This window comes from Platalea leucorodia, assembly GCF_965183815.1.
Source record: "Platalea leucorodia genome assembly, chromosome: 7".
Classification (NCBI taxonomy): Eukaryota; Metazoa; Chordata; class Aves; order Pelecaniformes; family Threskiornithidae; genus Platalea; species Platalea leucorodia.
Genome location: NC_138829.1, coordinates 4,858,087 through 4,919,034, shown reverse-complemented (window position 1 = coordinate 4,919,034; position 60,948 = coordinate 4,858,087). Strand labels below are relative to the sequence as shown.

Here is a 60,948-nt window from a genome sequence, read left to right as displayed (position 1 = left end):
GCATTTAGTGATAATATAAGAAAGATTTTGCACATTGTTTAGCTTACATGGCCATCTGGCACTTTTGCATTTCTGTAGCCTTGAACATTAAAAAAAACATAGATAAAGAAAACCTGTCCTATCTTATCAGAGACCTGGAGAAGTTTAACTCTGTCAGAGTACATAGGATTAACCAAGTCATTATAGCTCTTTTATTGTTTCCATCTTAATTAACGGTCATATTCCTCAAAGCCTTGCGCTGTTGTACTCTCTAAACCAGGCTGTTCCTTATCGCCTTTCTATTTGTTTTAGCCGTGAAACACTTAACTCCAGCAGTCACATCCAGCTTCCATACAAGATGTTCTCCTTCTGGGCAATAGAGACACAAGGGAGATGCATGCTGAGAAAAAATACATAAAGGTTTTAAGCCAAAATAATAAAATACTAGAAGTCTTGTCTAAGCTAGGGAAAAGGATGCTCGTTTCAAATGAATACGCAATGGTCCTGGCCTAACTCAATTAGAAAGCTACTTAATGCTGCTGAAACATCATCTAATACCACTGCACTAAGTGGTTTCTTCATCTGCTTTTGCTAAGGGGGATAAAAATACAATTCACCCAAGGTAACCCACTCCAAAGGCCCTGGAAACAACAAAAAGTTTGGTCTCAACTCAGCAGTGGCTTATGGTTGAATCCAGCATTTGTTCGTGGGTTAATTCCCGCTCCCCTCTTTCCCGTGGAAGAAAACCAACAAGGTTTTCTGGGAACAAATGTGGGAACAAATCTGGGAACAAATGTGATTTCCTTAAGAATGTGGCTTTGGGCCTTGGAGGACGAAACCAGCTGCAGGATGCTTTCACCTGTAGTGCTAGAGCAAGTTTGTGACTGAAATCTGTAACAGCAGGGAACATTCGGTGTCAATAACAGAGGATGTAAAGATATGCTGAGATAAAAACTACTCAGGCTTTTGTTTCCAACTGTACTTTGCATTATAAGATTGCTAGTTTGCATTTTAGACTAGCTCCAGTGAAAGCTGGGAGCTTATAAATGTGCTACAACATCTAGCTATTAGGTATCAGGCTGCCAGAGTGCAATGTAATAGCCAGAGTCAGGTACCTCGTCTTTCTATTTATAGCCCGGAGAGCGTTAGCCACCTCCCAAGGGCGAGTGGAACCTCCTGCCTACCCAGCAGAGACCTGGTTGCAGGAAACATCAAACGAGATGTATGAGACTTGTTTTGCATAGCCAGCGTGTAGGTGTTTCCGGCAGCGCGGAGTCCCGGGCCCACACATCTGAGGGGCAGGAGCCTGTAAGTGCACTTGGAAGGGACAGAGCGAGGTTACCAATTCCTTTTTAGCACCGCGGGCTGCATTTGATGTCGTTTGTTGTACGTGCTAATCTAGGTGTTAGAGCAAATACCCAGGAAAGGGAAGAGGCTCTCCAAACTCCTCCTGGTGAAAGTCCAAATGTGTATCTCTCCTCCCTGCTCGGACCATACCCGCCTCATTACGGTTTGGCGGGTGGCTGTCTCACACTCCTGTTAAAAACATGCTGCTGTGCAAAACGAAACCCAAAGAACAGAGCAAGAAAATGCAGCAGAAGGCTTAACTGTGTTTCCTAGTTGTTGTAAGACAGGAATTTAGCTTCTGTTTTCTGCTCCTAGAATTTCTTCTGTTTTTTTAAAAGAGCGACCACTTCGGATGAAAAGCATAAGCAGAAGTGGGAACAACAGCCAATGCGCCGTAATGGTTTTGCTGCACAAGACTTGATCAAGAGGCTATCAATTAAATTTGGCAGGAGGACAACTCTGTGCCCTCTGCAGCATCGTGCTGGGCTCCACATACAGTAGTTTGCCTACAGAGGCTTTTTTTTGACTCTGTGCAAGTGGCAAGTAAGTGGCGCTGCGGGCTACAGCTTTATAACTCCATTTGCCTGAACTTTCACCAAAAATATATTCAGAAATTGTAATTATTTCAAGGCTAAACTTGGAGACAGGTTTCCCTACGTGCTCCATATTGCTCTTCAGTAAGGTGCATTTATGCAACAAAGGAAGAGTAGAAAGAGCAAGTTAGCAGATTTCCACATAATGATCTCCTCGGTACAAAATGTGTCCGATAATGACAGCTGTATTGTCAAGAAATAGATAAATACAAATTGGTTCTCAAAGCTTCAGTGGCTAAAATGTAGGCATATTATCATAAAATCATCAGGACTGTATGAGAATGACACGGTTAATCTTTCAGGTATGTGTAATATCTGTACAGGATAATGAGTTTATATAGTCATATTGCTTGTTTACCTCTATTAAATGGTATTATGTTTATTCCTCTTAACAATAACATCAGCAGCCATCAGGAATTTGGCTGAAAAAAATTATTACTGTTTTATCTTAAAGTGACACTGCAATACTTTAAAATCATGGCGTTATTCGAATACATCAAGACCCTTGCAGTGACCTAGATACTGTCAGTGGAAGGTGTCACTGCGGCGTGTTAAGGAAACCCATTCCGGCGTTAACCCAGCGAGCTCAGGTAACCGCCAGCGAAGGTGCACGGCAGGGCCTGAGCCTGCCAAGGACCCGGGTGAGGTACTCGGGTTACCAGTCTGCCTTGAAGCGCGTACTGCCGCCTTATCGCCGATGATGTTAGTTGAGCTAGTGAGATTAAAGCCCCGGCTGTAGCGCAGCCACGCTTCCTAAATTCACTATCAACATCCACCAGTGGGAATTAGCAACTGCGCCAGTCTAGGTGCTCCGAGGAGCAAACAAGTATTGTTTCAGTATGAAGGAATCCTTCAGATGCAGGTGTACTGTAAGAAAGGATTGGGTTTTGGTTGGAAGGAAGACACTCCTAAATTCATCTTTTCCCTAAAACTTGTGGTTCAGCATGGCTCACATCATTGGCTATATCCTGGTATCGTAAGGTGGAACTGCTGAATGCCCTCAAATTCCACCGATTTGGGAGAAAAAAGGGGAGTACCAAAAAGCAGTAAACACTGAGGACTGCACTGGACTGGGCTCTGTGGGCAGAGTCTACAAATACGAACTCCCGTAGCTTTGTTGTTTAACTGGATCTTATTCATACCATTGGGGAACCTGGCAGCAGTCAATAGCCTCCCTACTCATCTTGTATCATCCTACAGTAAATCAACGACTGGAGGATTAGTCCAGATGGTCAATGTTTGTGAGTTTTTGCTGTAACCCCTGGCAGCCTACACAGGGAACCGGGGGGATGACACTTTTCCTACTGCTACAATCCGTGACGCGCAGAGCCGCTCTCTAACGATGCGAGAGGGATTGCTCCTGCGGGGAACAGCTCTGCGCTCTGACCGAATGGCCTTTCATCCACTCACTGCCGTCTTCATCCACTGTAATCGCGTTTATATACAAATTTACTGACATTTCACTGTAATGCCGCACGGAGGTCCTGCATGTTTAGGTCGTTGGAAAGGCACGGTTGTCCCCCGCCGTTTACCATCACGCCTGCTGCTCAGCATTTTCCTGTTTGGCAACACTTCTGAATCTGAATCTGAATTCTCTCAGTGCCAGGAGGCACACAAGGCGCGAACATCGTTCTTCCACTTCGATCGGTCTGCGGCTGCGTGCTCTGGAGTCCCAAGGGCCACAGCGCAGTCTTCCGTTGGTTTTTTCCTCAAGACACGACCGATCCAGTTCCATCTCCTCCTCCTCACTTCATTACTGATTTTCTCCATCTCCGAGTTGATGCTCGTCGTTTCTGCAACTTTTTTTTTTTCCGGGAGGAGGTAGTTGGCCTCCTGCCCAACCCCCATGACTTGGAGGGCCAGTGGTTTTTCTGTCAGGGTGGCCTTCCCTTAGGCTGCGTTGGTTCGCGGCACCTTCTTCAATTTTATCCGGCGCACCCTCCAGAGAGGGATCCCCTATCCACCACCCAGGGGACGCGCCTTCCAGCCGTGCAGCCCCAGCCGAAGGCTGGCAACACTTTCCCCCCCCTCACCCCCAAATGCCGTCTACATTTTTGCAGTGCCACCAAGCGGCTGGTTTCTTCATTAGCATTTTTGCATTTTAATTTTGCAGCTTGCAATTTATAAACGAACGCCGAACAAACTTGTCGTGCCGATGAAAATCGCATTAAACACAAGCCACCCCAGCAAACCGCAGGGCCGGTACGAAGCAAATACGGAATATAGGGGCCGCAAAGCCCGGCACAACCCCAGGGCCTTTAAAGCCTGCGTAAACCCGGCTTCGGTTCCTCGGGTGGCGGCACAGCGCGGTCACTGAAGCACGGACACAGACCTGCCTGGGCGCCGGGAGAGCGGTGGGAGGCCTGCGGGCCCCCCTCGCCCTGCCCCCGAGGGGCGTGAGGGCACCGGACCCCGGGCCGCGGCCTGAGCGGCTCCCCCGCGGCCGGGGAACCCCCGCCGCCATCTTAGAGCGGCGCCCCCCGCGGCGGGCGGGACGCCAGGGGAAGGCCTCACCCCCCACACGCGGCCTCGCCTCCCGCACTGTGCCAGCCAATGAGCGGCAAGCGCGGGGGGGGGAATGCTCAACGTAGCCAATGGGTATCAAGCGTGGCGATGACGAGTGACCAATAAACAGCCCCCTCTGCGATTTCGGTACCGCCCATCAACGGTCAGCCGTCAGCGGACCAATGAGAGCCTGCGGGCGGGCCGGGACTGGCCAATGAGCGTTGCGAGGTGAGATTTGAAAGTGAGCCGAGGCGGGCGGCGTTGCCGTTGCTGAGGAGGCCGGGGCTCGGCACAGGTACGGCGGGGCTGGGAGCGGGTCCCGGGGCGGGGGGGTTTCGTCCTCGGGGCCTGGCGGCGGTGCCTCCTCTCTCAGCGGGCCTGGAAACACGGGGAGGCGGTGACGGAGTAGGGGCTGAGGCGCCAAAGCAGTGGGGAGCCGGGGAAGCCGCGGCTGGAAGGCGGTGATCGGCTCGTCGTCATCCCCGGGGCCCCGGCTCGAAGCCAGTGGGTCCAGACCTTATTCAGCCCCGAAACCTGCCGGGTTCTTGCTTTAAAAATAGCGATGTTTGCCGTTCCTGCTCTACTTTGTCGCTATTCGGGCAAAAAATGCTAATGGTGCACCTTAATCTTTTTCACGCCCGTATTACTCCTTTGGTTCTTGTGGCGTTGCTGGTCAAAAGTAGTTCTTTTCCCCCCTTTTTTTTTTAATAAAAAACAATCCTATACATTTTTAACTTTAATTTTGGTAGCATATGCCAGCCAGGCCCAAGTCTTTCTTTTCTTTTAAGTCCTTTGTCCCTTTCCTGCTACTAGTCTTTACGTGAATTTACGCCAATTTAAATTCTAATTAATCTTCTAAACTTCTGTTTGGGCAAGGTACTACTCAGAAACCATAACCTGGAAAGAAAAGGCGACAGGTATTTTTTTGTCCTGAAGAGATGTTGAGGACATTGAGCATTCCATACATTTTTAATGAGCCCAAAGAGATCATGGGTGATCTCTTGCATTGCTTTTGCTGACCTGGGATATGAGTTAATAAGACCTTTTTGAGAAGCTCTCTTTGTGTCTCTGTTTATGTTGTATTTGCCTTCTTCAAGTTTCAGATGATTTCAGCTGCAGGATACTTATTGAAAGGTAGATCGCTTGCTCTTGAGGCTTATTCATGGGAGAAGGCCTTAAGTGGACTTATACTACAATAACTAGGAAAATATTGTTCAAAGTAGAAGGTGGAGCATAAAAATCCTTTAAATGTATTGAATATTTATCAGTGTTTAAGGCAAATGCAGCTTTCTGTAAGCTTGCCTGATAACAATGTATATCCTGTGGATAGAGAGTATGTTACCTTCCATTAAGGCATTGAATTAAAAATTGTGCGTGCACTCTGAAAGCACTGTGGCTGTACTTAAAGAGCATGTTTAAGGAGTCCCAGACACAGGGAATTTGTCCTGTGAGTCCACAGAGGATGAGAGTAGGGACCTGATGCTAGCTGCTGCTTTTAAGAATTATTTTCCTCCCCTGGGCTCAAAAAGCCTGCTTCTTCTAGGAGGTAGATAGTAGGGGTATATTACCACTAACTGTTTTCTTCATGGCTTTCCGTGGGAGTTACTAACGAGATCAGTCCAAAGATGATTACTGGAGATGCTCACAAACTAACCTTCCTTAATCACTTGCACGTAAAGCAAGGGAAATGCGACCGATGAACTACAGCAGAGTTAGTCTGATCATTTGCAATTGTTGTTAATTAACTGGCATCTTTTAATCAATTTCTGAAAGCTGGAATGTAAGATGCAGGATGAAATGTAAGTTAGTCACAAATCGGGTGGCACTGACATGCACCAGCTCTTCCAGGGTTATGTGGAAAAGATCCAGTCTCGGATTTGAGTGCTTTAAGCTGAGTTTAGCTTTTTATTCCCATTTGCTCATTTACACTTCCAGTGATCATTTTGCTCTCCTGCAGCACTGAATGTATTGGAAAAAAAGAAACAAAATATACCCATTTAGATTTCTGACTCATACGTTACCTCCAGTATCTATTCCAAGCACTTCCAGATGGTTGTGCAGGTGCTGCTGGTGCTGTGCAAGTTACTCCGTACACGAATACTGCCATGAAGTGGGGCACAAGGAGCTGCCGCTGCCGGCAGTGATGGCATCTGAACAAACTTTTTTTGTATTCCTTTTTACAATAGCTCAGATTCTCTCCTTGCTCGCTTGTTCTGTAAGTATATACAGTTTAAGAGTACATTCGTATTTATTTCTGTACTCTTTCTGTTTATTTTGGTACTCTTTTTCTTCTGACATTTGGGTTTTTCAGTTAGGCTGCTGGTGTTGTTTTTGGCTTTTGGTAGCAAATGGAGGGGGAGGGGATTGACTTTAAGAAATCCTGTACACCCACAGGCAAGGCTGATCTCTTCAGTCCAGTTCACTGATGATTCCTTTAGCTTGATCAAAACTTGCTGTCTTGAAATGAAGAACCTCAGTAAATGACTAATTTACTGGTTAATGAGTAGTTGTTGGCTATTTAGTTTAGCTCTGTCACCCTCCTTACTGTAAAGCTGTTTTCTGTGAGTAATGGAAGATGAGGTTTCTCAAAGAGCCTGGTTGAGGTGGCAGAGAGAGCGAGGCCAATTGCAAGAACTGATCCTGACCTCTCTCCAGGAAGAAAGCATGAAAATCCTCAACAAGACAGGGTTCAGCGGGATGCAGGGGATGGAGCTTTTTACATTGCTGTTAGCACAACACAGACAGACCAACTGACGCTTGCATCCAGTCTTCCTTAGGTTAAAAAAGTAGGGAGAAATCCTGCTTGAAATAAATGCTATTGTATTGCAGTTGCATCCTGGAAACTCAGTTGGGAAATGGTGCCAAGTACTCTGATGCATGACAAAAATGCCTTGCCATCAGATAGGGTATAATCTAAATGCTCAGTGGCAATGTTGCTTCCAAGTATTGTCCCACAACCTTGTCGCTTACTTGCTTGTCTCCTTAACGTGAAAAACATCTGTGTTGAAAACACACCAGCAGGACAATCCCTGGCAGTGACACAGCGTCCCCTACTAATTCTGTGTCAGACTTGCTGACCACTTAACAAACAAACTAGCCCCTTGAATGCATAAAATAAAGAGAAATAATGAAGACTCATTACTGAAATTGTCATTTGCATTTTCTCTGCTACTCATACAGAAACGAAGAACCTGGGGCTTTCTTTGTTTGTAACATGTAAACTCTAATCAACACGGCAAAACAAAACATGACAGCTTTTTTCCTAATCATGATGATTTTTGCCTAGGGTCATCAAGATGGCTGCTACCTCCCAGTTTGCCAGTCGATACAAAAAGGATTTGAGTACAGAAAGCCTCAGAACAAAAGTTGCTCGCCGAAAATCAATGCTTCAAAAGGAGAACAGACACAAGTTGTTTGAAAAGGGCAGACAGTTTGGATTGGCAGATGTCAATGTTCAGCTCTCGAAAGACAGGGGAATTTCTCAACTGAATGAGACAAGTGAAATGTGCTCCCAAGAGAACAGCAGTGTAAAACAGAGTAAGTAAAGACTTGTTATAAAGCTTTGTTTAAATTGTTAAAAATGTCTTTAAGTAGATTTAGTAACATTATCCCAGGAACCTAATTGTGGTCAAGGTTTTAATTTGAAGAAAAGGTTTAAAGATTTAAAAAAACATGACTACTACCAGTTCTTCTGTTAAGAAAATCAGGAAAATGAAGTCTTAATACAGCTTTATCCTCCTCACTGCTCCGGTGGTATGAATGAGGCTTTGCTCTGATTTGTCTGCAGCAGCTAAAGGAAGAATGCATTTTGCTATTAATATTCAACGGGAAGCCTCTTAATGATTGCTTTGTCGTTCAAGAAGTGAAAAACCCTGATCTAAAAATCTCATCTGACATATAACTGGTGTCTGTCATGTGCTTAAAGTATGCTTAGGAATGGGTAATTGTATATTATAATTGGGTATATATAATTGTAAATGGATAAATGCATGGTATAATTTTATTTTAAAAATCGCTAGTTCTTGACGACTTATCATTCCTCCCAGAACATGGGGCCTGCATATATACTGAATTCTGCCTCCCTGGCTCTCCTGGATTCTTATGGCCTAGGGAATTAAGCTAATGTTTAAAAATGTTAATAGATTTCTTTAGGAATATTTTCACCTTCACTATTTTGATAGCAGAAGGTTATTGGAGGAAGGAGTGCAATCCCTATGTAATCATGTCAAATATGAAATTTAATCAAGATATACATTTCTTCAATAAATTTTAACTTTAGCTCGATACTACTTTTTCTGATAGACATGTGATTCAAGTTTGGTATCATCTTAAGGTTTCATTCTTTTATATAACTTCTGCCTCATTTATTCTCAGCTTGAGGCAGACTTTGGTATCTAAAGCTGACCTAACCTTCAGCTTTCAATGACGTTACCAGTTTGAATAGAGAAACTGATACAAATAAACTAAATAAGTAGTTAATGTGTTAACTTCAATATTAGTAACCTTGCAGGAACAGCCTGTACACTGCAAAAGGGATATGAATTTACAGTATCCCTCAGGCGCAGATTTGGGGAGGTGTATTTGCAAGTTGAAATGTACCATTGAATACTCTTTTGGTAGGAAGGGTTAAAACAATTAAGAGAATTTAAGCTTTTAGCAAGCTAATTTGCACTGTAAGACTTTAATTGAAACTTGCAAGCACAGATTCCAGACAGTCTTCTGCTCTTTGACTTAATATCTTCCTCTTCTATCTTGGGAAAGTTTTTTGACGTTTTCTGAGTTTCTTATTGTTGGCTGAAAAATATCTTCAAGATTTTCTAACACGTCTGTCTTCCATCTTTGCTTCAGAACAATCTACAGATGCAGCCACCAGGAGGATTAATGAACGCAAGGAAATGCTCCAGCGCTATAAAGAAGAAAAGGAACTTCGAAAACTGAGAGAGCAGAGAGAGAAAGCAAAAAAGGGTGTGTTTAAAGTTGGGTTATATAGACCAACTGCGCCTGGATTTCTTTCACTTGTACCTGAAGATCCAGTGATAGTGAAGCCAAGAGAGAAGGTAATAAGAGTAATATTAAATATCTAAATGAGGTGTATGTAGTATATTATATTAAAATTTCTGCTTGTATACAAAATTATGGGTATGTTATGCAAAATAACCAGTTTATTTTGTAAATACTTTATACATATTTTTTTTATAATAAGGAACAATCAGGGAGTATTTTGGCTCAGTTTTTTAAAACAAAGCAGAAGCAAATGATATGTTGATTTTTGTAGTTATAACTGTTTTCAGTTCAAAATCTGGAATGGTTCATCCACAAATGAAACAGCTGAGTTATTTTCGAACTGATAATTGTTCCTGTTTAGTCCACCTGACTTTGAAAGTTTTTCAAATGACACGCTTGACCCATCTTGACTCTTGAGTGCACGGGCATGTTGCTTTTCACACTTAGGCTTCGCTTCTTGCCCGCTCTAGCCGCGATGGGGGGAAAAGGAGTATGTTAACTTTTGTTTCCTTGGGGATGTTTCCAGGCAGCTCCTGCTTTCTCCGGGAGGATTACTCGATCAAAGGCCAAGAACCAAGAAGAAAAAACTGTGGTACCAACTGCATCCAAGCACTCTATGGTTTGTTTTTTATATAAACTTCAGCAAATAAATTTAGAGAAAAGGATGCGATTATCCTTCAGACCATAATACAGAGTTGTATGCTTACATGTTGAGTGCTGTCTCTAAGGAGGTTTTCCTGGTGAGAAAGACAAATCGGGTCAGAAAAGCTTTCAGCAAGCTGATAGACCGCATTGTGATGAACTGAACTACAGAGTTTGATTAGATCAGTACAAACACAGAAAATTGCACTGGTCTTCCAGATCCCTTTTTCCATACGAAATCTTGTAGTCAGCAAGGACTGCAAGTACGAGCAGAGGCAGTAGTGAGACTGAATTTATATACTTTGGTTTTGGCTTGGAGAACCAGGGGATCTCTCCTGAATGCTGAAAGCCTGTCATGAATGAAGATTATAAAAAGTCAGTTTATTCTTCTCCTAGATCACATTCTAGCATCAAAAAGTTCCAGGCAACCCAGCAAATTGTCTGCATTCTTAAAAACTTGTTACAGTAGGAAAGAACACTTGGTTTTAAAGTTGAACTTAAAAATATTCTTGCATATTAATTTGCATGCCACCTTATGTATCTACCAGTTTAAAGATGAGGGACTGAGTTAGCCCAGCTGTGATATTAGTTTGACTTTTTGGAGTCTATACAGTGACAGATCTGGTGGACATAACTGTTGAAATAATATTTATTTTGCTACTTTAGCATTTTAATTTCATAAAGTTGAAATGACATTTAAGCTTTAAAAATTGTAAAATGTTTCATCTCCCATTAACGTATGCAAGACCACCATTGCTAAATTTACTTTTTTCAACATGCCAGACATGGAGCTGTCTGTTTTATTTTGTTGAGGAATTTTATCAGCCAGAGGTTTTTTGCCTTGCGTTTTCCATGCTGCACTCAGTATTATAAATGGGTAAAACCAGTGGCTAAAAGTCAAAGCTGGTATATAGCATTTGTGCAAATTTCTGTGTAATTTTTCCTCAAAGCCTTATAAATGGAAATGTATTTTGTTGAGATGCAATTACTGTAGGTATCGCCCATGATTAATCTTTACTGCTCAGAACAACATTCAAAGTCAAAATCACTTCAATGTTGGCATATTTTTACTGTGAATCTTGGAAGTCCCTTCTGCTATTACTTGTATAAAAAAGTAGGGTTTTTTGAGGAATTTCACCAGCATAATCCATAAAAGGAGCTATATTTTGAATCTAGCAATCTTGCCTTACGAAACTTGAATGCATTTGAAGAATTTCCAGTCATAACTTTACAAAGGGACAACTGAGTTAATACTGATTTTTTTTTTTTTCTGAAAACTGATTTTTAAAACATATAATGTGTATTAAGATGTGGCAGTAATTGGCACCTGGTTTCATAATAAACTGAAACTGTTTCCTAAATATTTTTCTTCATTCTTTTTCTGACAAATTCTTAATTAGTTGGATAATGCATGTTAACACATGTCTAAAATGAGCTATTTTAGTCAGCCTCAATTCCTCTTCATATTTTAAAGCTCTTTGTGCCAAATTATTTGACCATTTGTTTTACTGGAGCCTAGGATAGAAAGATGAGGAAAAAAATAGGCTGCTTCATTTCTGGAAATCTGACACTTCACAAAAAGTCGTCTTCTCTTGTAGGTCTGTGCCAACGGGCATAGTGTGCGCCCTACACAAGCAGGACGTAAACAGATGAGTACAGACAAAGCGGCTGAAAAAGGGAAAGGTATGAAAGTAGTACGATCCCTATATCTGAATCTGGGGTTTTTTGGTTTTTCCTGAGTCAGTAGTTGTGTCATTATGGGAGGGAGGCAAAGAAGGTCTTTGGGAGAGATCCACGGTACATTTCTGGGTGTAGGAAACAAGGAGGAGTTCTTAGGACTGCCATTCCTACCAGCTATGAGAAAGGCAGCAGCTGGCAGATTATCAAGCGTGTGGCTCTAGGTATCGCGTGTACTTGTTGCCTCTATAGGCTGGGGGAAATGGAATGCAGGATACTTCATGCCGTCCTGGTTACTGATTATTCACCCTAGGAGAGGGAAAAGAAAAAGGTCAGTAGGCAGAATCGCGTGACTGCTAGCTGCCTTAGCATCTGGAGCTGTGCAGAGCTTTCTGTTTGTCTCTACGAAGAATATCACCTGTAGTAGCTGCTGCTATTACAGAAGAGCAAGTGACTTCACCTAGGAAGATGAAGAATAGCTGACATAAGTAAAATATGAATTTTCCTTGGTATTGTGGGTATCCTGAAAAAAAGCTGACTGTATGAGCTGTAAATATTTTCAGTGAAGTCCTCCTTCTGTCTGTACAGCAGATATGCTGTTGTCTGTGGTCTCTAAATTAAACTGCTTGTGTAAATCAGCGTTGAAAAAGGTTTGGAAAAGGATAGCCTACCGGGAAAGCACATTAGCATATAACGTTGGAGCCAGGAGCCCAAACTTCCGATGCACGGTAGTACAACTGAAGACGACAATCACACGTTTACTCAATAAATGACAAGTACAATCTTACGTTTTCATATTTTGCAACAGCCCCTTCTCTATCTGTCACTTTGTGACAATTACATACATTTCTTAAGAAAACAACAACAGTAAAAAAAACCCAACCTATGCCACCTTTAAGGGAGTAGAATACTTTTGATTAGAAATTCTTCCTGATAGCACAGTGATGTCCATGCCTTAAGTAGATAAGGCTAAGTCGTGGAATATTGACGTTAACGCAAGATATTCAGTAATTCAGACTTTCACATCGCTAATTTAATTAAATCAGCAAGCACCAGACCTGTATATAGATAAATTTTGGTAGTGCCTTCAGTGAATACTGAAAAGATCTATTATCAGTGTTTGATATAACAATTAAAACATTTAATTTTTGAAAAATTGTCATCCGCTAGACTTGATTATTCCTTTTTTGCTGAATCAAGAGTATGCATTATATGTATTTAAACACTAGTATAAAAATATTAGGGAAGTGAATGTTTGGATAAATTAGATGTTATAGTTATTTATCTAGCAATTTTTTTCCCAACTTGTCATTCTCGCTTCCACAGAATTGCAGCTTGACATGAAAAATACGAATAGCATTAACAGTAACCAAGGGGGGCTGCTAGATTTCAGGCAGATGTAGAAAGGGAAGGTATGAAATAAAGAACTCCTGTTAAATTTTTCTGTACAGGAGAATGCTATAATTTCTGAAGGATATTAGAATCAGTGCTAAAATACAAAGATGAAAATTATTAAGATGGGTAATACAGTGCATGAACTTGTCATATTTTATAAGATATTTCAGGGGCAATTCGTCTTGAGAATACTTTGTTAGATTACATTAAATTCAGACCTTGGAATAATTTCTTATAATGACCAGGGCATCACTTTGTTACACAGATGCTTTGCTTAAAGCTTCCAGCTGTGCAAATAAGCATGGCAAGTTATTGCTCTAGAAAGCTTCATCTGTGAAATGGGGGTGATGTTGACTCTGATTGCAGGGAACATTGAGAAGGGTTCCTTAAGCTTTGTACATGGCATCTGGCATGCTGGTACCTTGCTGGTCCTGCAGGTACTCCTGTACAACAAAACCATCTTCAGCCAAGATCCTTTAGAGCATTGCCTCGATGCCAAGGCTGAGCTGTGCTGTCCGTGTTCAGCACTGCTTGCACTGAACTAACAAAAAAAACCCTGTTGATTCTGGCAAACTAATGCAACTAATAATTGCTAGTGCACTTTTCTGATTCCTACAAAACGTAAACTTCCAATTATATTACTTGATTCCAGCTTCTAATTAAGCTTTGAATCTCTGGAATTAATATTTCTTACAGTGTTGCAGACTGCAGTCCAGACAACCTCAAACGTACGAATCACCAGAGCAGCTGCCTCTGCAGCTAGGCAGACGCTGAAAACAACAGCTACTGCTGCTACTACTGGTAAGTGAGGCAGTGAATATAATCCTGCCTGTGTAGCTCAAGGCCGATATGTAAGCATTTGGAATAGTGTGCTGTAAAGAGATACCATCTAGTACTGGATAAGCGAGCACTGGAAACAACACATGTACATTTATATGCTGCTGTTAGACTCATTGTCAAATGATATACTAAGACAGCTCTGTTGTCTTTAGGATCTTGCTCATATCTCAGGCACTCTGTTGTGCAGTAGAGATACACATCAGCTTGTTCTGTGTCTTAGCACACTGCATTCTGCTGTGTAACTATCTCCTTTGAATAGATAGACTGTATGTAAATCATGCCAAATTGTCATGTAAGTAAAGGACTAAATACTATATCACTTAGACTCTCATCTGGAACTCTATTGCAATATTTAAATCAAGATGTTGAAATCAACATTTGACAGTTTCCCATAAAAACCACCAGTGTGGAAGAACAAAACCAGAACGGGTAAAGATTTGCCGGTGTAGTGTATTGCTGTTTAAGGACATATGCTTATTAAGTCTGTGATCAGGCACAGATTCCTCGGGAAGAGATGAGAGCCTATGTTCTTCAGGTTAGGAATTTCTCTTCATTCATGTTTGCCTGTTTACTAGAATAGGGGAACATGATGGTTACCGAAGGGGAAATTTTTAGTATCTATTCTTGTTCTCAGGATAGTCTCTAGAATGTTTTTCAGTGTCCCTTGTATTATATATGACAGAACTTAACCCCTAGGCTGAAAGCACAGCTGTGTTTGTTAGTATTGGTTTCAACTCACCCATAGAAATCCTATGCCCTATAGAAATTAAAAATCTGAACTCACATTGGCTTGACATTATCTTTTCAGCCTTTAAGGAAATAAGGTGACTTTTATTTTTAGTATATGACAACATCTAAAGACTAATGACTTAATGAATCTGTTTTCCTTTCTCGGAGATACATCTCTCAATAGGCTGTTAAATCCTAGGCCAGGTTTTCTTTTGAATGAACTTTTGCAATTAGGTGTCTGCCCTCTAGCCACCTCCCACTCAAGAACCAAAAGTCTCTCCCTGTCTCTAACCACTGGACTTTTATGGCAATCTTTTGGTGAAAGATTGTCTTAATCAGATGCCTTTCTGACCTTTGGGAGTTTCTCTCATTCTAGGTAACCAGTCACAGAGAAAGGCAGCAAATGTAGGAAAGCAGAAGAAAGCAGTCAAACCTGACCTGAAGGAGGTAGGTCATTTAATATTTGAAGTGGAAAAGCAGTAAAACTGATTTAAGAGCCAATAACAGTGTAATTGTAGCTTAAATATGCTTGTGTTCAAGCATAGAAGCAATAAGTTCACTAATAAGCTAGATTTTTGGGAAGAAGCTGTATGTATTTATATTGCTATATTTTAAAAATTAAGATCCAATGTAGTTTGCTTCGATGGATGATGACTACTAATCAAGATCTGGACAATGATTTAATTTAGACAGTAAGTTCTTACATGACATATCTCATGTCTGATGTTTTAACTAGTAAAAAAAAAAAAAGGCCTGCTTTGCTGGTTTTATGTAGCATTTGTAAATTTTATGCAGTTCATTCCTTTTTGAAACATATTCTGAATGTATCCATTTCATACTAAGGTAATGATACGAGACTCTAGAGGCCAAGAAATGACAAGGTGACCCATTTAGTGGATGAGGGAAAGGCTGTGGATGGTGTCTACCTGGACTTGAGTAAAACCTCTGATATGGTTTCCCACAGCATTCTCCTGGAGAAACTGGCTGCTCAGGGCTTGGACGGGCGTACTCTTTGCTGGGTAAAAAACTGGCTGGGTGGCCGGGCCCCAACAGTTGTGGTGAATGGAGTTAAACCCAGCTGGCGGCCGGTCACAAGTGGTGTTCCCCAGGGCTCAGTGTTGGGGCCGGTTCTGTTTAATATCTTTATCAATGATCTAGATGAGGGGATCGAGTGCACCCTCAGTCAGTTTGCAGGTGACACCAAGTTGGGTGGGAGTGTCGATCTGCTGGAGGGTAGGAAGGCTCTGCAGAGGGACCTGGACAGGCTGGATCGATGGGCCCAGGCCAACTGTGTGAGGTTCAACCAGGCTCAGTGCTGGGTCCTGCACTTGGGGCACAACAACCCCATGCAGTGCTACAGGCTGGGGGAGGAGCGGCTGGGAGCTGCCCAGAGGGAAAGGACCTGGGGGTGTTGGTTGACAGCCGCCTGAACATGAGCCAGCAGTGTGCCCAGGTGGCCAAGAAGGCCAAGAGCATCCTGGCTTGTATCAGGAACAGCGTGGCCAGCAGGAGCAGGGAGGTGATGGTGCCCCTGTGCTGGGCACTGGTGAGGCCGCCCCTCGAATGCTGTGCTCAGCGCTGGGCCCCGCACCCCAAGGCGGCCATGGAGGGGCTGGAGCGTGGCCAGAGCAGGGCAGCGAGGCTGGGGCAGGGGCTGGAGCACAAGGCTGGGGAGGGGCGGCTGGGGGAGCTGGGGGGGCTCAGCCTGGAGAAGAGGAGGCTGAGGGGAGCCCTCATCGCTCTCTGCAACGGCCTGAAAGGGGGCTGGCGCCGGGGGGGTCGGTCTCTGCTCCCCAGGAACAAGCGATGGGACGAGAGGGAACGGCCTCAAGCTGCGCCAGGGCAGGTTTGGGTTGGGTATTGGGAAAAACTCCTTCACGGAGAGAGGGGTCAGGGCCTGGCCCAGGCTGCCCAGGGAAGTGGTTGAGTCCCCATCCCTGGGGGGATTTAAAAGCCGGGGAGACGTGGTGCTGAGGGCCATGGTTTAGTGGTGGGCTTGGCAGTGCTGGGTTAACGGTTGGCCTCGATGATCTTAAGGGTCTTTTCCAACCTAAACGATTATGAAATAAATGTGATTATACGTTTTGACCCACAAAAAAATAAAGCAGAAATGTTATTCTCTGCAAGGTAGAGATCTCATAATTAAAGTCAGTCATTGTGTCTCTCAGTGTCAAGGCCATAACAAAACTTTTCTGCCTCTACTTAGAGACAGCAGTAAGTGAATTCATCATAGCCCTCCAACCCAGGTTCCCAAACAATTTGTGTATGCATTCATGCGCTTACAGTCCTGTGTGAGAGCCATCAATTATTTTTCTCCTTCTTTGCACTCTGCCATTCTCTCTCACCTTGTGTCTCCTTCACACCTCCCATCTTCACTCCTGTTTCCATAACTGCAGCTGTGCTCTAGTGGCATCTTGAAATCGGTGCAACCACGCACAAACACTGACAGGAGGTAAGAGGCACTTATATCTTTGCCAAGGTAAGTACCTCTTCACAGGCAGGAGTTGCTTTGTGCTGCACGTTGGTAAACTCTTGCTGTAAGCTCAGTCATCTCATTAAAAGAAGTGTGTTAAAAGTTGAATTCAAGGCTTACATTCCAAGCAGGGGTATCTAAAGTATAACAGGACTTGCAGTGGCTTGAAGATGCATATTTTCTTGAGAAACAATCTAACTCTTTGAGCTAACAGTATTTCAATATAGGTATCTCAGAAATGCATTCTGTATGACTATCTGGTCACTCATCTCATAGGAATGTGGATTCAACTTATTAACTTTTTCTGCTCTTTTAATTACATTCTGTGGTCCTAACTGCACTTGACTTGGGCTGCATTCCTCAGCTATCAGCTTATTTTAGCTTGTTCTTCAGTCTTTGGATTAGAGTATGTGTATAAACTGTGATTATTCAACAGGCCTAGTTGGATTTGGAGCCAGTAATTCTGCTCTTGAGGAGCTTATCACCTTAAAGCTTTTTTTTTTTTTCTCTAGCAGTGGGAGCAAGTGTTGGCTAATTTTAATTACTGTTTTGGTAGGCGAGGTGTTCTACTTTAGGCCCTTCAGCGGATCGCTGCGTTCCTCATAGTGAAGTGCTGTCCCTGTTGCTAGAATGATTCGCAGGTGTCAAAACCAGTTGGGTTTATTGGTAAATCATGACTTCTGTACGTATATGCTATTGTAGAAGCGACTTACCTGCAACTGTTCCTTTCCTGATGGCTTTCAGACAGTCATGTTCTAATTCAGCCCATGCCTATAGTAAACACTTTATTGATTTGATAATGTAGTGTTCGCTTTGTCTGTTTGTGCTGTTATAGGTAATTCCTTCTAAAGATGAAGTGGATAAAAATGCTCAACTGGATCCACTGATGAAAGATTCTGCAGCTGATTCTAAACATTCAGCGTCAGTAGAAATTCAACAGGAACAGACCTCAGTGGAAAACAAAACCAATTCTGCTCCAGGGAGACCCAGAACACGCTCTTTTGCACCTCAGAACTTTGTGTTTCAGCCATTAAATGGATTAGCGACCTACAAAGTTACACCCATGTCTCCTTCTAGGGCAAATGCATTTTTGACACCTGGTGTCTTCTGGGATTTTTCAAAATCTCCAGTGTAAGATTCTTTCTTCTAATGGCCTAAGATGCAAGTGAACCTCTCTGTGATGCCACAGAAAACATCAGCTTTCTGTAGAGAGATTCCCTGCGTAACAAACGGTTGAAACATCTGATCATCATGATTGCTATTGTTCCTTAATCAAATGTGGACTTAATACAACAGCAAAGCAAGCTGTATCATCTATAATCCTGGCTATGTTTTAAAGTAAAGCAGGTCCATATAGCAGGGACTTGTGCCATATATATCTATACCGAGATTTATTAATTTTAGTAGGAATTGCTTGTGTTCTCTAGTGTTGAATGTAAGATAGCCTACCAGATGGGGCATTTTTGTGTATGTGGCCATATTTGATGTCAGTTTCTCAATGTGTCTTAACCCTAAATGTACTTTGTTGTTGTTTCCAGTAATATAGTTGAAAAATCCAGTGAAATTAAGGCACAAGAGCCTAATTTAAAAGGTCAAATTTCACCTGCTGGCAAAGGCATTCAAGAAGAGCAAATCACTACAAGTTTGAAAGGAGAAAAAGGTATGTAGTTCACGTTCAGTTTATTGTTCTGATGTTCTTATTTTTCACCAGATTCTGAACAAATGCCTTTCATATTTTTCAGCAAGTGAATCAGATGAGAAAACTTCCATTCAGAGATCAAATGAAGCAGTTCCTGTCTCTACAGATATAACAGCGCTTGAAATGAAGTCAGATGATATAAGACAGCAAGAGCATGACGTGCCCTATTTCAGGTTTGTGTTCAGTTGTTTCACTTCCCTGTTGTCCGTTCTGAGGTCCTTAACGTGAGTAACAAGACGTCTTGTAAAGATTAGCTTATGGTGGTTGGTGTCCGTCAGAAACCTGAGTAGGCACGCATTCCTGTCTCCCTTTTTGTATTGCTAATGCAAGTAAAGAATGGAAAAATTCTGGAGACTAACACCTTGTCCTAAGGAACACAAGCTTGAAAGCAGTAGAAGAGAAATTGCATCTCAGCCAGTCAGCAAACTGAAACAGTCTAATGGCTTCTGCTCAAAGACAGCGTAGCTTCTCTGAAAGCAAAAGGATAGTAACCATGAACAGTCGCAAGTAGTGACAGCAGTTAGAAAATTCTCCAAAACCTGATATTTTCAATATCCCTTTATTTTTAGAAACATTCTTCGGTCTGAGACAGAGAGGCTGATGTCTCAGTGCCTCCAGTGGGATGGAAAATTTGAGCTGGACATTCCAGAGGATGGTAAGACTAAACTGTAATAGGTATTAGAAGGGGTGTTTTGGTAGTTGAAGGGGACAGAGGGAAGCATGTGTATCTGAATATATTTGCAAAATAGCACTGTCTACAGCACTTTAGTAAAAGTTGTATTAGATAAAATTTAGAGTTGTATCTGCCGCAACATGAAAAGGCATGCTTTATCTCCTAATACTAAAACTTATGTGAAGTACTTGATATGATAGTGGTTGACACTAAAGCGAACAAAGTGCATATTGAAATAGTTTTTCTGTTGTCAGTTTTAAGTATATTTAAATCTATGAACTTTAACCAAGCTGATTTTTTAAAATAAAATTAGGTCTTAACATAGAATAAGTGTCCTCATCTGGGAAAATGAAGATGACTTGTCAATGCTTATCTTAAAGTCTTAGGGAGATGGTAACATTTTTTTTGAAAGAAGCAAGTTTAGAACAGTTCAATGGATAGGTATGCCCCATCTGAATTGTATTGCAGGCCTGCCATAGGTGAAGTTAGCTCAAACAAGAAATGAATTCCAGATTCTTCAAATACTTATTTAAATCAATTGTGAAATGATGGATAATTCTAAGATGTACTTTCTGTATTGTTTTCTTGTTGCTATCAGCTAAAGATCTTATTCGCACCACAATTTGTCAGACAAGACTGCTCATAGCAGAAAGGTTTAAACAGTTTGAAGGACTGGTGGATAACTGTGAGTTTAAACGGGGTGAAAAAGAAACAACATGTACAGACTTAGATGGATTTTGGGACATGGTTAATTTTCAGGTATGTACTTGCCTGTCAACCTACTAGAATAAAGTTGATGGGGTTGTATGTTTATAATTCATGGACCTGTTCACCTGTTGTGTCTTCTTGTGGCCTATCTTGTTTTTCTCTGGAATGAAGGCGTGTAGCCAAGTCTTATTCTGGTTTGGAGTGAAGATACAGTCACAATGTCTCCCTGGACCAGAAGCTAGGAGCTGGAACTCACCTGAAAAGTAGGGGTTTCATGCATCAGTCTGAGAATAATGCAGAAACCACAATAACCTTATTTAGGGGTGAGCTTACGTGGTAGAAGACCTTCATCTCTGTTTCTCTTCTGATGCTTCTATTGGTTTCAGAATGAAATACAATATTCTAAAATATCAGAATAGCTCTCGACAGTATTTGTAAATCAGCATTCCACAAAGGAACTTGTAACTAGTTAAATCCAATGCAAAGATGGATTTATTGTTAAGATCGTAGTTGTTCTTTAATTCCCTCCAGAAAGTGTAAGGGTTTGAGCTGCTTATACATCAGAGATACTTGAGGAGAACTTTGCTAGAAGCTGTAACTTGAATAACAGGGAGCTTACTGCGTATCTGGGAGCAGCTCGAGTTTCTCCTGAGCATCCCCACCCTTAGATAAATTTGGAGTAGTGGAATTGCTAACTGTCCCTTCTTGCATTTGTTTTTCGTTTGTGTCCTCTGAGTTTTCAGGGAGGATGGAAAGGACTTGTCACTGCAGTGACCGGTCTGCTGTACGTAAGCCTTGTATGGCCTTACTAGCAAATGAGGCAAGTGTCTCCATTACAAAGCCTAAGGAGAACAAGGCTGTTGCGTTATCAGTCAGGGAGGAGGTAAAGCTGCAGAACTAGTTCGTCTCTAGTCACAGGATGTCACGAACAAGCACAGACTGCATCAGGAAGCTGTTCAGGCCAGCAGTTTAAAAGAGCAGACAAGCTTGCACGAGGGTTTCCTACATAATGGAAAACGCGTGCTTGTTTGGTGTACAAACGATTATATGTGTGTTCTTTTGCATTCCTTAAACGTGACCATTGTCAAAGTGCTCAAGTTCAGCCTAAGAACAGGGTGTAAACCAGCTCCTTCATTTAAGATGTTAGATCTTACCGAACGATTCTATACTTCCCCTACTAACCTTTAAACTACAGAAATTATACCAGTCTTGTCATCTAATCTGAAGTTTGTGTATGTTAGCGTAACCTTCATGTCAACGCTATGAGAACATTTAATATTTAATATTGGTTGGTGGTTTAATTTGCTACTGTATTTAAAGCAAAAGTACTTCAATGCATAACTACGCTTAAATTTGTTACCTGGTTTTACGAAACACTGTCCTGTTGTGAATCTGAGAAGTCTTGCAAATTAAACCTGGACTTTTCTGGGATTTCCAATAGATAGAAGATGTGAATAAAAAATTTGATAATCTGAAGAAGCTTCAAGACAATGAGTGGCAACCACTTGATGTCCCAAGCAAAGCGATTGTCAAGGTATGAGTAGCCCCTAAAGCGTGTCTCCTAAGGCATCAAGATGCAAGTGTGGTGAGATATCTAAAATAACTAGTGAGCTGCTATTGCAGTAATAAGTACTCTTCTTAAATGGAAGTTCCTTCTAAAGCCCTACTCATCTGCGTCCTTTAGATGTTAATGTTTAAAAATTCAGTGAAATTCCTCTCCAGGTGCACCCTTCTCCCTTGCATCTCCCAAGTGCGCTTGTATTAGTTGGTGTTTGTAATGCTGGTTGCCTCGTTTGGCTAGGAAGATTAGAACTAAGAATTAACAATGATTCATTGGACTCTTTGCTAGTAAGGCAAGTCTGTTTAAATTTACAATAGAAATTTACCCTTCAGATGTAGAACACTTTCTCTGGGCCACTGGTGCTGGCACCGCCTTACCTGAAAAGGAAACCACACGGGAATTTGGCAGTGACTGCCAGTTTTGAGCTGCGAGTGCTAACTTATAATGGTGTCCCGTTAATACAGTACCATGGGTAGCGTTATACTGCTAATTCTCTAAGCACAAATGGTTCTGACACTATCCAAAATAAGTTATTGCTTATTGCAAAATAAGCTTGAATGTAAGTTAGTTTTTCTATGCTATTGTTTGGAATATATAATTGCTTCTAATGACTGAATATCAAGTCATATTCACATTGCCTAAACTCCATCCAGTTCCTTGAGACACCTCAACTAATCATAAAAACGATATGAAGGTCAATAAATTCCAGGCACAGGAAACTGGAAGGAAAGTAGTCTGTGCGAGCTGCCCATAAATGTCAGAACCCTACAGACGGTACAAGACACAAAACTTCCTTTGAAAAATCGAATGCCGGGAGAGACTTCACTGGCTGACTGGTGTCTGTCCTGCAGTGACTTTATCTCCCTGCCACTAGGAGTCCCTGTATCCCACAGGTTTTAAAAAAAAATGTTAACTGATGTTGTTAGGAAAAAAAAAAAAAAATTGTACTGAGTATTTCTGAACTGCAGGCTTAATATGACAAATCCTTAATATTGTCATCACAGACTAACCTCAATAGCCGAATGGCAGTCCACAGCATTCTGGAGATGAACGGAGACCTCGTCTCCAGCATGCCTGTTGCTGTCTCGGTGTGTGGCCAGCAGCTGCGTTAGATGTTCATGTGCAATTGCTTCTATCTGAAGCTTCCAGGTATGACCTAGACTTTCTCACAATTTCAGAAAAAGACTATTCCAAATGGAGTGTCTAAACCAAAGCTGGGAGCGGCTGGAAGAACTGCTGCCCGAAACCGGCTTGCTGCTATAAAAGCAGCTATGAGGGATAAAATGAAGCATGACGGAGCTGCTGATTGTACACAGCAGCAGAAGCTACCAGAAGTAGAAAAAGTGGTTTTTGAAGCGGGATTTTTCAGAATTGAAAGCCCTGTGAAAACCTTTCCAGGTGGGTGAAGCTTAATCATGATTTCTGTGACCTGAAAGTACTGAAGAGAATTTAACCAATCTCACTGGGGAGAGGAATTACACTGTTTATACTGGATACAGCTCCAGTACTGGACACAATTAATATTTCAACTAGTGGTTAATTATGTCAGGGATCCAAAGGAAACTGTTCTACATGAATGTAATGATTTGAGCGATTATGGCAACACGAAATCTCTGCTTAGACAGAGAGGTAAAAGCGACTGGTTCGTGTTTTTTCAGCGTGTGTTTAACAATCAAGGTTTAACCTGCAGGTTCCCAGACTTAGATGACGAAAATGTTCATCAAAGTTAATGCAGGCTAATGTCCTCTATTTGTAAGACAGGAATTGGGATTTTTTTGAATTAAATCTCTTGCAGTGCTGTCTTCAAAGCTGCAAATAAAGTGTGCCTGTAATCTGTATTCATGTTGAACAAGATTGTAACAAAATTCCAGTCTGCTATAAAAGCTGTTTAATAGGGTTTTTTTAAGCAGGTGCTCAAAATATAACTTTATTTTCAGTATCTATCTTATTGCAATCTATGGGAAGCCAGTATTTTCAGTAATCCTTGACTCTTTGGGACCCATTCTGCTTCTCTCCCATTTCTAGTTCATAAGTTGACTTTGAATTTCACAGTTTATTTTTGTGTAGATCTCTTTCCTCACCACAAGACTAGCAATTTTTTCGTATGCGTCTTGTTAGTAGAGGCGACCTTCTGAAAAGCTTTGAGCAACACTGGGTTTAAGCAAGCTCTAGCAGAGATTCTGTTATAAGAATCAGTTTTGAATCTGTGTCTGTTTAATTCTATTAAAATTATCTAATGTAAAAGATGGAAATTAATGACAGCTTTCGCCAGATGGGCTTTTTAATAAGAAGAGCAAGTCTCATTATTTCAGGTTCTTTGTGAAGGGATAGTCATTACTAAATTGCTTAGCTGGAGTTAAGGTAGTTTTGTAACTTATAGACCTGCTCTTGTCACTTTTTTTCAGTTTCTCCTTGCACTGTATATAAGATTTCAATGTAATATTTGTATAAGACAATTCAGCAAGCAGAAAACAATAGCATTCCTAGCTAGAATCCAAACAAAGTTAATTTCATCTTCTGGAAACTGCTGTAGTAATGAAACATTAAACGCGCTTTTTCAGGCTTGCTTTCAAAGACACCTAGCAGATCTTCCCAGCGGACTTCTGAAAAACTGGCAACTCCGAGATCATCCAGTAGAGCTTTGCTTCAGAGCATTCCTTCTGTTCTTCGTAACCCTGAGGATACAACTGCAAAGCAAACACCACCGGTGCTCAAAGACTTCCACCCAGCACAAAATTTGAAAATGCACCCATTTCCCACTGGACAAACTCCCCCACTGGAAAAACTCACTGGTGGTTTTCTTGAACAAAGGTAGACATGTTAAGGCAGCTTTTAATTAACTTTGTACAAATAACTTTATAGTTTTAACTGAAAGAATTAATATTAATACCCATTAAATGTTACCTTCCAATTTGGCAGTGATAAAGTTTGAAAAGTCCTTGTGTCTTTTCCTTCCCTCATCAAATATTAAGAGCTTTGCCCAAATGTAATTTTGCTGCTGGGGTAGAAGTTTATTTTTTTGCCCAGAAAATTTGCTATAGCTGAGCAGTGCCAAACAAGCAAGCGTAACTGCAGAACAAATTGTAAGATCAGTTGGGCAAGTCAAAAGATGATTGAAGGTGATTGAAGGCGATTGAGAAGAATGAAAACATTTTGGTTTCTCTTTCAGCATTTCCATAGTTGCAGAAGAACACAGTCCTGTTGCTGGCACAGCAGAGGGAACTAAGGTAAGTCGTGTGTGGTTCATTAATGTGCTTTAAATATTTTATTATTATTAGCCAAAATAAAAGTTCTTTTTATTAGCCCCAGACACTTGGATTTCTGATCAAATCCTCATTTAGATATCTTCTGTATTCCTCAGGCTGGTGCTTTTTCCTTCTCAGTATGGACATAGATAGGGACCGCTGCACTTTGGGGACCTTGTCTAGCTCTTTGGGAGCTATCTTTTGTTGGCTGCTGTACGATGACACTTGTTGCTTGGGCAAGCAAAGTTCCTTTGAAGTCCACTACCTGTTTTCTGGTGGGAATTTTTTTAAAATGCTTTTGCATTTGGGGACCATGACTGAAGGCAAGAGAAGTATTTAGCTCTCTGGGTCCTCATGCTGCTATAGCAGAGCATTGGGCTGTTACGCTGTTTAAAGCTATAGCAAGAGCAGTGTTACTAATACAAGTACTGGAGTTCAGAAATCCGTGCCCTGAAACATCTGAGGACGTGGTGACATGCCTACGTTTGAGTAGCCTTAAAAAATCAGGAATGCGGCCTCCGTAGTTTAGATGAGCCTGTGCTACTTAGGGAAAGCCAGTGCTTTGCAGTTCATCATCCTTTAGTACCTTTCATTGGAAATGGAGTATCTTAATTTTATTTATTACTGCTTGGATCTGTGCATGACTCCAGCAGTTGTTTCCTCCCCCCACCTCCCCATATATACAATATATATTAAAAAATAATAGTAATCTTGGTTACTAATTTGTTCTTATGCCTTTTGCTTCATCCTTTCCCTGTCAAATGAGAAATTGCTTGTTGATGTTGCTCTCTGGGAAAAATTGTGGTAATCTTTAATTTTCAGTATTGCTGATAGGTTTTTCTTGAGGTAAAGTCTCATTCGAGAACATCCTCAGAACGTTTTTGGCACTTTAAGTTCAAAATCATCTTTCATGTGGAAGAACTTCGTTTATCCTCTCTAAGAGATTATCAAGCTTAGAAGGGTGTTTGTGAAATACTTAATATGCAGTGAGTCACAGGGTTAAGCTGCGAGCCTCGTCCCGCCTGTCCTTTGTACAGTGTCTGGAGTTAAACCCCGGTCTCTCCTGAATTGTCTATAAAAACTGCAGATGAGATGTATGGGCTCGGTTTGACGTAACAGGGACGTGCTGGTTTCTGTAAACTCCCATCCGTTGAATGTCCTGGCTGCCTTTTCACCTTTGTGCTTTCTGCATCAAAAGCCGAAAAACTTCCTTTTCTTGCAGACAAAACGGAAAATAAGAAAGCTTCCTAGTGTCACAGGTGCTGCCTCATGTCCGTCTGATTTCACTGATGCTTTCCTTTTGGCTCTCTGGGAAGCGAATATAGCTACTGCAGACATCTTAGCTTCTCAGAGGGCAAGGAACAGTTAAAATTCCTCTTTTTCAGGTGCTGGAAAATGCTAGCAGTGATTTAAAAGTAATGGATGGCATGGAAGAGATGGAACTATCTGCTGCAGAACAACAAGGACAAGATATCGTCATGTGCAGTCCAGAGAAGGAGACCTGCAGAGAGACTAACTTTGCTCAGTCTGGAGAACCAAAAATACATCAAACCGGTGCATATCTTAAAGCTGCTTAGTCTGGTTTGTGTGTGGTACTGCTGGGGCCTTACGATTATTCTAAAGTTTTAGGATAGTCGAAATATTACTCTTTGAAATCACTGTCACTGTAGCTTGGTTAATCAGTGTACGCTGTTAGCAAAACCTCCTTTAGCTAGTGTGACTTACACGTGCGTTGCACGTGAGCAAACAGTGCCCCTCAGATTTATAGTTTCCATGGGATATGTGAAGGTGAAAGCTAATATAAAAGGCTTGAAGTAGAAGTAAATACAGACAGTTTAGGGTTTGTTGGGTTTTTTTTTTCCCAGTAAATGCAGAAAACAGTATTGTTTTTTCAGCTTTGGCAGCATCAGACTAACTTTTTTAAAAAAATGAAATATTCTTATTTTTCAGATGTTTCATGTAATGATTTGACCATTGGCAGAAATCCTTCTGATATGGTAAGCTGACCTTCAGGTTTATTTGACTGGGACAACCTGCATGTTACCGTGCTGTTAACCTTTCCTACAGAATCAGTTACTGCACGAAGTAAATTAAACTCCGGAAGATGTTATCAAGCCAATTCATATAACTTACTCGTAATGCAAGCCGTGATCGCTGTGTCCCTGCTGGGGCTCACGCTGTTATTCCTTATCGCACCCGATGAGCGTAGGATGAATCAAGACATTTGTAACAGAAGAATGTCTGATTCTTACCAGATTGATCCTTTAGTAAATATTTACAAGGAAACCCACAAGAAATATAATTTAATGTAATGAATGGCCTGGCCTTTTCCTTCCACTTACTTCTTGGAGTTTTCCAGGTCTGTCCCCTTCCCTTTTTTCTTATAGCTTTATCTTTTAGAGCTGGAAGTAAGATTCAACAGGGAAAAGCAGGTGTGCAAATACCTTCAAATTGTTAAAAGAATTTGGGTGTACGGTTTCCTTGCTCTCATGTGAAAAGCCCTCTTTAAAATATGGATTACTGCCTGAAATGGACGACATATTCACTTCATATTTTATGTCTGGAAATAAGCTTGCAAAATTTCTCTTGGGGAAAGTCATGGTACTGACAGCGCTACGTGATTTTGAACCGTGGCTGTTGCTTTGAAAACTGTATCATATATAAGCAAGTATATTTTAGTATACTTAGTACCTGTACCGGATTGCTGCAGGTTTCAGATCTGCCTGACGGATCCGTGCTTTGCTTACTCTAAAGCTGCGCTGTGTCCGCAGTACTGAGAGACAAGAGAACTGCACGCTTCTCCTGGGCCCTTGTCAAAAGCCTTTTCTGCTGGTGGTTGTCCCATGGTGTTTGTGGCCTCTCGAGTAGGCAGGCACCTAAGGTACATAAGCAGTTGCCTGACAGTAATTACGGTTGGTCTGGTGTTTGTGTAGATGGCATTAGAGAAAAGGGAATTTGCTGGTAGCTTATTTCGTGTGTCGTTGCAGTGGTGTTTTGCAGAGCAGGTAATTCCTCGGACACTTACTTGGCGCTCTGATTTCTCCCACAGCCAATGCTGGATGCTGAGCTTCCCTTCACCCCGGTCAAGAGCAAAGCCCAGCAGTTCGCAGCAGCTGAAGCGTTCGCTGACCTTATTGTATTTTCTCCCCTTTCTCCCTCTGGGGAAAAATGAAGAGTGGCTTGAAATTCAAAATGTGTACATTATATTAACCAAAAAACCACAGAGGATATCTGGAATACAGTCTGCTACCCTTGAACTGTGTTCTGAGTGAATGAATACCTGTAGTATTTTGTAGCAGGACTTATTAAAATATTTTGTAACGTTTTATGGTGCGGTCATTAAGCACTGTGAGTACCGCCGTGTATTAGTCACGGGGTGCTTGCTGGTTATACCTGCTGTATCCAACCAGGGCATATTCTGACTACAACCCGAAATATTTTTACTTGTGTGTAATTGTATTTCCTGTCTACTTCAAGTTGTAAATCTATCCATCTTTAAGCTTTTCTGTCCTGACCTCACCTCATGGATTATTACTCTAAGATGCCTATCAGACCAGCTGTACCTGTGCCCCGTTTCTGACGCGAGGGCACTTTCGGGGGGGAAAGGCCCAGCCTCTCGCCTCCCCGAAGCGCAGTTTCCTACTCGGTCGCTGTTGCGAGGGTGCTGCTGCACCCTGCGGCTCCAGCCTTCCGCGCCTTAACAGATGCGGCAGCGCTTGGTGCCCGTAGTTCTTTCCCGTGGGACTCTTCCTGCTGTTTAACGACCACCTGCTTTGGAATAGTAGAAACTATTTCAGAACAAGGATTTCAAAGTCAGATAATACACTGCCAGGAAAAGACATTCAAATAGGCAGTGATTATTATTTCCTTTAAGGACACAGTTAGTTATTGAGTATCTTAAGTACCTTCAAGCCAAACCCTATTCTCTCTTTGCTTTTTCGTGTGGAAAATCTCCTAACCTCTTTCTCTGAACACTTGACATGTTAACCTCAGCCTCTTCTCGCACCGTGTTCCTTATGCATTCTCTTATCTGGACTGTAATATATTTATGCGTAAGGAGCATGCCAGTTATAGACACTCTATATTTGAGCAGTAGTATGAGAGTACCTCCGGTTGTTATATTTTTAACAAATACCTGACTGGGCTTCTTCTTGTAATGGTGACCTTAGTGTAATACGTTCTTCCACTAGCCTTTATTTTAAACCAAGCAAAGGTAATTCCAGTCCCTCAGCAGAAAGCATTGCCACTACAGCTGGGGGAGCTCGTCCACCTTAAAATTTAACCTGGAAGCTGTGTACTGATTACACTGAAATAAATAGAGGAAGCTAACGTGAGTTGGTGTTACTGTGTTGGAATCGACTTTCTTCATTACTAAACTCCAGTTATACGGATAGTTTCAAACAGCTAGCTCTTAATGACTCGCCTGCTCTGTTCAGTCATCAACCCTGGGCAATGAGTAGTGGTAACGAGGGATTTCTGACGGCTGCCGTATACGCCGAAGCCGATGTTAGCAGCGGGCTGGGCTACTGCATCTGCTGGAAATTTCAACACTGCGCTCGTTGTAACTTGGCGTATCAATGAAGTGACTGTTATAAAAGAGTAGGAGACATGTCCAAGAGATCCTTGGAAACTTCAGTACCGGCTATTGCGCAGTTCTTGTTTTGCAGACAAGACCGGGGGAATGACTCACTCTCTTTATTTTTTCTTTTTTTTTACCAGCCTGACTCATGCAGTGAACTTGCCAATAAGCCTCCCCACCCTTGAAACCAGTCTTGACTCACACAGATGTGACGAGGGGAGAGGAGCACCAGGCTCGTGACCTGTTCCGTGGCGTACGTAACGCTTGTACAAACGGCATCTCCCTTGGGAGGGAAGCGCGTTCAGGACGGGCTGATTTGGGCCACCGAATGGGCAGAATGGGCCTTTGGAATGAAGGGGAGGGGTAACTTTTTTAGCCACAGCCTAGGAGAGAGGTTTTACTTCCTCCAGCTCTGAACCCCTGCTTGAAATACCTCGTTCTGGTCAGGCTCGGGGGCTCTCGAGTATTCCCTGCTTCCCAGTGTTTCCTAGCGGACAACTTCAGGGAGGCGATGCTTCTGTGCGGTACGCACAACCCCTTCACAGCCCGATCAGGCGACTCCTCCTCCCCGGCGGGGGGAACTGAAATCCTTTGCTGCGCTATTTTGATTCCTTTAGTGAAAAAGGAATAACCGCTCTACCTAGCAGAGCAACTGAGGCTAAAAACACCAAGTTACTGACTGCTGCCGGGTACTCGGAGAAGCTGGGGTTGAAGATTGCTGCCCTAGGCCGCAGGAGCAGCGGTGGGACGCCACAGGAGCAGCGGCGGGATGCCACAGGCTGCTTTCCCAAGTCCTCCTCTCCATACAAATCAAACGGCTCGGAGTCGTCATCCTTTGGCAAAGAGCTGCTCTGTCTCCACAGCAAGAATTCAGACGCTTCCACCTTTGAGCTTGGCTTGCTGGAGGATGTTGTGTCTTTTGAGATCTTACTGAACACAAATTTAACTTGTCAAAGTAAGCTTTATTACCTCAAAATATTCAGGTAAGAAGGCACTTCTGTTACAGCCGTGTTAAAAGCGCTAAGTTTGCATTAAAATTACAGCACTGTAAGTTATATCATGGTCGGCATGACGCTGGTGAGGGTGATGTCCCCAGCAATGCAGAGTCTGGTGATCTCGTTCAGCCTCTTCTCGCGGAAGTTGTACTGCAGCAAGTGAGCATCGTCGACCGCTACCTTGAAGTGATCCACCTCGCAAAGGACCTGGAGCTGAAACAAAAACCCCAAAAAGAGATTTTAAGCCACGGATTCGAGCAGGCTGGCACCGGCTCCAGGCTGCTACCAGCTGAGTCCAGACCCGGTGGTATGCGGGCGAGCTGGTGCAGCAACTCTCGGCTGCAAAAACACCGGTGACCTTCGCCTTCTGCAAAGCCCTGCTGTACCCCTCCTCCTTCGTGTTTTAGCCCACAGTTTCTGCCTCCTCGTGACTACGGTAGTATTTTCAAGCAGCAGCACTGTACGGTTCACACAGCCGGAGCTGAGTCCTCACCAAGTGGGAACCTATTTTGCAGGAGAAAAAGCTCGTGAAGAGAGCTTGGCTGCTAACGGGGGAAATGCTTTAGAGAAACCTGCCCAACAACGGCAGAACGACAGTATAAATAAGGCAGATTTAATAATAAATGGGAATAACAGAATTTAGACACCGGGCACCTGGACCTGCAAGGGTAAGAAGTGCAGGGAAGGCGCCGTGGATCTGCTGTGCTGGGTGACTGCCCCAAAAGCGCCTCTGGGAGCCGATTCCTGTGCAAAAGCACCAAGGTCCAAGCGAGTCTTGTTACACAGCCCTGACCAAACCCTCCCGGCGCGCCCTGCGTGCGCCGTTGGCACATTAAGACTGACTTGGAGTGGGTTTTTTTGTACCTTGAAGGGTTTTCCAGCTTCAAAGGGAAACCTAGGAGCTGTCCTCTCCTCCTTTCCCCAGTTATTCTGGAACATCGAATTACAGACGATGACTTTCCTGTTGTCTTCCTTAAAGCGGGGGTTGAAGTGGAAGGCAATGTCGTTCCCTTTCTTGAAATCCAGTGAAAACCTGCAAAGACAATAATGGATCCGCTGCTTTTTCAGCAAAAGCCCTGGACTCTGTTACAGGGCTTGCCAAAAGTAGCAGCAACCTGGCAGAAAAAAACCCCCACAGACCCCATTTTTTGCATTTGCACATTTATTTCGTGTCATATTTGATTTTACCCCAGACAGGTGTTTTTCAGGAACGGAAAGCAAGAGCCCCACGGAAACCCCCCGCCCTGGGTGCCGGACCCCCGGTACCTGTTTGGGTTGGGGTTGACGGTCCCCGTGATGGTGATCAGCAGCCGAGGGACGAGTCCTGCCTGCAGCGGCAGCTCGAAGGGGACTTTCTAGAAGAAAACAGGGGTTTGGTGTTAGCAGAAAACCATGTCCAAAGCCAAATGCTCGGGCACGGGCTGGCTCTCAGTGTGACAACACACCGGGGCAGCCCTGTGACGCAGTGACAACCCATGTCACCCCCCTGGGGACAGCCAGCCCCAGGTCCCTCCCCTGGCCAAGCAAAATCAGGCAGTGAAGACACAGAAACCCGCATAATATGATGGAGCCGTTACCATCGGAGGGGCTGGTCCCCCCTGCGGAGGAGGGGGCCCAAATCCAGGGCCGCTGGGCGGTTGTCCCGGGGCAGGATACGGCCCTGCTCCTGCTGGTGCTCCAGGGAATGCTCCCGGTGCTCCCGGGTACGGTCCTCCAGGATACAGTCCTGCTGCTCCAGGATAGGTCCCCGGTGGTGCTGGTGAGCCAGGATAGGTCCCCGGAGGGCCGGGGTATGCCGGGAACCCCCCGGGTGCCGGCGGCTGGTTCCCCCAGGCGGGCCAGCCTTGGGGTGGGGGGGCCGAGGGGTTGGGGTCATTGCTGGTGGGCAAGGCGTCGGATAACTGGGGAGAGAGGGGAGAGGAGGAGGGTTGGGTGGGTGACACTAATCCCGGTTGTGTCCTCCAACCCCCAGCTTTTGTAGCCTACAGCGCACGCCGAGGGCAAGCGCTCGGCTGCTCCCAAGCAGTGGCGGGGGGGCTGAGTACCTCTGGGCTGAGGTTTCCAGAAAACCAGTAAATGCCGATGTAACTGGAGCGGATTTGGGGCGTTACACGGGTTAGCGAAGCCGTGCTCCCACCCCTGCCCAAGGCTCCCGCTTCAAGGCAATTAAACAATCACTGCCCCGGCTTTTTTTTTTTTAGAGAAAGCCATACTTACAGTGAATGCGTCCGACATTTTTCCTAAAAACAAAAAGACAAAGGATGCTTAGGTCATTTTTAACATACGCCATCCGAAAAATGGAGGTTTTTGAGAAGAGTTACAGTTTACAGCGGCAACGGGCTGGGAATGGGTAAGTCCCCGTCGCACACCCACCAGGCAGAGCCGGCAGCTCCGGTACCGCAGGACAAACCCTCGGCTGGTGCCGGCAGGAGAAATCGAGGGTCACCACCGTGAGCAGCCTGCGCGGCCCCGGGGGTGAATCCAGCCCAAACACCCTCCGGATGAAATCGGCCACGGCGGGGGTTGATGTTCGTGCAACGCCGTCGTTGGCCTTACAACGCGGCTGGTGTCAAGCAGAGAGGGGACCCCGGACCGCGGGGACCTGGTGCTGCTCTGTCCCGAGAGCTCTCGGCTCCCTCCGGCCTCCTGGCGGGTCTTCACCGGGTTTTTGCTCTTTGCTCGCAGGGAAGCATCGCAGACCACACGAGCACCCTCCTCCTCCAAGAACCACGGGTCAACATGGACCTCTGCATTTGATCTCCCCAACAAAATGCCCGTGCCAGGTCTGCTGTGCTCAGGAAGATTTATTCCAGCCTCAAAACATGTTTTATAAAGGAAAGAAACCCAAAAGGACAGCGCCGTGAGCTGTTCTTTCTGCCTTCAGCAAACCCACTCTGCAGCCAGCCCTCCGCCGTCACCCCGGCTAGTTCACGGGGGGGGACGGCCACCTCCCTGCCCCGGCTGGGGGTGCCGGCTGCCTGTGCAGGACCCCGGGTGCCACCCACACCCACGCGGGCTCTGCGCAAGGGGAAGGGGCCCGGCGACAACGCTCTGCCCCTGCAAAGGCGTGTGAAGGAGCGGAGCTGCTCGGTGGGATGAGCAACGCGGCATCTGCGTCACGGGAGCAGTTTTGTCCCGCACGCCAGCCGCAGCCAGCATTACTCGCTTCCCCATCCCCAAGGCATCATCCCAGAAAAGATTTAATATAAAAAAAATCCCCAGGGAGGCCGCAGCAGCAAACACGAGCTGCACGGGGGGGCTACAAAACCAGCACAGCACGTCGGGGGACAGGCAGCCACCCCACGAGACGCGGGACGGACGCTCGCGGCAAGCCTGGAGAGGCGAGGGGAGGATGGCACCCACAGGTGGAGGTCCCCTGTCTTCCCCCGTGCAAACCACGGAGGGCACGGCAGGAGGGACACACGTGCCACTGGCCACTCCGGGCCAGCAGATAAAAGCCACTTCACAAGTTTTACGAGCCCACGCTGAGCCGCTCTGCCGCAGCAGGGCCAAATGCGTACCTGCCTGCGTGCAGGAATAGCCGCGGCCCTGAGCTGGATTCCTCCCGTCAAAGGGAGCATTCATAAAAGAAGAGAGGGAAAAAAAAAAAAGGGGGGGGGGGGGGGGGGAGAGGCAGAAATGGGGAAAGACAAGGAAAATTCCAAATTGAAAACAGAAGGAAAATACTCTTTGAAAGAAACATTTGCATGCACAAAGGTCACAGCAAATCTGGCCGCCCTGCCTCAGGAATAACAAAACCCCCAAGTTTTTACAGCCGACAAATAACCCCTTTCCCTGCAAAACATTCATACCCCTGAGCCCACAGGATTTTTAAGCCAGTCTTTCAACCAGCATTCAGAAGCGCAGGCTGTTTGAACAGCCCGTATCTCACAAAGCTTTTATTTGCCTTCTGGAGGGGTTTTAAGCCCTTGAGTTTGCCGTTGGTTTGCAGAGCGAGGCCGAGGGTGCGCACACAGCTCCCGCAGGCTCCCCGGGGTCGGATCCAGCCGGGCCGGGTTTGGTCGAGCCACAGGTACGCGGCTGCCGATGGTTTGTGCGAGGGGTCCCGCCTGCTCCCCCCCTTCTCCCCACAAAACCTCGGGGAGAAGCAATTTTCCTCCCTTGCGTGGATTTCTTATCGCTTCGGCCCCGGTGGGACGGCATGGCAGGAGTCTCGTGTCTCTCTGCCAGGCCTGGGACGGCCGATTTGATATTTGTAACCAAAGCCTTGAAAACCCACCGTTCCTCTGCCACCAAATGGTGCCGCCGAGCTTGGAGCCCGGCGGCCACCCCGTCCTCCCTCTGCCACCGCAGGGGTGCAGCTCTCGGACGCGTCTCCCTCTGGAAACGCTCTAGGGAGTTATTTGGGATCGGCCCGGCTGTCACGGGCGTGGGAAGGGGATTTCTCCCACCCGCAGCCCTCAGAGGTGCCTTTCCAACACCATCTGGGCTGCCGAACCCTTGCTCTCTCCCCGGCAGCTCTCTGAGCTCCCACCGACCCGACGGGCGGCCGGCTGCGGGGCAGACCTCCATAAACCCCCAAGTTTTTCCTATATTCATGTAAAGTGGAAAAACTTCGATTTGGGGAAGAAATAGAAGTTTTTTCTTCCCCTCCGCGCTGCTTCTGGCTGGGAAAGCCACCGCTTCCCCTCGGTGCCGTTCCACCGTGACTTCTGGGGTGTCTCCAGCCTCCCTCGCCCCAGCACCCACTCCCACCCCCCTGCGTGGGTTTTGGGGCACGGGCAGGGCTACCCCGGCACCCTGCGAGGTGCAAACACCCTTAGATTGCCATAACATTCACCGTCCCCCCGTTATCCCCGGCATCCCCAAAGCCAGCCAGCGCTTTCTGTGCTCGCCGGCTGCTCTTAGGAACCGAACCGCGGAGCCCCCGGCGCAGCTGCCCCCCTCCCACCCCCGCTCCCACGGGTGTCCCACCCTTTCTTTGCAAGGCAATACCTGCTTCATCCCCCCCGCTCCCCCTCGGGACCCCCCCGGGGACACGCTTAACCCTTTCTTTGCCAGGCAAGACGTGCCTTAACCCCGCTGCTGCTCCCCCTGCTCCCCCCGGGGACCCCCGCGGGGGGACGCAGCCACTCACCCGCCTGCGCGGCTGCCGCTGCGGCTCCGGGCCGGGCTCCCGCGGGCGGCGGGAGGCGGGGGGCGGGGGCGGGGCCGGGGCGGGGTCCCGCAGCGCCCCCGGGTCCCCCCCGCGCTGGGAAAGGCACAAAAGCAGAGAATCACAGAACCGTTTGGGTTGGAAAAGACCCTTAAGATCATCGAGTCCAACCATTAACCCAGCACTGCCAAGGCCACCACTAAACCATGGCCCTCAGCACCACATCTCCCCGGCTTTTAAATCCCTCCAGGGATGGGGACTCAGCCCCTGCCCTGGGCAGCCTGGGCCAGGGCCTGACAGCCCTTTGGGGGAAGAAGTTTTTCCCAATACCCAACCCAACCCTGCCCTGGCGCAGCTTGAGGCCGTTCCCTCTCGTCCCATCCCTTGTTCCTGGGGAGCAGAGACCGACCCCCCCGGCTCCAGCCTCCTTTCAGGCCGTTGCAGAGAGCGATGAGGGCTCCCCTCAGCCTCCTCTTCTCCAGGCTGAGCCCCCCCAGCTCCCCCAGCCGCCCCTCCCCAGCCTCGTGCTCCAGCCCCTGCCCCAGCCTCGCTGCCCTGCTCTGGCCACGCTCCAGCCCCTCCAGGGCCTTCGTGGGGTGCGGGGCCCAGCGCTGAGCACACATTTTATTATTTATTTTATAGCTCATCTATTTATTTATTTATATTTTTTCTTATTATTTATTTCTTATTTATTTTAAATGGGGGCTCCATCCCCCAAGCTTTATGGTAGCTCAGTAAAACACAAATTTGCTTTTCAATTTTAAATGTTTTCTGCTTCCCTCCGGAGACTGCCAAGAAAAAAAAGGCTGGAAAAGCTTTGCTTTCCACCCGGTGCGGCAAGGCCGGCAGAGGACCGGCGCTGGAAAGCTGTTAGCGGCAGCTATAATTTCAACAAGCGCAATTTTACTGTGGGTTAGGGGTGAATCATCTCCTGTTTGCTCAACTTGACTTCACAGTTTAAAGCAACAGAAAAGAAAAAGGTGCATTTTAATGCTGAAATTGTGATCTGCTGCGGGGAGGGGAGGGGAGGGGAGGGGAGGGGAGGGGAGGGGAGGGGAGGGGAGGGGAGGGGAGGGAAGGGAAGGGAAGGGAAGGGAAGGGAAGGGAAGGGAAGGGAAGGGAAGGGAAGGGAAGGGAAGGGAAGGGAAGGGAAGGGAAGGGAAGGGAAGGGAAGGGAAGGGAAGGGAAGGGAAGGGAAGGGAAGGGAAGGGAAGGGAAGGGAAGGGAAGGGAAGGGAAGGGAAGGGAAGGGAAGGGAGGGAAGAGAAGAGGAGAGGAGAGCAGAGGAGAGGAGAGGAGAGGAGAGGAGAGGAGAGGAGAGGAGAGGAGAGGAGAGGAGAGGAGAGGAGAGGAGAGGAGAGGAGAGGAGAGGAGAGGAGAGGAGAGAGAAGATGAGATGAGATTTCCATTGGAAGGGACCTACAATGATCATCCAGTCCAACTGCCTGACCAATTCAGGCCTGACCAAAGGTTACTGAGGGACACACACTTTAACTGGTGTCATGAAAGACATAGAAACTACATCTTTAAGGCAGCAGCTGAACTAAACAGCTTAGCTGATACTGCAGCTGATACTGCAAAAAAGGCAAAAACCTGTTGAGTTTGGTTTTAATGAATTTTAGTATAACTTCTTTCAGTTCATCTCTGCTTATCTAAAAGATTGGGCTTCAAAAGAGGGCAGCTCCTCCCTACTGGGGCACCAGCCTGGATTTTAGCATCCTTCAGCTTCGTATAATGCTTGTCACGGGGATTCAGACCAAACTTAAGCGTGCAAAAACGCTGTAGGCCGATGAGCGATGCTGGGGATGCCCGAGGGAGAGGTCCCCACGGGATGCTCCGATCGGGGAAATACTCAAACAGGGAGCGCTGCTTCCCTTGCCTTTCGCAGCACCCGAACCTCCCCGCCGTAAATAGATACCGCCATATCTTTGGGGGTGTTATAGGGCAAAGGGACCTGGGGAGGATTTAAGTCAGGAATGTTAAAGGATCCCTGGTGGCTTGCATGAGTATCTGGAGCTTCCCAAGCCTGTAACACAAGCAGGAGCTCACTGCTGTTCAGAACAACCCTTCAAATCCTTGCTCCAGCATCTGTCTGAAACACAGCCTTGCTGAGAGTATGTGACTCGAGGTGCACATGTGCAGAGCACATCTTCGTAGGGTTGATTAAAATAACGTGCACAAAGTGGTTTTGAGCAGGTACCGGTGACTTCTGCCTTCCCAGATAAGGCTGTATTCACTCCTCAGTGCACCCCTTTTTCCCTTCCTCCCTGAGACCCCCCCAAACACCTTTGGCATGAGATATTTTCATGAAAAACCTGTATTGCTATTTTCAGGATTTCACTCGAAGGCTCCAAACATTTACTGAAAAGGTTTGCCAGTTTTTTCCCAGTTCCAATGCCATAAGCTTTGCGCTTCCAGTTAGGCAACACGGTGTTAAAAAAAATGTTTGACCAAAAATGAAAAAACGACTCAAAACCTGAGCTAATTCCTTCACTTCGACCAACCGAGCAGCAGCGAGGATGACGAGTGAGCGTCCCTTCGGCATTCGCAGGGTGGGTGCTGAGAGCCCTTTGAACGCAACGTCCACATTTCGCTTTGCTCCGCTGCATCCCAGTCATCCCGGAGTGACTCACGCGGCTGGACACGGAGACGCGGCGACTCTCATTTTCTGGTTTTGCCCCTCGGGAGGGAGAAAAGAGAGCAGCTGGGTTTATTGCCAGAGCACCAGGCGAGCAAGGCAGCGCGCGAACGCGCCGGCTCTGTCGGAGATGGAAGCCACAGCGCTCACTTGCACCGTTGCAACGCCTCGTGCTGCACGGCCCTGCAGCCCTGGGCTGGCTGCTTTTCACAAGTGGGTTAAAAAAGGAGTCATTTCTCAAAAATAGGCATATACACGGGGTTTGGGATTTTTTTTTAAGCACCTCTAAGTATCCTGTTTGCTTTCAAGACTCTTAATGTAAAATGGAGGGCTGCTTGGTGCCACGTACAATTTAGAGCCCTGAATTGCAAAGCCAAGGGGTGGGAGAGACGGAGGGCCCGGGCAGGCGGCTCGGCTGTCAGGTCCCACCGTTTTTAAGTGATGTACTCTCTGATGTGCCCTTCACCATGGCCAAACACATCCTCTAAACACAATTTATTTTCCCCATTTTAACATGCCCAGCAGTTATCTGATAGCATGCAAGAGCCAAGTGATATTTAACAGGCATCCAGCAATAAGGCCAGCGATGAGCTAACCAGCTCGATCCCACTACGGGCTCAGTCGAGGACTGGGAGTAACTCACCCACCAACTCTGCGTCCCCAAGACACTCAGGCACCATTACGCTACACAGCAACACACGTTATTAAACATTTTTCTCTAGCAATAACCTTTGTCAGGCTCTGCAATACCTTGGGTGTCACCATCTATCGAGCGCTGTTCATTGAGGGGCTTGCCTGCCGTTGCGTCACGGCGATGTTTACCATTGGGTTAATTAAGTACACACTATGGGAGTTTGAAAGAAGCCATTTAAGCTGAAGAATGGCACAAGACTGAGTAGATGATAAAAAAATGAATTAATGGGGATTGGATACTGGAAGCCAGGAGAGGGAGCAGAGGCGAGAGGAGAGCAGGGGGCTGGAGCAGCAGGAGAGGGCAGGACGATGCTGAGTTGGGTTGCTTAAGGCTCGAGGGTTGGTTTGTTTGGAAGAACAGTTTAAAAAAAAAAAGTTTTTACACATACAAAATATATACACACATAAAAAAAATACATAAATGACAGTTTGCTATTACAACTCAGAATTACCAACCCTTTACTTGGTCCCAGTACCCTTTACTCTACGCTGACGTACATCAGGAGTTAATGTCCTCTGCGTCTTCTGTTCTTGTGTCTCCCAAGTCTCCCAGAGGCAAAAGAGCCCACCCCAACAGGCGATCTATCTCTATAAATAACTTTAAAGCAGGAATTTCAAACTGCTTCTTGGAAATTAATAAATAGAAAGCTGCTTCTCTCTTGTCTTCTTGACGGTGAATTAATGGGAAGGACATCAATCTGGAGGGCAAGAAGCTCGATGGCACAAGAGAGCCACTTCCCTTCACGGAGCAGAACAACGCGCATCCGCATCATTTTATGTCTCGTGATTTCTGTGGCCTGACGCGCGCGTGGGGCTGGCAGCAACCATCACGTGCAACCTTTGGGCTGCGGACCTACCACCGAGGCCACGCTCGGCGCAGTCCCAGGGTGCTAAATTCAACCAGCATCTCTCCTTCCTCCCCGTGCAACCTCCCAGGCTGGGGACCGGGAACCTCAGCACCGTCACCTCCTTTCTCAGAGGCAGGAATGAGGTTCTGGGTGCCACAGATGCCTTTGCGGAGCCCCATGTTGCACCTCCCCGAGCTGTCACTTCAGCTTCAGCCCCGCCTGCCAGCGGCTGAGTCACCGCCGACTCCCCGCAGCAATAAAACAGGGCATCGCAGCAAAAGCAGGCAATGGGACTCTCCTCCGTGGCCTGCCAGGCTCACGCGATGTCCTCCCAGGACTCCTGAGAAGAGCCTCCTGCCGAGCGTCCAACAGCCCCGCTCCTCCTCCTCCAGCCCTTTTCGGGGAGACGGCTCACTCAAGAGCTTCCTTGGCTGCATTAGCCCCCCCAAACATCGCCTTGCTCTAGTGCCAGCGAAAAACTCAACGCAGAGAAGGGTGAGAACTTCAGTAACTCAAGTTTGATGGTAAAGAAAGCAAAAGCAGCAGATAAAGAGCATCGATGCTCGCGGCACCATCCCTGCTGCTTACATGTAGCTTCACATGGACGAGCAAGTCTGGACTTGCTCCCTTTTATTCTCTCTTTACAAGGCACAAAGCAAACCTCCTGCTTTTGCAGCTTCCTTCTAGAAAACGGAGTACCGGTGCGAAATTGCAGCTCATCCAGCTCCCTCCTGCTCTGTCAGTGCCAGGAGAACGGCAAGTCCACCCCCAGAAAGCTCCGCGCAGCTTCTAATGCTGATGCTGCAGATGAGCAAAACCATGCCACAGTTTGAAGCTTTTATATTATTAAAGATGAATAAATGAGAAGCACTTTGTGCTTGACGTGCCGATCTGAGCGTTAAGTTGCTTTCCGAGCGCTAAACGAGTCTTGCAGCAATTTGTGTCAATAGAGATCTCCAAAAGTCCTCAAAACCTCACTGGCTTTGAACTTAAGAGCAACTACCTCTGCCGCCGCAGCAAGGTCTGCCCGGGGGGCCTTAAGGAAGGTCCTTCATCCTAATATGTTATTAAATAACTGGAGGGGAAATCCCCACAGCGATCCCAAATACCCGTGCAGATGGGGTGAAAGACCCCCATGGCTTCTTGCCACCAAAAAGAGGAGGTCCCGGTGCTTTTCTTGGCCGTGCTCACCCAAACACGCAGAACCTTACAGAAATCTAATCCAGCCTGAAAAGCCGAAAGGAAGAGCGCTGTGCTGCGGGAGCGGGGGAGCGGTTCAAGCCTACCCCTGCCGAAGCCAAGGCGGGAGCCTGTCGTCCCTTCGGGTGTAGCACCAGGAGATCTGGGCGGCCCGGGGAGGGCTCACCCAGCCAACCTGGCCCCGGCGGCTTCTTGCCCCCAGCTGGCCCAGGCACAGCTTTGCCACGGGCAAGGTGCTCCAGAAGGAGAGCAAAAGCCCCGTGTGACACCGCACTGAACGTACGGGGTGGGAAAGGAGCCGTGAAGGCCAAAGAAAGGCAGGACAGCTCAGCCAGGTCCAGCAGAAAGGCAGCTGCAATACCAACCCCCCTGATGAATTCGGACCTTCATTACAATGGCAATTTGTGGCTTTTACCGTAGCTCAGGAGACAGAAGAGATGGGAAAGGGAGGAGATTTGTGAGTCCCGGGCAGGTTAGCAGGCTTTCCTTCTTTGCTGCGCTGCTTTTGATACCAGATTTTTGCAGAGCGGGGGAATTGGCTCTCCTGTGAAACCTTACGCTAAGGAGGGCTCCGACCGACCCCGCGCGCGCAGCGCGCTTGTCTTCGCCCCGCACACGTCAAACCAAGCGCAGCTTAATACGAGTCTGCGCAACGATGCAACTTCTAACGCCATCTCCCAAACAGCACTGTAAGTCATTCAGTGTCGCTGGTTTTCCCCTGGTTTTATCAAGTTCAATGCTAAAAATAAGCAGTAGCAGAGCCGGCCTTGCCCGGCCGGGAGGGCTGGGAGCAGCACCGCTGCCCTCTGATGGCAGCGGGACGCTGGATGCGCAGCTCCCAGCTCCGACAGCCAAAAACCAGAGGGCTTTGCTTTTACACAGCAGCCGTGGGCTCGTTTTTCCAGCATCTGATTTTAATTTGAACCCCCGAGAGCGGTTTTTGCTCGGTGTCACTCCACAGCAGCTCTCTTTTTAGCAGCTACTTACGCTGACAGCCGGTACAGAGCAGCAGGCGAGCATCCAGCTGGGGACGGCAGCGGCAGCTCGGACCTACTGCTGTACGGTACGGTAAGCTGGCCTTCAGGTTTATTTGACTGGGACAACCTGCACGTTACCGTGCTGTTAACCTTTCCTACAGAATCAGTTACTGCACGAAGTAAATTAAACTCCGGAAGATGTTATCAAGCCAATTCATATAACTTACTCATAATGCAAGCCGTGATCGCTGTGTCCCTGCTGGGGCTCACGCTGTTATTCCTTATCGCAGCCGATGAGCGTAGGATGAATCAAGACATTTCTAACAGAGGAATGTCTGATTCTTATCAGATTGATCCTTTAAATTATATTTCTTGTGGGTTTCCTTGTAAATACTTACTAACATAATAAATGGCCCGGCCTTCCCCTTCCACTTTTTCCTTTGAGTTTTCCAGGTCACAGAATCATAGAAGCCCTGGCCCAGGCTGCCCGGGGCAGGGGCTGAGTCCCCATCCCTGGGGGGATTTAAAAGCCGGGGAGATGTGGTGCTGAGGGCCATGGTTTAGTGGTGGGCTTGGCAGTGCTGGGTTAACGGTTGGACTCGATGATCTTAAGGGTCTTTTCCAACCTAAACGGTTCTGTGATTCCATGTGATCACCCCCATATTGCAGGCTATGCGGCGTTGCACACGCTCGGCTTTCTGAGCGGGAAAACGGGGACAGCATCCAGGTTGAAATGCAAACACGAAAGCGTGAAGCAGAAGCTGCTAAGGCTTCAAAGTGCCTGTATTAAAAAGTTTTCAAGATGATCAGCTCCAATGTTGTCTCCTTGAGGAGCGCCAACAAACTTTACACAGCCCAACACGCAGCGAGAACAAGCACCGGGATATTAAAGCATTAATTCTTCCCACTTCCAAGCAAACTTAAAATAGGATATTCTGCCACCTTCTCTGTGCTGGAGGGTGTTGCCCTGTAACTGAAGGGAATACAGGCAAATTAGAAAGCACAGGCTTCAAAACCCCTTTGAACAATTTTTATCATATAAAGCACTATATAAAGCTTTTCACATCATGCAAATTAAGCATGTTCTTGTGAAAAGGCACTGTAATACAGTTTTACTTTTCATTATCCCTTAACAACTTTGTAAAACGGCGCACGCCGACAGATCACCCCTCGTTAGCACGTACTGGGTTCCCACCAGAACCCATAGGCCTACCCCAGAACAACGCTGCATTCATTAGCCAGAGGAAGCCCAAGAAGTCGAAAATGAAATCTGTAGTGTTCGTCACCTTCTGAATTTGTTTAAAGAAGGGATAAATTCTATGTTTGCTTTTAATCAGACATGGAGCAGCAAATTTCTTTAGAGTCATGGGGTGATTCTGGTGGGAAGGGACATCGGGAGGTTCCTAATCCCTGCTCAGCCCAGGGCCAGCTCTGAGCTCAGCCCAGGCTGGCCTTCGAACCCTCCAAGGATGGAGACTGCATCAATTTGGGCAACCTGCTCCAATGCCTGACTGTCCTCATGCTGGAAAACTTTCTCCCTATCGCTGGTCTGACTCTCTTGCTTAAACTCACGCCATCATCCAGTTTTGCAGCAATACGAGCTGGTGTTTGCTTTAGAATATGGTCTCCACCACCCGCAGGAATTTTTCCTCTTTAAACCTAAACTATAAATAATTCCTCCCATTTCACACCGAGGATGCCAGCTCCAGCCTAAATGTCTCTCAGGAACAGCTCGTAACAGCACAAGGCACAGCAGGGCACCCAACTTCTACCCAACCTCCCCCCAGGATCCAACCTTTATTAATTTAAAGATCTCATCCTCCCTAGGATCCCTCTCTAGCTCAAGAGAAACGAGTTCCTCTGCAGGGCATGCAACCAAACGCGTACGGCGGACGCGTGCTCCAGCTCCTCGGCTGGACGAGCTTCGTCCCGCTGACAAACAGCCCGACACAAGCGTCTCCTCACCAAGGCCACGGTCCCGTTCAGCGCTGCTGTGAGGAGCGGCTGAGAGCTGGGGGGGTTCAGCCCGGAGAAGAGAAGGCTGCGGGGAGACCTGATGGAGGCCTTCCAATACTCAAAGGGGGCCTACAAGAAAGATGGCTGCGACAGGACAAGGGGTAAAGGTTTTAAACTAAAGGAGGGGAGATTTAGACTGACACAAGGGAAAAAATTTTCATGATGAGGGTGGTGAAGCACTGGCACAGGTTGCCCAGAGAGGTGGGAGATGCCCCATCCCTGGAACCATTCAAGGCCAGGCTGGACGGGGCTCTGAGCAACCTGGTCTGGCTGAAGATGTCCCTGCCCATGGCAGGGGGTGGGACTGGATGGGCTTTAGAGGTCCCTTCCCACCCAAACCATTCTGCGATTCTACGTACGTGGGATTGTATCAGAGAAGTAACTAACTGGTTGAACTGGGGTGGTGGCAGAGGAGGAGAAGATAGGGAGAGCATGCTGAAGCCACCGTTACTGCCAAGCGGAACAACTTTGGCGGTTGATGGCACAGCTTGACGCAAGAGTTTAAGGGTTAAGCACTGCAAGAATTCCCTCCTGTAATCACCACAAGAACATGAGTCGGCAAGAGCAGGTACGATCCTGTGGCAGACAACAGACCCAGGACTGAAAGGAAAGCCGAAGGCGTGCCAACTGCCTGGGCAGCACGGCCCTTCCCTGCTGAGCGCCACGAGAGCGGGGACAGAAACACGGGTATCGCTGTTTTATCTCAACCCCTCATTTAACAGGGAGGGTACCCTTTGGAAAGCGATGCAGAACCGAAGCGTTTGTACTATTGCATTGACTATCCCTTATCTAGGTGTCACTTGTAACTTAACTTTACTATAACTTATGATCTGCTGCACGGAGGATACAAAGTCCCCAGCCTTCTGCCTTCGCTGTCATGAAATGAGTCAACTCGAACAACGGGCAGACCTCTGACACAGAAGTATCCGCTTTCAACAGCGCACTGCCTCGGCGCACGCAGATGTAACGTTGGATTTCCCACGTACCCGAGAGATTCTGCAGGCAAGAGTGACCAAAAAAAAGAAAGTTTGACCTTGCTGTTATCAGCTCGATGGGTGCGTGCACATTTTTAGATCAAGTTAACTCAAATTCTGCTGAATTGTGAGGGCAAAGGAAAAGTTATAGTTGATCCTCCCGCTACAACTACCTCAAAAATGTATTTGGGAAAACCGGACCCAGGCCGAAGCGAAGCACGCAGACATCACGTCTGCCTGGCCGTTATCCCCCTCATCACCCCGTGACCTGCGGTGCTGCCAGCCCTGCCCGCGCACAAGCGTCACGAACACCCAGGTACCGGCGACTCCCGGCTGGAGCCCAGGCAGCCAGCGCAGAGCTCCCCGCTCCCCAGGCCACAGACGCCTGTATCCACCCACGGAGCACGTCCCCATCCCAGCCCGCTCGCGATCCTTCTCCAGACGTCTCCGGGGCAGGCCCACCACGTTGGGTAACGCAGCGACACTTCATCTTGCAGCAGGTACTCGTTGATGAGAAGCTTAAAGTCGAAACTCGAATTTCTTAATTTGCCAGATGACACTTAACATAGTAATCTCTTATGTGCCTGCTGAATAATGGCTGTTGGGAGTGTATGGAACTGCATTCTAATAATCGGAATTTTGTGCTTAACTTCAGAAATAGGAAAGCCACTATTAAGAAAAAACGCACGTGCAAAGTTTTGTCCTAAGGGCTCTCGCTACACAGACAACCTTGGATCAACGTCCCGCCCGTTGGACAGCCTGGAGGCAGTTTTAAACAGGCTGGTCAGTGAATCAAAGCCCGCGGGCACAAACGGGCCTGAACTTGCCTGGGGAGAGTTTAGGCGTCTGCCTTCACGACAGCAGACCAGAGCCCACACATCCTACGTCGTGGATCTCACCATGCGCACACTCGCCACTTTGCAAGACCCCCGGAAGAGTTTTTCAAAACTAACTACTCCCCTAAGAATTATGTAGGTAAGTATCACTTGTCAGATGCTCCCCAAAAATTCAATTAAAGTTTTTTGGGTCTGCAGGGCAGTAAGCCATTAACGTAATTGGATGGGCATACCCGTCTCTTCACCTTTGCCAATGCAAAAGACAATTCATTTGAGGAATCGGGAGGAGCGGACAATCCCATAGCCGAACGCTGTTAAGATAAAGCACCGGCCACACGTTGTATTGTTCCATTCACAGATGTAAGGCTTACATTCAGTGCACAGTCTAAGAAGAGCTTGTTTTCTAAGCCTTAAAGGGGATAAATATTTTTGTTTCCACTCTTTACTGGTCATTGCCGCTGTTTTTACCTCCCTGAAAGGGTGAAGGTGTGGACAAAGGCAGCAGCATTGGCCAGCTCAGCGCGAACCGTTCTGCAAGCCATGATATACAACGAATGTAAATGTAGTGATGAGCGATGCCCAAACTTTGTAGTTCACGCTGCTGCCAAGCCCTGGAGTTTCTTAGTGTTATCCACCCTATCCCATCAAACTCCTGATAAGCATATAAAAACACTGGTTTGTGGGTCACTTACCACATCCGCATGTGCCAATCTGGCATAGGAATTGTTCAGAACCAGGAAAAAAATCCACACCACGCTCTTCACAGGTAAAAAAAAAATAAGTCCCGTTCCTCCTCTAGAACAAGAAAGATCAGATCTTTTTTCTCTTAATTAACAGGGCAGTTTGTGAACAGGCAATACCTGAGGCTGACGTGCTACATACAGCAATGGTCGCATCCGCACTTGATACGCCTTATGCACAGGCTGCAAAAATCACAAAAGGAAGAGGAAAAACACTCACAGAAGTCAAGTAATTCTGATTTTATATTCAGTCTTTGCAAATCAAGGACGTCCTATTTTTACTATTCATTCAAGGCAAAAGTCTACACAAGCATGTCAAAAGCAGTAATTGAAAAACAGTGAACACGACAGTCTTGAAAATACGTTTAATGTCTAATCTTATACAAAAGTGACAGCATTTTCAAAAAAATATCAAATCCTGTATTTATAGCTTCTCACTATCATACAGCAATATTTGTTTCATCTAAAGAAAATACAGCAGCAGGTGATAATCTATACTTTAAAGATGTGATTGCTTATATTTCATATTGTAAACAAATGCAGTATGTCGATCTCAAAGCACAAGTCAAAACGAACTTCTCAGCAATTTAACTCAAATGATGCATAGAAATGTACAAATTCCATTGCAAAAGCTTCAGGCCAGAAGTTGCTCACACTTGACATAACATGTGATAAAGTTACTACACGGTATATAGTGACAACTTGAGTTTTTACACAATAGATTAACAGGTATACCCTTTTCACTGCTATGCAAAGAACTTTGCTCACAAAAACAAAGGGGTTATGAAACAGTTTTCATGACCTCAAGAAATACGAATATACATTGAAAAACATCCCATATATACTGAATTTTAGCCTAAATGTTCCAGTAATAAATCCTGCCTATTTCAGGAAGAACCTAGAAGTCTAGTTACTTTTACAAATCCCCTTTCCAAAAATCATTACTTGCTACGTTTGCTTTATCCTTTCCTACCTCTTCCCATTCCCTGCAAAAACACATGGCCAGTGCAATTTCCGACGGGAGTACTGCTACTGCATGATCCGTTCATTTGGAATAAATGTTTTTTCATTACATTGGTTTATGTTCTAAGGCTGCAGGTATCAAAAAAGCACTTGAGCAAATGCAGTCAATGTTCTTTTATGTTGATTTTTAATTAGTCTTGCCAAGATCTAAGCCAAGTCTGGTTGGGGGGCAAGTGGGGCTTGTTTAAGGTTCGTGAAGACTTGCACTTTTGGTCGCTATTTCTAGGGTTACAGCTGCTAGGTTTTAAGCTGAAATGTTAAGTATTTTTGTTCAGCTCCAGTATCATCTTCCTAAAACAAAAAATACACATACCTTTGCTATTAGCTTTCATGACATTAGATTAACACAGCCACAGCGAAGCTGACCGCTTTCTTCTGCAAAAATATTGCAGGGCTTTGCCGTAAGGGCTAAGACGACTAACAAGCATCGCCACCAGGTCACCCCATTTGTTTTTAAGAAGTCCATCACATGCATGCAGGAAGCCACGATAAGGTACTGGAAGAGAATTAACTCGCTTTCACAGTTCCATGATACAAAGACTTCCTAATGAGCTACTATGTTAAGCAAAATTTGTTCCTAATTCTACCTACAGAGGCTAAGTTAGGACATCCCCAACTGGGGATGAAACAAACCGTCCGTGGTCAAAGTCTAGGCTATGAAGTACCACAAAGAGTGCCAGGACTCCTCACCGACGCGTGGCTGCGTGTCTCGGTAACGCTGAGCCAGCATCGCAGCAAACCCCTTCCACGCTCTTTGCGCAGATATGGCAAGAATATGAAAACGTACTGCAGTGCCCCCTCAGAGGGGGGACAGCTACGCAGCAGCGCAGAGGCTCCCAGACGTTCAGTTACTCCCAAGTTACACTTACTCAGTGAGGTATGCGGACACCCAGCTGAGAACGGAGGACTTCTCCCCATTCCAACATTCAGCGGAGCCCTGATGAGACCCCCTCGTTCTCAACTGCGGCAATAAGGATCTTTGTAGCTGATAGAACTAAATGCCATGCCAAAAACCGCCGGGAAGGGAATTGTCAGGTCGGGTTTTTTGATCTTTTAAGCTCAAGTTCAGTTTCTAGGGACTCTGAAAAAGCCTGCCGAGTTTACACGACTCAGCAGCTAAGTCAAATTTTAAATGACTAGAACCCAGGTTAGAAATAGGGAAGTACCTTACCTAAGTGGGAATCAGCTTCTCTTTACATAGACCAAGCCAAACTTCCAACCACCACAGAATGAGAACTGGCAAAATGATGTCCTCATTTGCATGCATAAAACTCACATTTGTTGATTCAAAGTTAACTGCACATCCAGGTTAATTTGCACATAAACGCCTGTTTGTGAACACGAACAGTGTGCCGACAAGTCAGACCGAGTATTTCAACTGCGTATCTTCTCTTCTGTAGTCCCAGACTGAGCAATTGTTTTGAGTATATACAAAATGCTGAGAAAACCTTCAAGTTCACATGCTCTGTCTCTTTAGTTTGAATTACTGTAGCATGTTCAAAAATTAGATTTCTTGACAAAAATCTTGAAACGCTTTTTATTGACATTTTAGAATAACCTGAAAATAGACAAAATATGACTATCCATCCATTCAGTGACCAGCACAAGTCTGGCAACAAGACTTAAAGCATTCATGGAAATTTAAGAATTAACATTTTTTCAAGTCCTTGGGCCTGATTCTTTATAATCCTTACTTGGCAACTCCCCATTTTTCCAAGGAACACTTGCCAACATAAGAACCACAGATGTTAGTTTTATTTCTGCTCTTCGTAATTCATTTTATTAAACCAAACAATTATGCCAGCATATGAGCAAGGTAAATTTATGCAAACTGCTCCTTCATACCTCAAATGCACATACAAGAGGCAAGTATTCTTCATAGCCCCAAACGTTACTGAAACAAAAACTGTAAAAATCTCTGTAAGTAGTGGATGAAGGTGGAAAGCTACAGTATTTTGTTGCCCAGAATGTATTCAACGGTAAGGCTGCAAGAGACAATAATTCATGGTCAATACAGGCTTTTCACAAAGCAGGTAATTCACAGTTACAAAAATTCATAACTAAAACCAAATTCATCCTTCTAATTTGTTGCTCCCTCCCTGTGTGCCCTAGAAGCAATCTCTCTACGTTACAGAGACTAGACTATTTTCTCTTTCAGAAATCATTACGAGGCTTTCCCCCCTTTTTTGCCTTTTAGAGCAGGCTTTCCAAGAAGTGGAAGACTGCTATAATGTGATGCTTAGACACACTCCAACTTGATATAATGTCACTATTCTAGTATATTTAGTTAAGCATTTAAGAAGAAGTTGGCTATTATGCCACTGACTACAGAAATAAGACAGACGTGCTGAAATTCCTTACCTGCGCTAACAGGTCTTACGCTACCGAATTTCCGCACTTAAAAGCATAACATTTTAGAGTAACTCAAGACCAAAATTAAATACTCACATGGGGACCACCAGGCATTGATGGAGCACCAGCAGGACCAGATGGCACTTGAAAAGGATTAGGGGGCGTAGGATATAGTCCTGGAGCTGGATATGATCCTGTGGGTGGAGGAAACGGACCTGGCGGTGAAGGTCCCCATGTTCCAGGTGGGACCGTACCCCATGGTACTGTTGGCGCAGCCCCTGGAGTCTGGGTAGGAGCGGAATATGGCCCTGGGGGTGGATATGGCATGCTAGGTGCAGGATACTGCCCTCCCATTGTTGGTCCCCATGCTCCAGAGGGCATGGATCCCCATGGCCCAACAGGAGCAGGAGGCGCAGCTGGCTCTGTTGGACCACCATAAGGTCGTGGAAGCTCTGGAAAGGGCATATTTGGTGGAGGATATTGCCCTGGTGGGACAGGACCTGGCACAGTTGGGGGTGGATATGGACCACCAGGAGGAGGGCAAGCGGGTCCAGTAGGAGGAGGAGGAAATGGAGCAGGCGGTCCAGGGGGCATTGAAGGATACATTCCTGTTGGTGGAGGTCCGAATGGCACGCTGGAAGCGGACGTACTTGGTGGCAGTCCGGTTGGCGCCGTAGGGGGAGCGCTTGGGTTGTTCCAAGGATTTGAAGCTGGCCAACCCTGCGGTGGCTGACCAGGCTGTTGACCAGGTTTTGTACTGCTCACTTTGGAGGTTTTAGCAGGCGACTGATCTGGTAAAGCATCTGCCAACTAAAAGATAAAGCATCAGTGAGAATGTAAAATGTCTACTGGACTTCCTAGTTGCAGACATTCACCCTCTACATGTACATGTTTCAGTTGCCAAAAATGGGAGGAAGAGAGCTCTTTGCTGCTGCGCACAGATGATTACATTCATTTTTGTGCGGCTTCTATCATTAAGGTAGAAGAGGCATTCTGAAATGCTGCAGTTAGAAAACCAAAGATAAAAGGCGACCTACCACACATAGCAATAAGCAATTTCAGCGCAAATCCAGAAAGAAAAGATTTTCGTAGATTCCCATTAGAGCTATTCTGACACTATTAAAACACAACTCCTGTGTTAATATCACAGCAAAAAAGAACCCACGAGGCACCTAGCAGCTTCGTATGTTTAGTCCACAGATTGCTACATCTACCCAAAAGGAAAACACCACAACTGCAATAGAGGAAATCGCCTCTCAACTGCAAGCTCCCCTTCTTCTTGAAAAAGTATGTCAACTTTTAGAATGAAGTAACACAACTGGCTGATCTTCAGGAAAGAAAAACTGTTACTTACCGAAAAATCATCAGTTCCAGACATTTTGCTGAAAAGTAAGGTAAGATAAAGTGAAATTTGTTGAAAATAATAAAACTATTTCAAGCAAGAGTTCATGAGACAAACTCTACATTTGCCTCATTCAAACCACAGTAAGTGCAGAACTGGTAACGCTTCTTAGCGGTGGCTTTGTTTTAGCGACTCTGGCCCATACAGATACGTGCTACCCAAATACGTTCCTCTTGATAAAAGTTCTGATGATGAGGAAAGTCTTCAGCCTCGACCTGCCTCATCTCAGACAGGACCGACACATAATGTAAATGGGTCACATAACGCTAAGAAAAAATATTTCAAATATTCATACCGAGTAGGCAGCCTACCCAGACAGTGATGCCTGTGAAGTATTCAAGGTCTTTTCTAAACTGGGACTCAGAAGAGTTATGGCAGGCTGCTTGCAGGTAAAGTTAATGCACCTAAACCAAAACGTGATTAAACCCCCATGCAGATCTTATTGTCAGAAACAAAAGAACTATAGTTTGCTGATGCTTTATCCTCCGATTATTTCAGAACATACTAAAGGTAGTGGATGCTCTTGTTTACATTCACTGACTCCAGCTAGCTCGCCTTAACTGAAAGTAGATATGGCAAAGGTGTCATTAATGCACACCTGTCTCCTAACCTCTCAACATTACAAGAAACATTGAAAATAGGGACCGGTGAGTCATGTGCTATCTTTTCATGAAGGCCACTACCGCACTTAGAGCTTTCCAGAGCTTCACCACAATGAAAACTGACTGGCTTCGTCAATCTTTACTAGCCACACAAAAGGGCGGCTGCCACAAACCTGAAGTTATGTTCAGTTTGACTCACTGACAACAAATACTGACTAGAGGTGAAGAACTCTTGAAAGGATGACCAAGAGCAGGTGAAATAGGTGGTTTTAGGGGAGACTGTAGGATAGAGAGGAACATAAGAGGAGGAAAAATGCAAAATATAAGTCAAGAGTACAAATACTACTGCCAAGTTGACTCACACAAAAAACAATCCTTGTTTTTCCTTGTTGATGGTGAAAACCTGACTTTTAACACAGAGACTGGTCTCAGGGACGAAGGTTTGTACAGACAGCCTACGACACATCCGTTTATAAGCTCCATTAGACTATAAATTACATAATGCAAATAATGCACATATACACTAGAGTCTTCTCTGAAACTGTATCGCAAGTTTATTACTATCTACACAATTTCCTCATCTTAGGACAGGACTGGATCAGAACAAGAGGCTGTTTAGCTCAGCATGCCATTTTATCTTCAGCAATGACAGTAGGGAAGAACAAAAACGGGGACGACACCCCAATACTTCAATGATTCCACGCTACTTCCTAAATTATAGGCAATTTCTATGGAATAACAACCCTCAAAGAATTTCTTCTCCACAAACACGTCTAGTTTCCCTGCTTGTACCCACAATATCCATTAGTGAGGAACTCCAAAGGGCTGCTATTTGTTACACAAAAAGGCACCTTTTCCTTTGTCCTAAACCTGGATCTCACTAGATTCAGCTGTTGCTCCTTCATTTGTGCAGCTGAGGAAATTGGTAAATCTATTCTTATCCACTCTGCCCATGCTGCTCATTATTTCAGAGATTTTTACCATTTTCTTTTAGCCGTTTCTCCTCCAGGCTGAGCTCCAGCTTATTTCATTGACCCTTGTGCAGCAGCTATTCCATACCGTTGATTATTCTCACTGCCTCTCTTTGAGGCTTCTCCAATTCTTTTGTATCTTTTGAGATGAATGACACGAAAGAGCCACACAGAATTCAAGATGTGGGATAGCCGTTGATTTATACAGTTTCATAATTATGTTCTGGTTTGTCCTCTATTTCCTTCCTAACACTTCTTAATGTTTCATCTGCTTTTTGATCACTACAGAACTGACACTTTTGTGGCAATACTTCATTCCTCAGTGGTAAGGGTCAGTCCATCATTTTATGTATGAAATTATATGCACCACTCTACATTTATCTACTCTGAATTACATCAGATTTATTGACATTGAATTATATCTGCCACTTTATTACCTAATCCTTACTTTCCTGAATGGCTTCATATCAACAAGACACTGCTCATCTCATTTCCCACATTATTTATGACCACACCAAGCAACCCAGACCCCTGCGGAAACACAGTGAACTTCTCAAGTTACACCTAATAATTTAAATAAACCTTCAAAGAAATGCCTAATAATTTAAATAAACCTTCAAAGAAATGCCTAATAATTTAAATAAACCTTCAAAGAAATGCCTATCCACCAAGTTGCACCCTGGTGGAAGTTGTTGCCTAACTGCATGGATCCAAAGGTTTGTTAAAGCTCCAACATTGGCTTATAACAGCAGTAGTTCCCTCAAGCGGGTACAAATACCTGCACCCTTGTATCAGACGAGGCACGCTGTTCAGATCCACGCCCTATCACCATTTGCTTAAAGCTGAGAAACCAACTGAACTACATGAGGAAAGTAGTTTCTGCTCCTGTTACTAATAGCTCAGCTGTTCAAGGGACATCTACCAGAAAAAGCTCAATTTCTCTTCAACAGATAGCTCTTATCTTAAGAGTTCATTAGTTGTTGCAATGAACCATGCTCAATAATGACCAGAAGTTGGTATGTGCTTTTTAGTGGCACTGTAGTTCAATTTACCTATACAGACACAGAAGCTATTTAATATAACCCACAAAATATAGAAAAACAATTAGAGACAAGTACAAAAATAAGCTTCTACATAAGTGTACATGTAAATGTATTCATAAGCAAAAAAAAAAAACCCAAACAGGTTAGCAAAAAGCAACCCCAAAACAGGCCAAGAGAATCATCCTTTCTTTAGGCAGATGGAGAGATGGGATAAGACCAACTGAAAAACAGATCTACAAGACATTGAAAAAAAGCTCACAGAAGACGTTAGAACATATGCTGCAAGGGAGACAAGGAAGAGAGGAAACAAACCTAATAGAGAGCTCAAAAGAAAATACCATGATCTGTCACAAGAGTGACAGAGAATAGTAAATGCAAGTCAAAGCAGTGGATGAATACAGTTGAAACAGGCCTGCATCCAAAACATCAACAAACATCCTCAATATTTGTCAGCAGATAATTCCATAATATTTCTGTGCCATGAAAATTAAGGAAACAATTCTGCTACATGACTTACGAAAAAAAAGTGTAGTTAAGCATAGCTTATAATGAGATTTAGTGGTTTTTTTATTTTGGCAAGCAGACTAGAGCAACATTTGTTGGCAACATTTGGCATAACTGAGTCAATGCCAAGCATGTCAAGGATCCTCTTGCAGACAGGATGGCCTACTTCGGGGACGTTTTTTAAACATACATTTAATCTGGGTACTGCCACCTTCATTTAATAAAAAAGAAACTGAAATTACTGTTAGACACATTCAGACAACATATGAACTAATTTATACTTAAATCTAGAACCTATATTCCATTCAAGTTGTTCAACACCGGTACAAGGAATTTCAATCAAAACCTTCCAGAAATATCAATTACATTTGTAAAAGTATTGCCCAAGGCATTCACATGCTCACAAATTAGACTCAGAGACACTGTCAGGCAGAAGACCTCCAAGTAACTTCATTTTAAAGTCCCCACTGGTCACAGGTGGGCTCAAGATTTTGGAAAAATGTACTGAATAGCGCTTTGACTAGATTTTTAGAGGCGGTAGAGTTAACAAACGGACTCCCATTTTCTCTTGAAGCTTCCCTAGAAGAGCACTGCACAAGCACTGGTATGAGCAGAGAAAAGCTGATTCATGTAACAGACGTCTGTTTTCCCACATTTAAACTCTTCTTCAAATTATTCTTTCCTGGAGTTGGGGGGAAGAAAGAGTGAGTGGAAGAAGGAGGGTTCAGGAGTTTAAGTAATTTGGCAGGGAGTAGAGAGACTACGGAACTGGCAGCGTTCAAATTGAAGTCCTGCTCGCATCCACTGTGCTGTAAGATAAGATTTCCTTTGTTTTCTGAAGGCCGCCGCCCCTGGAAACATCCCCCGCTTTCCAGAAGCGCGGAGCCTGCCAGCTCCAGATCGGCTGGTCAGGGCACCATTTCTCAGCCACCTCTGAGAACACATATGGCCAGAAGCGCGAAACTAAAGCGATGGAAAGAGAGAAATGACCGACGTCTGCAAAAAAAGGCATCAGGAGCAGAATGTCTCTCATCCTTTATCCTGAAGAGCGATGGGAGGGAATGGAGGACTTCCAGCACACCTACCCAGAAACCATACACAGCAAAATCTTCAGACCACAGTCCAAGGCCTCCCAGACACCCACGAACTGCTCTGGAGAATTAACAGCGGGTAGGTGAGACAAGCAAGCCTGCCCAGGCTCCGCAGGGCAGGCTGGAAGAAGGTTGAGAAGCTCTCTGACACAGCAACGGTACGCTAATTCTGCCAACAGCGTTCCAGACCAAGTGGTTATTTTCAGAGAGGTCTGTGAAAATCCCATTTCTGGAAGTGTGGTGCTACGTGTGAGATACTACATCCACCAGCTTCCACAATAAAACAGCTCCACCGTGGTTTTTTAAGCTCTAAACCCTCTCTGATCACATCCAGCCCAAGTGAAACGGATGGATGTAGTAGCATTTTTCCCATGCTCTTGCCTTTCCTGGCTTTTATCCATTCACCAGTCCCTAGAGACCCCCGTTAGAAAGAGCTGTCCAAACCACTTTTTCTTTCTTTTACTAAAGCTATCCAAAAGGAAGCATCAACTGCGTTCATATTTTTTTTTTCTTTTGAGTTGTATGACATTTTTCGAACACTCGATGTGCCAGATTTAGTTCCTGTCTCCAAGATCATCTTTCAAACACAGAAAAATGCTTTCTAGATGCAACAGGCTCTGCTGCATTTCCACTGGGTGGCATGGCTCTATCAGCAAAGAGGTTCTTTTGTCACTGTAACATGACTAATACCTACCAGCATAACCTCATCTACAACAAGATTTCTGCCCACATAAGTACAACTACCCAACATAGCTATACAGATAAAATGGAAGAGAGACCAAATCTTTGACAGCTTCTAAATGTTTTCTAAAATATGCAAATTTCTGCAGCTTCTACCTTCAGGCATTAAGCGTCAACATTTTATAGCTGGCCTTTCTCTATCTTTCATGCCTTCTCAGCAGTTGCACTGATGTCCTTGCGCACTGTGCAATCGTTTAGTCTGACCTGCACATTTATCCACTGGGAGAATAAAGACAATTGGTAAACAGACTGACGGGGGAAAAAAAAAAAACAACAGTTAAATCACTAGTAGCTACTTGAGATTCGGTGATCTTGACAGATCTGTCTGTCTTGACAGAAAAAAGGAGGTAAGTCAGATTTTTAGTTTTCAGATTTTCAGTTTTCATATTTTCCGGACACATTTAATTAAGGGCAACAACCAAAACGATGCATATTAGTGCATTCGCTATAATTTATCGACTAGCAGAAAAAACAGTTCTTCAAAATAGAGGTCTTATCAGATCCCAAGGCCTGCAAAATATCAAGCCATAAGGAACTGTAATCTGTTTCAGTTTCCCACCCATGACAGGCCATTCAGATTCACAGCTGCGTCCCCACCAAGACCAGACCTAATCACTTCAGATGGTCACCGCACCACAAGCAGATGGTTCCAAACCCGGCAAACATATATCACTCCTGCGATGGCTTGTTTGTGTGCCAGCTGTGGTACAAAACCAGTGGAGAACAGCAAATTTCCACTGACAAAGATTACTCCTGTCCACACCATCCCACCCTGTGAATCTTGCAAAAGATGTATTAGTCCAGCAGCTCAGAATAATTAAAACATTTCTCCCATAGCTCTCGAGAAAGTTTAGAGGCAGCTACGGAGCCCATTCTCTCATCACATCATCCTCATTTTTAAAAGCATGCTTTATTTCTCACTTATAGCTTTAGCTTCCAATGATCAATTCTTCAGAAATCTTCCTGAACTGGCTGTAAAAGCTATTTAAAGAATACCTGTGTTCTCCTCCCACCAAAGCTATATACTCAGGAATTATCAGCTTCATTATTTTTATTTGCTTTGGATGACATAAACACACTGACCCTGAGTACGAGTGACTATCAAACATCTTCACTGCAGGGTTTTTGCAGGGGGTGTGTCCCCAATAAAAACATCAAAACCTTTGTGTCATGTTCCAGTTCTAGCCTCAACAGCGACAAACAAAACCATGCACCCTTCTGCTCCTTTACAAAGGCTCTTTTCCAGGATAACTGCTTTTCAGGATACAATCGCACTGCATGGGTACAGCTGGCATCTTTCACATCTTGATTTGGCACTGTTAAGGTGTATTTGAATGAACTCAAGTTTCAAGAATATCAAAAGTACTTTCTAGGACTGGCTTGATATTTACCACCAATTTTTGCATCAGCCACTGGTCTCCACAGGTCTCAGAGAGGGTGGTTTCAGGGCGTGTCAGTTTTGTTTAAAAAACAAAACCAAAAGCCCTGCCTTTGTTCTTACATCCACTGACCATAAGGCTGACCAGCACCAGATCAGCACTGTTTTCCACGGAATACACCTAGAAAGGAGTTCTCGCTCAGAGATAAAACCTGTCAGATAAGTAGTCCTCTCTCCACGCAGCGTGCCCTTTGCTACCACACAGCGCCAGCTTTCCCAGTAAGTCAGCTACCTGATGTATGTTAACATTGGATAACATGAAACCAGCTTTTCATAAACTATGAAAAATTGACTTGCTGGAGACCTTCTTTAGTGAAGAACCTTTGAGTTAAACAGTCATTTATATGCAATCTGCATGCACTTCTATAGTCATTTATAGATTACGACCATAAATACAAGCCGAGAAGATATTTTACCAGCCGAGACACAGCAGCTACCACCGTTACGCAGAGTAAAGCAGGATCCGCTACCAATGAACCTCCTTGGCTTCGCAGAGACCAGCAAAGCCGCCCCCCCGCAGCCGAAAGCGGCAGCAGCCATTAGGCCGCCACCGGCACCCCGAGGCGCTACGCCCTCCCCGGGCGGCGGGTCTCCGGGCGGGGGAGGCTGGCTTCTACCACTCACTCGAGGCCAACGACCCGCCGGTGCCCCCCCACCCTCCGCAGCTCGTCGGGGCTGGGAGAGGCGGCGGCACCTCCCCGCCCGCCTCTCCCGGGGGTCTGAGGGGGGGAAGAGCCAGCTGCGGCCCGGCGGTCCCCGGGCGCGGTGTGGGATGGAAGCCCCTCCCTTCTCCCCGGTCGGGCCCTCCCTCCCGCTGGCGGAGGGGCCGGGCGGGCGGCAGACGGCGGCGGGTACCTGGGCGGGAGAGGCGCGGCGCGGCGCAGGCCGGGAGGGAGCGAGGCAGCAGGCGGCGGCCCGCAGCACCACCGCCACCCCGACGCCCAAGGCGGAAGCGGAACTGCGTCACACGCCCCGCCTCCCCACCGCCCGGAAGGTCACGCGCTTGGCCCCACCCCCCTTGGCCCCTTCCCCGCCCACACCGTGACACCGCCCGCCACGTGACAACAACACCGCCGCCGCCGCGGTCACGTGGTGCTTTCCCGCCCCCGCGCGCCGAGGGGAGGCTGCGGCGCTGACAGGATCCGGCCGGCGCCTCCCGAGGGTGGGGAACGGCGGGAAACGATCGTTCCGCCGCCCACCGAAGGGTGATTTCGGCGGCGGGAGGGTGACCCGTAGTCCTTTGCCGCCTCGGCTGTCCGGTTGCCCTCTCAACTAGCACAAAAATCCCACCAAATTTTACTTAAGAGTTACCCAAGCCGCCCAGTTTTCACATCGCAGGCCTAAAGGATGGACGGCGCGCCTGAAAGCTTGGCAGGCTTTCTCATAAGAGATAACCACCTCTACCCACATACCTTCATCTCAGACCCTGTGGTCAGGAGGACTAAATATATAGCACCGTTTTCCTGCCCTGCCCCTCCGAGCTGTGGCACTAATCCTGCAAGCGTTTGCATATATGGATAATTCCCTTAAACTCCGCAGAAACGTGGGCGACGCCGAGCACACGCCGGCGGTCGCATCCCACGCGCCGGCGCCCTTCCCCGTGCGAGCGTGCATCTGTTCGCGCTTTTCAAGGTCATTATTTGGCCATTTCTGAAGCAACTGGGAAAAATTATCAGCAGGAGCAGACCCCAGGCACTACGTTAGCTGCAACGAGCATGAAACCACAATATTTTTACTGATTTATTTGCATAAATCATTACTACCTAAACTGAAAGGGTATTTGCCGCAGCCCCAGCCCCGTGATGGCATGATAACTCAGTTAATGTGCTCGCTCCGAATTTAATTAAACACCGTGGAAAATTTAGGCTGACTTCACGGTTCTTTCGCAATTGCCTTTCCAAGTACAGCAATCGCTGGGATTTCGTGTGGAAACAGCACTTCTGGCGTGGCCTCGTTGGGAGAAATGAGCAAATAAGAGTGACATCAGCCTTCCTCCCAGCTGTGCGCCGGGCGCAGCGGTTCCCTCACCTTCGCTTTTCCACGCTTGAAAGGGCCCTGCCGTGGGCGGTTGCTGCCGTGCCCTGGACTGCCAGCGGTGACAGCAGGAGTCCCCAGAGCATGACGTTTCTTCCCGAGCAATCTGCTCCTTAGAAACCTTAATTAATGAGCGCCCAGGCGGCCGACGATGGTGATGATGTCTCACCTTAAACAGCAAACTGGGACAGCGATAGCACTTTCAATCAATAACCTTACCAGCCAACCTCACCCACCTTGATGTTAGGATCGCCCGATGTGTAACAAATGTACCCCTCTTTCTGCAGAAGCAGAAAGGATGATGAATTCTTGACCAAATATTTGTATACACAGCTTTCCCCTGCTTTACGCAAACGTAGCTCTTCATCTGGGTGTACGTATATGCTGTAGGTTGCAAAAAGAGCTGCAGACTTTACATAATTTGTGTGCAACTGATCCATCTTAGTGCCCGGAATAGGACTCTGGGGGCCTAACACCAAGCCCTGGCCACATCCTATTGGAAGACATTACTTTGCACTCTAAATTATGTAATGGAAAAAAAGTGGGGATGAAATTGCAAATTTAGAGCTTGCGTGCAGCTCTTAAGGAAGACAATGGAAGCTGTGTGAAAGAAATTTGGCTCCCAATTAGTAAGAGGCATTATTTTCCATGCCTCCGTTGTGGGACCTGCGATGGTATTATTTAAATTATTCAGAAAGGCTGTTTGGTATAAGAATGCGAGCGCAGTTCTTTATTACTGGTCCACGTTGCAGGGCCTGTGCTGTTGCCTGCATGTATATAGGCCACTTTTTGTTTTTTCTTCAGCATCATATAAATATTTGGGTTGGAAAGAAGCTCTGGTCTAACCTCTGGCTCAAAACAGGGCTAGCGTCGAACCTTGCCCGGCTGAGTTTTGAGTGTCTCCCAAGACAGAGATTGCACAACCTCTCTGGACGTTCAGTCCAGTCCCTAAATGCGGTCACTGTGAATACTGCCATTATTCCTTGCATCTCGTCAGAGTTTCCCTTGCTGCGACTTGTGACTGTTGCTGCTTGTCCTTTTGCCACGTACCTCTGCGAAGCATCTG

The 60,948-nt window shown here is 45.8% G+C and overlaps 3 protein-coding genes across 5 annotated transcripts; 1 reads left to right on the top strand and 2 right to left on the bottom strand.

Moving 5' to 3' along the window:
• Nucleotides 1-7,720: 7,720 nt before the first annotated feature.
• On the top strand, nucleotides 7,721-29,926 carry DLGAP5 (DLG associated protein 5; the record flags this gene model as incomplete). 2 transcript variants are annotated; one of them, XM_082317045.1, is made up of 18 exons in its annotated part: nucleotides 7,721-7,961; nucleotides 9,273-9,481; nucleotides 9,955-10,047; nucleotides 11,669-11,753; nucleotides 13,839-13,943; nucleotides 15,088-15,158; nucleotides 18,020-18,315; nucleotides 18,723-18,844; nucleotides 18,927-19,056; nucleotides 19,453-19,538; nucleotides 20,155-20,315; nucleotides 21,706-21,798; nucleotides 23,004-23,223; nucleotides 24,387-24,636; nucleotides 24,995-25,052; nucleotides 26,456-26,624; nucleotides 27,021-27,067; nucleotides 29,790-29,926. In XM_082317045.1, 18 exons carry the CDS (start codon nucleotides 7,721-7,723, stop codon nucleotides 29,832-29,834), a joined length of 2,481 nt encoding a protein of 826 aa, XP_082173171.1. In that variant the 3' UTR covers nucleotides 29,835-29,926. The 2 variants fall into 2 exon arrangements, with proteins under 2 accessions (XP_082173171.1, XP_082173170.1); XM_082317044.1 differs by lacking the exon at nucleotides 29,790-29,926 and adding an exon at nucleotides 28,120-28,612.
• A 512-nt stretch (nucleotides 29,927-30,438) lies between these two features.
• Nucleotides 30,439-35,759, bottom strand: LGALS3 (galectin 3). Its single transcript, XM_082318964.1, has 6 exons — nucleotides 35,743-35,759; nucleotides 32,862-32,884; nucleotides 32,222-32,545; nucleotides 31,911-31,999; nucleotides 31,509-31,677; nucleotides 30,439-30,857 (listed from the first exon to the last, which is right to left on the bottom strand). The coding sequence occupies exons 2-6, from the start codon at nucleotides 32,877-32,879 to the stop codon at nucleotides 30,702-30,704; spliced, it is 756 nt and encodes a 251-aa protein (XP_082175090.1). The 5' UTR covers nucleotides 32,880-32,884; nucleotides 35,743-35,759; the 3' UTR covers nucleotides 30,439-30,701.
• An 11,293-nt stretch (nucleotides 35,760-47,052) lies between these two features.
• On the bottom strand, nucleotides 47,053-58,786 carry MAPK1IP1L (mitogen-activated protein kinase 1 interacting protein 1 like). 2 transcript variants are annotated; one of them, XR_014228762.1, is made up of 5 exons: nucleotides 58,704-58,786; nucleotides 51,411-51,438; nucleotides 50,153-50,866; nucleotides 49,550-49,689; nucleotides 47,053-49,262 (listed from the first exon to the last, which is right to left on the bottom strand). XR_014228762.1 is itself a non-coding variant. In XM_082317607.1 (4 exons), exons 2-4 carry the CDS (start codon nucleotides 51,432-51,434, stop codon nucleotides 49,678-49,680), a joined length of 750 nt encoding a protein of 249 aa, XP_082173733.1. In that variant the 5' UTR covers nucleotides 51,435-51,438; nucleotides 58,704-58,786; the 3' UTR covers nucleotides 47,053-49,677. The 2 variants fall into 2 exon arrangements, 1 of the variants encoding a protein (XP_082173733.1); XM_082317607.1 differs by having other exon boundaries at nucleotides 47,053-49,689.
• Between the last annotated feature and the right edge of the window lie 2,162 nt (nucleotides 58,787-60,948).

What these genes read in the sequence shown, in the direction of transcription:
- MAPK1IP1L (XM_082317607.1), bottom strand. Translation starts at nt 51,434, where the DNA reads ATGTCTGGAACTGATGATTTTTCG. An exon ending in CTGGAACTGATGATTTTTCG is followed by an intron (nt 50,867 to 51,410) that starts GTAAGTAACAGT and finishes TTTATCTTTTAG; the next exon opens with TTGGCAGATGCTTTACCAGA.
- LGALS3 (XM_082318964.1), bottom strand. An exon ending in GGGGACCAGCCCCTCCGATG is followed by an intron (nt 32,000 to 32,221) that starts GTAACGGCTCCA and finishes GTTTTCTTCTAG; the next exon opens with AAAGTCCCCTTCGAGCTGCC. An exon ending in GTCAACCCCAACCCAAACAG is followed by an intron (nt 31,678 to 31,910) that starts GTACCGGGGGTC and finishes TTGTCTTTGCAG; the next exon opens with GTTTTCACTGGATTTCAAGA.